This window comes from Mytilus trossulus, chromosome 3 (genome assembly GCF_036588685.1).
Source record: "Mytilus trossulus isolate FHL-02 chromosome 3, PNRI_Mtr1.1.1.hap1, whole genome shotgun sequence".
In the NCBI taxonomy this organism is placed as follows: Eukaryota; Metazoa; Mollusca; class Bivalvia; order Mytilida; family Mytilidae; genus Mytilus; species Mytilus trossulus.
Window position 1 is genome coordinate 42467131 of NC_086375.1, and position 72089 is coordinate 42539219.

A 72089-nucleotide genomic window follows, 5' to 3' on the forward strand; every position below is an offset into this window, starting at 1 on the left:
AGGTGAGCGACACAGGCTCTTTAGAGCCTCTAGTTTTTTTATTGGAGTTATGCCCCTTTGCACTTAATGGCCTAAAGAAACTACTGAAACAGAGTGTCACCGCAACTCCTTTGAAACTTCAAAAGAGAATTTCATGAACATTGAAAATAAATGTGATATGGACATACAACGAACATGTTGATGTGCATGGCAACAGGATATTATGATTCAATTTTTGTCGAGCCTGTGCCTTTTATCACAGAAAGCTCAACAATGGGATAGTGATCTGGCATCTGTGGCTGCTATGGCAGAGGTGTTAGCTTACTTCTTAAAAGGATTATATTTTAGAAGGTGGAAGACCTGGATGCTTCATACTTTGTATATATGCCTTGTGTTACGAAATTTCTGTCCATCACATGTCCATTGTCCTTGATCTCATTTAAAAAAAATCATGGTTCAGCGACTACGATTTTTTGTATTGTTAATTTCTCTCTTTTATGAGTAATAGGATAACTATATTTGGTATGTAAGTACCTTGTAAGGTCCTCATGCCCATCAGGCAGTTTTCACTTTACCTCAACCTTGATTCATGGCATTGAACAAGTTTAAGTTTTGTTGGTCAAGTCAACATCTCAGATACTAGAAGCAATAGGTAAACTACATTTGTTGTATGATGGGATTGCAAGCTGTACATGTCTGCCTAGCATGGTTTATCTGACCTTGACCTCATTTTTATTGTTTATTGGTCAATGTTTAGTTTTGTGAAGAGAAGTATGCAAGCGTGCTACCAGAGGTTCCTTAATTATGTTTAGAATGATCTAAACTAAATGTATTCATATGGCAGGGTTAATCTGATCTGGACCTTATTTTTTTGGTTCATTGTTTTATGTCAAGTTTTTCTGGTTAAGTCTGTTTCTTAAATAGAAAGAGCAAAACATTAACTATTGGTATATATCATTTGAAGGTGTACCTGTCCCTCTGGCAGAGTTTGACCTCATTTACAAGGATCATTATAATGTAAAAGAAGGACAAAAGACACCAAAGGGACAGTCAAACTCGTAAATCTAAAACAAACTGACAACGCCATGGCTAAAAATGAAAAAGACAAACAGAAAAACAATAGTACACATGACACAACATAGAAAACTAAAGAATAAACAACACGAACCCCACCAAAAACTAGGGTGATCTCAGGTGCTCCGGAAGGGTAAGCAGATCCTGCTCCACATGCGGCACCTGTCGTGTTGCTTATGTGATTACAAATCCGGTAAATAGTCTTAATTTGGTAGGTCAAATTCATGAAAAGGAAGGGGATTGTAGTTACGACGTAAGGAACATATCCGATATCATTTGTGAAACGGTTATTCCATAACGGTCAACCAACTCGTGATGGCGTCCGTAAAATTTACGAAGGGATGATTTCAACTTCACCATTTGGAACTCTTGGTTTAATAGCTTCCTTGTGAGCAGTAACCCTCTATCAAGAAAATCATGATAGGAAATGCAAGCACGGGAATATCGTATCAATTGGGAGATATATACCCCGTATGCAGGTGCTGCTGGAATGTTGCTACTTAGAAATGGAAAGTTCACAATTGGAAAGCTGAAATCATCTCTTTTGTCGTAAAATTTAGTCTTCAACCGACCCTCATTGTCAATTTCTAGATGTAAGTCAAGATATGAAGCCGACTTAACTGTATCTGTAGTATCCTTTATCTCCAATTTGATGGGATAGATGCGATCCACATAGTCACCAAATTTTGAATTGTTTAGTGAAAGAACGTCATCTATATAGCGGAAAGTAGAGTTAAAGGATATTGCTAACTTCTTATCTTTCTTCCTAAGAAGTTCCTGCATGAAGTCAGCCTCATAATAATAAAGAAACAAGTCAGCAAGTAGAGGGGCACAGTTTGTTCCCATTAGGATGCCGACAGTCTGTTGAAAAACACGCCCTCCGACGTAACAAATATGTTGTCAATCAAGAAATCAAGCATCTTGATAATATCGGTTTCAGAGAATTTTTTGTTTGAATCAGAATGGTTCTTTACAAAGTATGATTTATCCCTCCTTAAGACAAGATACTTGTATCTACGTTGGCCATTCTTTTTAATGAAGCAAAGTAATACCAACTCTTTTAATTTGTCTTTTAGTTTGGAATGTGGAATACTTGTGTAAAGAGTAGAAAAGTCAAATGTTTTAATACTGTTACAAGATGAAAGAGAGTTAGATTGTATGTACTCTAAAAGATCTTTGGAATTTTTAAGTATCCACATCTGATTCACGCCACCTCTAGAATAGGCAGTTTCACAATAACTTTGAAGCCCGTCTTTGATTGCTGATAAAATGGATGTTAATAATTTAGAAAGGGGTTTCGTGGAGCACTTGGAAGACCCAGCAATATACCGTTGTGTGTAAGGACACTTATGTAGTTTAGGTATCCAATACAGTGATGGAAGATCCAGTTCTTCATCTTTGGTTGAATATATGTGATACTTAAATTAAGATATAACATGTTGTAGCATGTTTCACAATACCTTCTGCTATTTTAAGTATACAATGTGTATTTTATGTTGTATTTTTTTTACTTGTTACCACTTTGGTAAATGAAGATTATCACTTACTTGATGTGAAACCTTTATCTTGAATACTTTTATCATACAATCAATCATGGTTGGGTGTTATGGCAGATCTTTGATGGTGTGTTTAATTTATTCACAGCTTTCTTGTACTCACATTTTGACCTTTGATGTTGTGAGGTTGCTGTACATGACCGACCTCATTAACATGGATCATTTATAATGTAAAGTTAATGTGATACTTATATTAAAATGTTTCACAATACCTTCTGCTATTTTAAGTGTATTTTATGTTGTATTTTTTAACTTGTTACCACTTTGGTAAATAAAGATTATCACTTACTTGAAGTGAAACCTTTATCTTGAATACTTTCACCATAAAATCAATCATGGTTGGGTGTAATAGCAGATCTGTTTAATTCATTCAGTTATCTTGTACTCGCATTTTGACCTTTGATGTTGTGAGGTTGCTGTCCAGGACATTATTTGCAGCAACCAACATATAACAGGATCGTCCAATGATAAGACCATATATGGTCATCAAGCAATACAAAAATAATTCACAGGAAACAACCAGTGTTGATTTTAATATACAAATGCATTTGTTAGAGAATGGCTTTAGGTACAGTCAGACAAATGATGAGCAAACATTTCTATTTTTTAATAAGAGATAGCAACACCTGTTCCATATTAACAAATGCACACCTTTTGATTGATTGAAGGACAAACAAGGGTTACATTTGATATTTCTATTTGCATAAAAATATTAAAAATAAATGGGGAATGTGTCTATAAGATTATCAAGAGACATAACTCAACAACAGTAAAAGTGACACTTTCCAAATTTGTATTTAATCTGGGTTTTGTGGTAAGAAGCATTGTGTATAAGTTTCATAACATTTGCTTGAGGCAAACTAAAGAAAGAGAGAAAAAAAATGAAACGTGTAGCAATTTTTCCATTTGTAAAGGGGCAAAACTCTAGAATGGTAAACGTGAAGCTATCAAAATCAAACTTGATCGCTGTTTTGTGGTAATAAGCATTCCATATATCGGGTAAGTTTCATAACATTTGTTTGTGGCAAACTAAATTTGAAAACAGAAAGAAAATTCAGCATTTTTTCAATTTGTAAAGGGGCATAACTCTTGAATGGTAAAAGTGATGCTACTTAAAATCAAACTGAATGTATGTTAAGTGGTGTTAAGCATTGTGTTTCTGTTTCAATACATTTGGTTGAGGCAAACCTAAGTTAGGAAACAGAAATCAATTTGGGACGTACCAACATATGGCCGGACGTAGGTACAGACAGACAAGGGTTAAACTTAATGCCCCCTTCGCTGCAGTGGGGGCATAAGAACTTATGTTATATCTCCTTATAAACATTTATAGTGTGATTGTCAAGAGATATAATAATTAATGCCAGATTAAAGGAACAACATGTAAACAATTTCTTTTTATTAAAATCGGTCAAACAGTTATTCTATTCATCAATTCAAATGAGCCAGTACCACATGTAACAAGTTTTCCTGTCACTAGCTGAGCAGACGGTGATTTCAAAGAATCATTACTTCCATGGATACTAGCATTCACTAGAAAATGCATTGTTGTTTCAAAACTCATTTGTTGTAAAGGCGAAGAACATGTTTCCATAGCAACTCTATTGAATGGTTTATAAGATCCTTCAAATGTCATATAGTCTGCTAACAAAGAAAGATGGCGGTAGTCTACATCAATACCATAAGCACCAAATACATTCTGTACTTCCTGAAAAAAATGAAATAACATAAAATATCAATTAATGTGAAACATTTACAAAATTGTCAGTTCCCCATGTCAGGTCTTCAGAATAAATAGATGTGCAGATGGAAAAAAAAACAGGATTACACTGTATCTAGAGAATGGAAACAGTACTGTAAATTCAGAAATTATTGCATGCATTTATTTTGCCATTTTAGACTGAAATGCTATTTTAATTTTTTCGATTTTGAGAAAAATCCTATTTAATTCATATAAAATATTTCAAAATGCGGGTTTTAATTTTTGCATTTACAACTCTGTCGCCATTTTCGCAATAATAAAAACCTAGTGTTAATTTCTGATTTTACAGTACTCTATGCAGTATTCTGACTCAAATGACAAGTCAGTTTTGCCATTTATAGTTTTTTTTTAAATTCAATATTTATCTTTTAATAAAATTGAAATATAACTTCAATATGCATCCCACAATCAACTCCTGAACCAACATTTGGTAAATGATTATTCCATAATTGGCAAAGAAGCAAAATGGGGGAAATTTGTGCATACAAGAGTGAGAGGAAACAAATCACTTGTTTACAAGGTTAGGAAATACTAGTTTGGATAAAGGAACAGGCACATAAATCACAACATATCCTGCTTCAATACATTTAAGGAGGAAATTGTTCAAAAAACAAATGAAATTACCTTTATAATAACTCTGCCAGCAGCTTCTATACCATACCTCTCTGCCATAGCATGGATATCATTACTATATAAACGGGATATATCCAGGAAGTCAGAATATTTGTACACCTCCTACAACAAATATATTCAATTATGAGGTGATACAGTGCAAACTAAAATAATCCGCATATTTTATCATTGGAATTTAATGTTAGATTTGAGATACATTTGAGAATCATGAATACTTAATAACATAGCATCCATGCCTAATGCCACAGAATAACAAATAGAAATGGTATATTTTTTAAAGTAGTACTAGTTACAAACTTATTCAGAGAAGTTAAAATTTTAACTCAGTTACTGAGGTTGAAAATTCTGCCAAGATATACATTTTCACATATGTATATGAATTTAATAGCATTCTGAATATCAATGATCAACTATTTAAACTATCAACTAATTAGCAAAAAAACAAAAATTAAAAACATTTTTCACAAGCAATATAAAATATTTCAAAGGGTTTAATTGATCTCAATTGCTGCTGTTAGTGTAAAAGAATAAGACTAAAAAATGAGTCAATTTATCAGTAAAATACAGAATTTAAAAACAAAATCAAACATTACCCACTCACTACCCTAAAATCATTAAATTGTTATAAACTGCTATAGATCTTTGCACATTTCCCAAATAAAGAAGAAAAGTTACCAAAATGTTTATTCCTTCCGTTTTGAGATGGACTTCTCCATTTTTCTGTGTAGACAGGAAACACCTTGTGACGCCTGGTACTTCATGGACTACTGCTTTTCTAATGTCAAGGTCAATCAATGATGGTAAATCTATCTTACTGTCCAATATATTAAACTGAAAAAATATACAATTAGGTGAAACTAACAGTCTGAATTATTTTGAACTGTTTAATGTTTGAAGTTTGCAAACTAAAGGCAACCATCCTAAAAATAATTCCCCCTGGTTATAACACTACTATTGATCAAATATGAAAACTTATTGTCAATTTTTCCAGTAACAGTTCTTAAAACACAATACTATCATATATGCATTGTCAGGATTGTTTCTGAAATTATTATTGATGTAGAAACAAAAACAGATTATAATTCTTTGTTTTTTATATTCATTCACAGCTTGTTGATACTGAAAGAGTTAGGAGCATGCATCTATTGCTTTGGCCTACAAGTTCTGCAGTTCTACCCAGGGACTTTTTAAAAGCTTCATGGTAATATGATGCTATATTGCTAGAAAGTAATGTTATCTGAAATGTTTTTCTTATACATTGTGTAGTGGATGTGATGCTAAAATTTATACAATAAAAGATGGTATTCTTATAGTTCCCAATTTACTAGGATTATATAAGAAATTTCTTTGGAGATTAATGCAACCCTAAATGCCCTTTAAGTGACTTTGTGTTGTAGGTTTTTTGTCTCATTTCTCTTCGATCAATATCCTAAAATATATACCTGTAAGGTTACTTCACACCATTCTTCTTTTTTAGTATCAAATTTGTAATCCTTTACTACTGCACTTGACTGTAACACACTCTGAAAAAGAAGATGATATTTTGCTGTAAAAGTGTCAGACTTGTTAGGTCATCTACAAATAGAGTATGCATTTAATTTGTGTATAAATCCAAGATGATTACAACAATAGTCAAATATCTTGTAAGCCCAATGTTGGATTCATATTCAGCAAATATTGAATAAATTAACTGATAAATATGCAAGGGTAGCATTCAAAAAAGTTTTTATCCCATGAGCTATGTGTTAAAGAGTAGAATATTACCTTTGCATTAACCAATATTACTTACCATGTTTACAGTGCTTAATTTTGACTATTGTAACACTCACATTAATTCTAACTTCAGTTTTCTTTTTCTCCACCTTTATTGTACTTGTGATTCCTTCTTCCATTTCCTCTTCTTCAAGGTCATCCTGTGTTCCTTCCATTTCTACTACTTCTGCTTCTCCCTCTGGGTCTGAAATAATACAAAAGTAAAGTAATAAGTATAAGAATTTAGATAAGATCTTGTCTGTTTTTCCATGGATGGTAAACTTTAATTTAGTATCAAAGCTAATAGACTCAAGGTTATGTCACACTATCCTAATGCTTTTCATAAAGATGCTGTGATGAATGTGATACTATAACTTCTCAGAGAAAATGCTAATTCAAAATCCTGGTTTACCAGGATTTTATATGAAACATTGTTCAGATCCAGAACTTTAGCTAGTTCATCTCATTGGCAATTATAGTTCATCTCTTTATTTTTATATTTATTGTTAAGTAAGCAGATAAAAGTCACAAATCACTTACTTTTTTATGGTCAGGTCATATATTTGTGTACATCATATGAATTTATATTATGCATGCTTTTTAAATGAAAGTTGAGACATCACAATGCATTCTTAATATAGTTAACTCTTGTTGTCTCGAACTTGGTTGACTTGAAATTTCGGATGAGTCGAAGTTTTCACGTGGTCCCAAACTTTGTTCCATATAAATGTAAGTAATTCGACTCCTGATGAGTCGAAATAAGATGAGTCGAAATTTCGATTGAGTGGAACTAAATTTACGATCCCAAGGTTAACAAAAGCACTCAAAATTCATTATTTATCTCGAACTAATACACATATGTCAAAACATAACTTTAAATGGATTGAAGAGTTAATCTGACAATACACGTGTAATTAAATTTCCAATCACTGACCACTGTATTTATGACATGTTATTTCCACGAGTGTAAAACAATTAATTGTGATTTACACTAATGAGCTTGGGTGTATATATAATAAAGTATTATTTTTTTTTAGGATTATGACTTCCGTTGATGATCACCTAAAAACTACTCAATTGGCTTCTTTAATCTTATTGTATTTTCTTTTGAAAAGAAGGAGCGAGATAAAACAAAATGAAGAGGAATATACATTTTCTAAAGTCTCTTGTATCCGGGAAAAAACAATTTTGTCAACTATAAACGACCTGAATAACCAAACTATCGATTGAAAATTACTCTCTCGGATAAAAGCCATAGGTAAAAATTGTAACGGAAACAACTGAATAAGTAAAACTAATGTTATTATAATAATGAAAGACCATGATATACAAATACATCCATCTGATACCAGAATATCGATCCCCTTCCCATATTCATCAGGATTTATTTTAGCTTTACCAAGCTAAGCAAGAGTTGTGTCCCTTGTTCTGTCAAACTTCGGTTTTCGTTTAAGTCGAACTACGTGTATCTCGAAATATTTCTGTGGTCCAGCTGACTTCGAGACAACGAGAGTCGACTGTAGTATGAAAACACATGAGACGAGGATACATCTCATCTACAAAATCAATTTACTCAGTAAATGCATATTTAAACAGCAATGAAAAAAATATCTTAAAAATTTCCATAACATCTCTTTTTACCATCAATATCCTCTACTTGTGTTTTATTTTCTTCATCTTCTCCTTCCTCCCCATCCTCATATTCCTTTTCCTCTTCCATCCTTCCTCTCTCCTTCACAGCCACAGCATCCCCATCATCCTCTTCCACATCAGATAAATCTTCCTGTAGAGCTGTAGCAGCATCATGATTCACCCTTGGTGGTGGCCTCTGTGCTATTGTCCCTGTACTCGTCAGCCTAAATAAAATTTCACTTACTTTTCATAAAGTGTATCATAAACTGTATGTGTTGTTTAAATTGTTACATATCCTCACCTGTCACATAAAAAGCATATAAACAGCACCTCTTACTGAGAGGCACCCTGTGAACTATGTTGATTATGTAAATATGCAGTAATCATCATCATATCAAATAGATTTGGAACATTGATCAGAAATAAATATATATAGAACTATTCCATTTTATTTTCTCTGGACTCTCTGAGGAATATATTCATCAGGGGCGAACTCAGCCATTTTTAAAAGAGGGGTACAAACATATGTTCCCATTCAAATGCATTGATTGTCCAAAAAAAGAGAGGGGTCCAAACCACCTGAATCTCCTGGATCTGCCACTGTTCATTAACTGGTTGAAATTCGAGCAATCTGTTTTAAATTAGGGATAATTTTGTTTTTATTTCTGGTCAACTTTTGTATTATAAAACACCAACATATTTATTAAATTTCACACAGAACTTCAATAAAGGATATAAAATACACAGTTTTTTGCTAAAAAATTATAAAGGATAAAAAACACACAATTTAAAACACAATTTTCTAAGTAACAATACCTTGCATCTTTTAATTCTTTAATCTTTTTCCTGATCAGTGAAATGAGATGTTTGATGTACACAGTTTCCATATAATGTAGAATATTCTTTGGTCTGACACACAACTTATTCTTATAGTTAGCTGCTGGTAAGAAGTTAAACTTTACTCTGAATACTCTAGATCTATGGCTGGAATAAAGATGGAAACGACACATGCAGTTTTAAACCAAATTAAGTAAAGTGAATTCACAATTGGTACAAGGCCAAAACAAATACTATGTGTGTTTCCTATTACATCTTTGAAAATAATAGGGTGGATAGGTTTTTATTTTACTATTTGTTTTTTACATTGAGTCTATCCAAGGGACATTATGACTTTAACAGTGCTTATCTAAAAATTTCTATAAACATTAGGGTAGGCTATTATTGAGCTTTAAAAACAGGGAGGGTAGGGAAATAGGAAACACACATATTTTTTATTTGGCCTAAGTAATCATCAACAAATTGTTCTTGAATACTGTGAATTCAAAAGTTATTGCAAGGTTTTATTTTTGAAAATAATGAGACTGGGTGAGTATTGCAATAAATTGATTGATTGATTGACTGCTGGTTGATTAACATTTCAACTTTAGTCTGATTTCAATTGATATTCAGACAATCTGCCTAGCTGAACATATTATATAATTATTTGTATGACTACAGTACTTCTTTAAGGATCTTCTTAGTACTTCTTTCATGTGAATGTTGGCTAAATGTTTTCTGTGAATTTGCTTCTACTGTAAAGATAGTTAAATGTAAATATATATAGATACCTTTTATTAACTCCTTTAACTTTCAAATATTCACACACATTTACATCTCGAAGTACCTGTCAAGTAAATAAGTTCAGAAGAGAGTTACTATAAAACATTAATGATAACAGTCCCTTTCTTAAGAAAATACAAAAACACTTTGTTCCCTTTCATTACACATATTGTTGAAATTGGTTAAATTTGTGATTTTGGCTTATTTCAAAATTTTTGAATCTTTCATAATTATCTTATACTTCTTGCTGAGGGGAAGCTTTTATTTTCATAAAAGTAAAGTAATCCCACATGACTAGAAATTACAGGTTTTTCCCTAGACCCTTTCAACAAGTATTTAAACTTTTGTTGAATTCCCTTGGTTAAAAGAGTGCCAATTATGTATAAACAGATTGTATACTTTTTTTCGTATTTGCTACCTCCAATTATTGCAATGGCATGTCTAAACAATTTTAAGCACTTAAAAGACGATGAGAATTCTTAATTGTTTTCTTGTGTATAATATCCTTAAATTTTAACAATTCCTATTCCATATAAATAAAATAAACCAGTATAAAACTCTTCAAAAAGAGGTCTCAAATACATTTTCAATTTCTCAATATGGTTTATGTGCCTACCTCATTTAACAATACTCGATTGAACTTCATCTGTAAATGTTTAGCAACTTGTCTGGCCTCATCAGTGTTATTGACAGGTATATCCATAGAGGGAGTCTTAATAGCTGCACTGGCTACCATCAGAATTTCTCTTAATCTAGGAATACCTAAGGTCACGTTCATTTCACCACGACCAGCAAAATGAAAAGTGTTCAATGTCATCTGAGTTGAAGGTTCACCTATCGACTGAAATATATAACAAATGCATAATAACAAATAGAAATTAAAGAAATTTAGCTGAACCATAACTTCGTAATAAACTACCTTAACCGAAAAAAAATAAACTAATACAGAATGGATAAAATGATGAACAGACTTTCAAAAGGACATACCCAATAACAGAAAAAAAATTAATGCCCACCAACTTTAGAACTATTTCTCCATGTATTTATAATTGGAACTGATGTTCATGACAGTAAAGTGAAATTATCTAAAGTGATTTTAGACTTTTTGGCACACAAATGATGGGAGTTGTATTCAATGCAATTCATATTCTTTGGAATTTAGTGAAATAATTAAACCATCACAAAATTGTAAGAATTTACAGTTAATAATTACCTGTGATCACAACAATCCTACAGATTCACCTGATTGCGCTAGAGCTTGCAGTTCCTTGCTCTATAACAAACTAACAGTAAATAATTACCTGTGAACATAACAATCCTACAAATTCACCTGGTTGCGCTAGAGCTTGCTGTACCTTGCTGTATAACAAACTAACAGTAAATAATTACCTGTGAACATAACAATCCTACAGATTCACCTGGTTGTGCTAGAGCTTGCTGTACCTTGCTGTATAACAAACTAACAGTAAATAATTACCTGTGAACATAACAATCCTACAGATTCACCTGGTTGTGCTAGAGCTTGCTGTACCTTGCTGTATAACAAACTAACAGTAAATAATTACCTGTGAACATAACAATCCTACAGATTCACCTGGTTGTGCTAGAGCTTGCTGTACCTTGCTGTATAACAAACTAACAGTAAATAATGATCTGTGAACATAACAATCCTACAGATTCACCTGGTTGTGCTAGAGCTTGTTGTACCTTGCTGTATAACAAACTAACAGTAAATAATTACCTGTGAACATAACAATCCTACAGATTCACCTGGTTGTGTAGAGCTTGCTGTATAACAAACTAACAGTAAATAATTACCTGTGAACATAACAATCCTACAGATTCACCTGGTTGTGCTAGAGCTTGTTGTACCTTGCTGTATAACAAACTAACAGTAAATAATTACCTGTGAACATAACAATCCTACAGATTCACCTGGTTGTGTAGAGCTTGCTGTATAACAAACTAACAGTAAATAATTACCTGTGAACATAACAATCCTACAGATTCACCTGGTTGTGTAGAGCTTGCTGTATAACAAACTAACAGTAAAAAATTACCTGTGAACATAACAATCCTACAGATTCACCTGGTTGTGCTAGTGCTTGCTGTACCTTGCTGTATAACAAACTTGTGAACTCTTCTGGTTTAACATCTTTTCCTGCTGGCAGCTGTAATAAATAATACATAATACCTGGTTAAATATGTGAATCTAATTGTATAATTTATTTCAATATTATATAAGATATTAACAAGAATGTGTCCATATTACACAGATGCCCCATCAGCACCATTATTTTCTATGTTCAGTGGACCGTGAAAATGGGGTACAAACTCTAATTTGGCATTAAAATTAGAAAGATCATATCAAAGGGAACATGTGTTCTAAGTTTCAAGCTGATTGGAATTCAACTTCATCAAAAACTACCTTGACCAAAAACTTTAACCTGAAGTGGGACAGACCATAAAACATAATGCCCATAAATGGGGCGCATAATAAAATCAATTCAATTTCTTCAATAAGAGGGGTGGTCCTTATCTGGTCCTTTTCTGATTGGCACAAGCATTACCTGTAATTTCCTTAAAAAAAAATTAAAAGTTTTATATAATTTTGTGAAATAAGTAGATAGAGAAGAATGTTTTTGACAAACGATTTCTACACAATTTTTTTCAGACAGACAGATAGACAGACGGTAATGACAAAACTGACAACGCAGGTAAAAATTTAAAAAGAGAAAATGATTTGAGTTACCTTTCCAAGTTCTTGGTGAGCAAATTGTTCAATTATACTGCCCATCTTCTCTGTAAATACTCCATTCTTCTCAAAAGGTAGATACTTAGAGGTAATGGGATCAGGACAAGGTCCCTTATTATTACAATATCTGTAAAATAAGATAAAAAAATATTGAGTTCTGGATAATTCTTAAAGTCTAAATATATGCATTTAATAATTCAAGTGCATAAATTTATTTCACACTGAATTTAAGATCCACTGTGTAGAAATATGGGACTCATATCTATTGTAACCAGATGCTCCGCAGGGCGTAGCTTTATACGACCGCAGAGGTTGAACCCTGAACGATTGGGGCAAGTATGGACACAACATTCAAGCTGGATTCAGCTCTAAATTTGGATTGTGATTAAATAGTTGACACAGCATAGGTTTCTGACACAGAATGAATGTGTTCTAATGAAATTAAAATTTTTGTTTTCTCTTAGAGCAATTCACTATGCTGTTGAATATTATTCCTCTCAAAAAAAATGTTTGAAGAAATTTTATTTTTATTTATGAAATTTCAAATGAGAAAATTGAACCCAATTTTTTTAATCACATCCCCCTTTCCCTTATTCCAAAACTAATCTCAATTAAAATTTCTAATGGAGTTTGCAACAATAACTACTCATTTAAATACATCATAAAATATTAAGATGTAAAAAAACTGCTTGTTATCACTGAATGGTAAAGATTATTTTAATTTATCAGTTGGTAGTAAAAAGTGAATATACATTGTATATTGTATATATAACAAAGATTTAAGTTGATTCTGGACAAAGAAAGATAACTCCAAATAAAAAAAATTCTTACAATTAGATATTTCTTGCTTACTATTCTGGACAAAGAAAGATAACTCTAATTAAAAACAAAATTGCTATTTCACAATATTTTGCAATAAGATATTTCTTGCCATTGCGCAATACTGTGCAATTGAAAAGACTTGCTATTGCACAAAACATAAGTACATGTTTGGATTCAGCATATCAAAGAACCCTAAGATTTCAATTTTTGTTAAAATCAAACTAAGTTTAATTTTGGACCCTTTCGACTTTAATGTAGACCAATTTAAAAACAAGACCAAAAATGAGGAATCTACATACACAGTTAGATTTGGCATATCAAAGAACCCCATTTATTCAATTTTTGATGAAATCAAACAAAGTTTAATTTTGGACCCCGATTTGGACCAACTTGAAAACTGGGCCGATAATCAAGAATCTAAGTACATTTTTAGATTCAGCATATCAAAGAACCCAACCGATTAATTTTTTGTCAAAATCAAACGAAGTTTAATTTTGGACCCTTTGGACCTTAATGTAGACCAATTTGAAAACGGGACCAAAAGTTAAAAATCTACATACACAGTTAGATTTGGCATATCAAAGAACCCCAATTATTCAATTTTGATGAAATCAAACAAAGTTTAATTTTGGACCCTTTGGGCCCCTTATTCCTAAACTGTTGGGACCAAAACTCCCAAAATCATTACCAACCTTCCTTTTATGGTCATAAACCTTGTGTTTAAATTTCATAGATTTCTATTTACTTATACTAAAGTTATGGTGCGAAAACCAAGAAAAATGCTTATTTGGGTCCCTTTTTGGCCCCTGAGTCCTAAACTGTTGGGACCTAAACTCCCAAAATCAATACCAACCTTCCTTTTGTGGTCATAAACATTGTGTTTAAATTTCATTATTTTCTATTTACTTAAACTAAAGTTATGGTGCGAAAACCAAGAATAATGCTTATTTGGGCCCTTTTTTGGCCCCTAATTCCTACACTATTGAAACCAAAACTCCCAAAATCAATCCCAACCTTTCTTTTGTGGTCATAAACCTTGTGTCAAAATTTCATAGATTTCTATTAACTTAAGCTAAAGTTATAGTGCGAAAACCAAGAAAATGCTTATTTGGGCCCTTTTTGGCCCCTAATTCCTAAAATGTTGGGACCAAAACTCCCAAAATCAATACCAACCTTCCTTTTGGTTCATAAACCTTGTGATAAAATTTTATAGATTTATATTCACTTTTACTAAAGTTAGAGTGCGAAAACTAAAAGTATTCGGACGACGACGACGACGACGACAACGACGACGACAACGACGACGCAGACGATGACGCCAACGTGATAGCAATATACGACGAAATTTTTTCAAAATTTGCGGTCGTATAAAAAGGCAATCAGAAGTTAAAGAAATTTCTGAACACATATACATAACTTCTCTGTACTGTAAGGAAAAAAGCTTTTAATAAGATGTGAATGATTTTTCACATGTACAGTATGCATGGTATGGATTTTTTTTACTAAACACTGAACATTTACCTCTTACAATTTTTGAAAAACTTGTGTATTTGGATTAACCTATTTACACCATAACTCCTTTAGTTCAAAACAATAATCTGATGCAGAGGAGCTCAATTAAAATGGACAGTTTACAATTATTTTTTCTGTCTTAAAATCTTTCTTGTGAATACATTTTTTCACTAGCATTGCAGTGAGTTAAAACAGATTCTCCTATCAAGCCTTTTCAGAATTTTTTTTACAAACAGCAAGTCTATTTCAAAGTAACAAGCTTTTTCAAAGACTGTTTTAAATCAATAGTAAACAAATAAAGGAACTAATAAAGGGCTGCGCTTTAGCGCATGATACGCCCTTGCTCTTTTAACTTGTCTTTTAATGAATTTATATGATCAACTAGAAATAGTGTGAGCCCTGTCAAATACCCCCCCCCCCCCCCCCCCCAAATAATAAATAAAAATGCACAAAAAAATTGGCAATATTAAGTCTACCTCAAATTTAACTAAGTTTGTTGTCTTAATTTTTCATCCATACATGCTATCTTGTTCACAACACACTTTCTGAGTACCAAGTACCTTTTATATTTATAAAATGGAAAGGGAGCTTATGTGAGTTATTGTCTGAAGTGTGGACCACGGACAGACAGACGGACAGACAACGGTATACTATAATACGTCCCGTCTGAAAGACGACGGGCTTATAAAAATGGCAAAAAAGACTACAATGACAATGAGGAGTAGCAAGAAGATAACAGGGAAAGAGAAGATGGTGAAAGTGACTCTACTGAAAGGTATGATCTAAATGAGAAAGTAGGTGATGAAAGTAAGGATTTCATTGATGATGAAGATAAAGATTACATTGATGATGGAGATGAGGATTTCATTGATGATGAGGATGAGGATTTCATTGATGATGAGGAGGCCTCTTCTGAGAATGAAAATGAGGATTTTTCTGATGATGAGGACAGTGATTACAGTGGAGAAGACAGATGATTAAACCTAGTTCAGCTTTTCAATATTTAGCATAAAAAACAAATATCATTAACATTGGCATATAACATAGAAGTCTTCAATGCAATATAAGGAAAGTGATATATGATTATGGGTTTTAGTAATTCTATGGCTGATTTCCAAATTTTATAGTAGTTTGAAAGAAGGTAATTTTCTTGGGGTATATTGATTGAACCTTCTTATTGTTAAGAATATTCACAAGATGATCATATTGATAAATGTTTAGGAGACTTGATTTCCTTATTGTTTCATAAAATGACACTCTTTAACATTTAAGGAATATTTAGTCACATGTTAGGATTTTTATGTTGTCACTTGTTCACTTATTATGAGCGATTGTAGACTAGTTATGTTTTATAACATTTTTTATTGCCCTCAACCCTTGCACCAAAACTTAACTCTATAAAAAAGCTGCAATGCTAAGGTATCATTTGTGATTTCAATTGCAACCAATTTTAACAAGAGTAAAACATCCTATATGCAAAAACAGAATTTGATTTTTATCCATAGCTTAGATAGTAAAAATGTTATCATAAAATGATATATGCCTCAGGGAACAGTTAGTATCTCAGGGACTGCTAATGTGCTTTCATCCTTGCAACCATTTAAATAATAGTACAAACGTATGACATTCATGGAACCTATTTTTTACAAGAAATTTAATGTTTTAAATTGAACTAAAGATTTTACAAATTTTATGTTTTCATCAGATTTTATTAAGTATTATTTGTAACATCAATAGATATAAACAATTCACCAAAGTTTCATGGACATTGGTGAAAGCCTTTTTGAGTTATTGTCCAAAGTGTTAAAAATCCCTCTTTTTTTTATGAATAAAGCCCCATAAATCCAAAACTTAAAATCTGAAATTTATAAAATTGAAAGGGAGCTTACATCAATAGATATAAACAATTCACTAAAGTTTCATGGACATTGGTGAAAGACTTTTTGAGTTATTGTCCGAAGTGTTAAAAATCCCCCTTTTTTTATGAATAAAGACCCATAAATCCAAAACTTAAAATCTGAAATTAAAAAACAACGAAAGAAAGCTTACATCAATAGATATAAGCAATTCACCAAAGTTTCATGGACATTGGTGAAAGTGTTTTTGAGTTATTGTCCGAGGTGTTGAAAATCCCCCCTTTTTTATGAATAAAGCCCCATAAATCCCAAACTTAAAATCTGAAATTTAAAAAAAAGGAAAGGGAGCTTACATCAATAGATATAAACAATTCACCAAAGTTTCATGGACATTGGTGAAAGCCTTTTTGAGTTATTGTCCGAAGTGTTGAAAATCCCCCTTTTTTTTATGAATAAAGCCCCATAAATCCAAAACTTAAAATCTGAAATTAAAAAAAAACGAAAGGGAGCTTACGTCAATAGATATAAACAATTCACTTAAGTTTCATGGAAATTGGTGAAAGTGTTTATGAGTTATTGTCCGAAGTGTGGACGACGGACGGACGGACGGACGGACAAGGGTATACCATAATACGTCCCGTCCCGGGCGTATAAAAAAGTATAAAAAATGAAGGGTCTGTTTGTTTATTTAGAGACATAAGTCATTGAAAATTTAGCAGGAAATATTTGTCTCTAAGACTTTTCTTAGCATCTAACATTGGCACCATTTTTCTTTCAAGAATTATGAAAAAATAACAAGGATTTTTTAGTATTTTACAAAAATGACATTTAAGCTATATGTAATAAATATATGAAAAGAAAAGTAGGGTTCAGTGGTGAATTTGTTTTAATGCCATAACATGAATAAAACCAGAGGATTCAGAAAATCTAGCAAATATTAAAAACACAAGTGGAGTGAACATCCTTAAGGAACAGGACAACAAATGACCTGATGGAGAATGTGATACAATATGAACAGATTTTTCAAAGATAAATAATGACCATTTTTGTTTTACTTTTTTATTCTACATACTTTTCCTTTTCATCAGCATCTAGATTTCTCCACATCTGGGCCAACTGAAGAGCACCCTTTGTACGTCCATGACTTTTTATTTCATCGTCATCACCTTCCATATCGCTGTTTTCTCTACAGAATTCTAGGAAGCCAGAATCCCGAGAATTCCCATGATTTCTGTGCCATTTCCTTATCTAATGGGTTAAATTATCAAAATATTCAATACTTCAGTAAAACATATTAAAATAGCTTACTAAGAAATATACCCTACTACAACTATCTCATTAAATGGTCAAAATCAAAGTCTTGTGTTTGAAAATTACTCTTTATTTTGGCAATATGCTAATTTTTCTAAAATTATCATAATGTTGAAATGTTTTGTGTATTTTCTGGGTTATTTCATGTAATGGGGAATAATGTTCTGAGCAGAATATTTCATTACAAAAAATAGCAAATGCAATTAAAATATCTAAACAGGAATAATATTCACTGATTTTGATTCAATAACCCTTTTATTGAAAGGATTTCTAAAAATGAAAATGAGCATCATTATTAAAACTAAAGGCACTACATGTAAAGTAAGCAGTGGGACAGAACAACACCCCAGCTTAAAAGTGGATAATTAAGATAACATGGACTTAATGTGTATAATTATGGAAGGTTTCTATACTACTTTAACAGATTTTTAAAACTTTAGATGAGGGGAACACATAAATGTAAATAATCAGGAAAATACAATTTTCTCAGTTAAGCAAATGCTCCTATATACAATGTTTTCATTCAACAAAATTTTCCTATCAAATTCCAATATCTGAAATATATCTTTCCCAGTCCTACTACATACCCTCTTCTGCCATTTTTTTACTTTCTTGTCAAATTCTATTTCCTTGTTTCCACCTTGTTTACTCTCTAAAATATGTTTATTTTCTAGCAGTAAAGGGAACTGCTTCTGTTTTAGGAAACCAGTTTTGCAAATGTCAAGGCCATCTTCACCATAATTGAACTGGAAAAAAAACATATACAAGAAAATTTTCAAAAAAACTGAGAGATAGATCATTTATATACATAGGATAAGTAAAATCAAATGTAATAAATAACATAGAGATTAATACATGGCCTTTTCCATATCAGCCTGGGTATCAGCCTGAGACCCCCATATCAGCCCAAGACGGCGTCGAGGTGATGATACCCAGGCTGATATGGAAAAGGCCATGTATTAATCGCTTTATCATATACTTTCGACAATAGTTTTATGTAAGGCAAATAAAAAAATGCAATAACTAAAACAGTCAAAAACTTTATAAAGAAGTTAAATTATGAATCAAATATACCATAATTATACAACAACAGCATCTCTACCTCCATATATATGGTAACATTACTATTTATAGAGGCATTTTGAAACATTAAAAATTTGGAAGAGTTTTATGATCATAATTACTCCATGTTTGTTGTACTATAAAATGATTCCTAATTGTCAATGGCATTTGTTAGCAAGTACTAAACTATCCCAACCAAAGTTCCCGTAAATTTTGATGTCGTCATAAAAAATATCTGATGTCACAACGGAAAAGTAAACAATCGATACCAGAAACACCGAAAGTAACTTGCACGAGAAGCACTGCTATGAGTTTTTGCACGAGACGCCCCTGATGTGGGTTATCAGCACGGGTGGGAAATTATGGCTTGTGTGCTTCCGCTCATTACACATATGCAAAAGCTATCATATCAATGCTAAGTATATGATAAAAAATTATAATCAAGAAAAAATGAATTTATATTCATATAAAAGTCTAAAGGATTTTGCTTCAATACTGATAAAACATATCGGTAGATAAATAAAGAAATAAAATCAAATAATTATGATTGAAAAACAAACAGCAATTGGCTTTTGTCAGTGTTGGTCCACATAAAATGATAAAACATGAAAATCCTTTGTATGTAATAGAACTAATATCTTTATCTTATTCAGAAATAATGTACTTGGATGTGCACAAAACACAAAAATAGTTGAAAATAATAAAAATATAAATGTGTTATCTTAATGAAATTCACATAAAATGGCCTTTTCCTCAACTTCAAATCTATGTATAGACATGCATAAATATGCATAGACATGGATCAAAAGTATTTGTATAATTTTCAGTGATATAAATTTTAACACAAATAAAACTTATACAATAAGTTCAAATGTCAGTAAAACATTAGGGCAAATTAGTTTCCTATGCCACAGATTCATTTTCTTAATTTCTTTGAATTTAAAGAAGGCAATAACAAAACTTACTTGTACAATACTACCATCGCTGTCTCTGACTGTCATATCATAATTCACCATCACTCCCTCCAGATGTTTGATCAGACACCTCTGTAAATAACCACTACGACTTGTCTTTACAGCTGTATCTACCAAACCCTATAATAAATGTAATATTCTAAATACTGCCAATTTTTTAATGAAAATTTGTAAATTGATCAAAGGATCCTTGTGTATTGCCTGCCTACTAAGTTTCAGGAAGTTTTGATTTGAGGTAAAAATGTGAAGAACATTTCATTGGATGAACAGCTGTACATATGTACACATGTGTATACAGTCCTTTCTTTGGCTGTTATTGAAGAAACTTCTATCTACGTCCAATGCAAGTATAGTAACATTTCATGAGGTTTGGCAGAGTTATTGATGTCTTAAAACTTTTACCCCAGATAGTATCTGAATGTTATGCATGACTACAAAAATATGTATATTTTTTTGTAAAATATGGAAAAAAAGAAAACACTTTCAAAATTTTCTTCACAAAGTCATCCCTTGATCTTGAAAAAAGCGTATGTCAAAGTTTCACTAAGTTCTATTACCTTAAATATGACCCTCATTCAATGCCTCATACCAACAAGATAATTCTAGAATGAGACCAATATGGGAAATTAGGTGTAATAATCTATATATACAACTTTGACATACCTCTCTACCTGCCATACAATGAAAGTAATATTCTTGAGGTCTTATTCCAGTGAGAAACCGCCCACTAACAAAACCTCCAGCCATAGGAGATACATCATACTGGCAAAAAGATGGGAGAGTTTTACCACTTAACATTAGGGGTGGACGTCTTCCTTCTAATTCAATCTGTCCCAGCAAACATGATATCTGCATACAATTGACCTACAAATAGATAGTAACTATGACTTTCTAGATACACACAGTTTACATAGAGCAAAATAGTTTAGCCGGAAAAAAAATCAATATTAGTCATTTGCACTTATGTCATATAAAGATAGGCATTATTTGTGAAGTCTTGTTGACAAAACTTTTTTACCTAACTTTATAAAAGTTAATAAAATACTAATTTTCAAGGTTTTAATGGGTACTGATGAACCACTAATTTAAATGATCAACAAATTAATTTTCTATAAGGTTGCATAAGGTTGATAAAACCACAAAATCAAATATCAAAATCAAACATGAAAAGGCAAGTTTTCTGCAATCAACTAAAATTGGTTTTCTATAAAATAAATGAATATACAGTAACTGCACTTACAGTAGAACCTTTAACCCCTGACTCAAGTTATCTGTACTTACAGTAGAACCCTTAGCTCCAGACTGTACCATTAACTGTAAGTTGTTCCTGGGAAAGACTTGTTCTAATCCACCCATACAGGCCCTACAATATAATTCAAGTTATGAAAGTTTAAAAATTAAGCATGCATTATCATTGATGACTACATCTCACATAAAACTGTTAAGTATATTTGTTCCACCTAACAGAAGTTCCATTGGAAACTTTCTTATAAACAATGTCATAATATCTATTCCTGTTGGAACAAATATTCTATAGCATTTCTTCCGTTAGGAACATATACTGTAATATTTATTCCTGTGGAAATTATATTCCTGAATATTTTTTTCCTTTTGGAACTTATACTGTAATATTTATTCCTGTGGAAATTATATTCCTGAATATTTTTTTCCTTTTGGAACTTATATCATGAAGGAACTTCTATTCTGTGACAATACAACATGTCAATGTTGACGGTATATTGCTGTCCAAAACTTAAGGAAAGCATGGAATGAAAATAAAAAATTATAAAAAATGACAGGTATATCAATGTAAATTTAAAACAAGTACTTTATAACCATAATATCTTCATTATCAACTAAAGAGGCAAACAAAATGGAAAGAAAATGCTCCACTGTTTACATTGGTTAAGTGTGACCATAGAAATCTACATCAAATGTTATTCTGCAATTCACAGCATGAAGTTGTTACCTTGCTATGTCATTTTGTACTCTGTCTGTTTTATCTTTCATGCTAAGGTCTAGTTCTCTCAGCTGTCTATCATCTTTGTTAAAATGTGCAGATTTCAGGGCCTTTAACATGACTTCCTGTTCTGGTAAACAATCAAAACCAAGGGCCTCTGCTGCAGCAGACGGGCCAACATTATTTGAAATCTCTATAGCTTCTGTTCTTTTGTCATCAGCCTATGATAAAAACAATAAATTTGTGTTAACAATTAGCAAACTGCTATTGTCTATGACCCAAAATATCAGTTGTATTATTTGAAGAAAACAAATCCTATAAAAAAATGACAGATAGTTGGTAGGCTCTGTTGAATGTGAGGGTATTATATCTATTAATAAACAATGTCCTTCATTAAACATGAGTTTGTCGGATATCAAAGTTTTTAGTTTTGAAGTGGGTCTTAGGTATTTTCTTAAAGGATTCAAACTTCTTGCATTTGATGCAAAACTTACTAGATTTGCCAAAAAAGCTTCTTTTTGAAATCTTGTCATTAATATTTTGATATTGAGCAAAGGTTTTACAAAAAATAACATTACTAAGCAAGAGATGTCTTATATATATATAAGATGTTGATGTTGACAAAATATCTTTGTAGCTCTTAACGTATTTTACTAAATACTATATGTAAATTGGCCTTTTTCAGGTGAACTGCATCAAATTCAACTTGTTTATAGTGTTAAAATTGATACCTTATCAGACCTTATTTATAAAACCTGAACACTGTACGTGATTTACAACTTTAAAACCTCTGGTTTGGACATTTAATATTTACTGAAGACTGTATGTTGATTTCTTGATGTCATCTCTTATTTTATTTTCTGTAAGTTGCTGCATCAATAGTGTTTTACGCCAAGTCTCATTATATTCTCATTCAAATGAGTAGTTGATATAAATTCCTACTAATACACATTTTTTCTTGATTTTATTTTCAATTTTCTATTTAACAAAAAAGAAGTTTAATTCATGCTTCTTTTTCCTTCTACTCTTCATTCCATTTCTTATAAGAATACTAACCATTTTAGTGACTAGAATATCTTGAACACCCAGTGAAAATCCTCTCGTTGTTGCTAGGAAGTTGATAAATAATCTACCAAAACATGTTAATATTTCGCCTGCTACCACACCTCCATATAACTAAAAAAAATATGTCCACAAATAAAGAAGGAAGCATTTGATATTCTTTATATACAGATGTATTTGTATTTTATTTTCTACAGTACATTGAAATTTTCTTTTTTTACAAAGTTTGAATTGACTGTTTTCTAGAAAGGTGTGCTGATTTTTTTCTTTCTTCTTCCTTTACAGTATATATTTTTAACCTGTTTAGAAAGTGTCAGTGGATTTAAAACATTTAATTTCATCAAGTTTTTCAATGACATTTGTATATTTTATTTAGCGTAAACTTTGACTGTTACCTCATTACAACAATGTACCAGTCCATAAGGTGTAGGACCATAATGACCTTTGTCAAGGACACCACATAACAACTCCCCATCCCTGAAGATCACATGACTTTCTCCCATGTCCTCTGATACATCCTCATGAATTCCATACTTTGGTTTCCTACCTTCTGCCCAACTCTACAAAATGTGAACATATAAATAAAAAGATAAGAAATATAAACTGAATTTGTGGCAACACATTGTCATCGTAATAAAAAGTTTATAAAATTAGATGACTTGTTTTTATGGGTCTATGATTTCCCCTAACATCACAACATAATGCAATAATTGTTTGTTCAGTTTTCAACATACACAATTTTTTACTTATTACAGGAGCAAACAAGTTTTTTTTACATGTAGGTGGTAAGTAGTGTAGGTCTGCACGCTCCTGATTTCTGCAAAATTTCTTTAAAAATCTTGAGATCACCCATTAATAACATTTTACCTTAAATTCTTGAAATATTTACTTTCGATAATCATGAAGTCTTTCATTAAATAAAATATTTCTAAGGCACTAATGTAATCATTTACATGGACTTTTTCATAGAAATGTTAAAGGTAAAATATTAAATCAAGAGAAATCTAAAGAAAGAAATAATAAATTTGCATATCAGAATACATTTTAATAAGAGGAGTTGTAATATAACATACCCTTTCATTAATCTTGGCTTTACCATCCAAATGTAATGCAGGTTTACCATGAGGAATGACATTTATCAGAACTGTTGACAAAACCTACAAAAAACATGAAACAGTACTCTTTAAAATAGCCCCTATAAGTATCACACTATCAGTATGCAAACTAAGTTATTCTCAAACATGTACTAATCATTTGTGATGTTTATCATTATATCAAATTTAACAACTTATAGAGGAAAATTAATATCCAACAAAAAAAAATCTTTCATATTTGTTTTTCATGTGCTTTCAAAATGTATTTATCAACCCAGACTTACCTGTTTACCAGACCACAGTATGTTTGGTCTTATCAAAGCTGGTTTTAACATGACTTACCTGTTTACCAGACCACAGTATGTTTGGTCTTATCAAAGCTGGTTTTAACATCCTGATATTTATAAACAGTGACTTACCTGTTTACCAGACCACAGTGTGTATGGTCCTATCAAAGCTGGTTTTAACATCCTGATATTTATAAACCGTGACTTACCTGTTTACCAGACCATCGGGTGAACGGTCTTATCAAAGCTGGTTTTAACATCCTGATATTTCCAGGTTTATCACCTAGTGCTGTATACACCAGCTGACAGTAGTCCTGCCTAAATATAAATAGAGAATATCATAGGATTTTTTCAATATCACACACTGTATCAACTTGAGACACAAATTATCTAAAGAGCTCTGCTTGAGAGATAATATTGGTTCAGGGTTGATAACAAATACAAAAGAGTAATGACAAGATAAATACACTGCTCAAGAGACAATAAACTGTAATTAAAATTTCATACATGAATATCAGAAAAATTCAAAGTGTTCAAACAGGAAGCTGACAAATCTGATATGATATACAAATCTACATTATAAAGTTTCAAAAAATTTTTTTTTTTCTTAATACAGAAGATGAGTGATATAAATGTAACAAGATGCTCTGCAGGGCGCAGCTTTATACGACCACAGAGGTCGAACAGATTGGGCAAGTATGGACATCACATTCAAGCATGATACAGCTCTGAATTTGGATTGTGATTAAATAGTTGACACAGCAGATTTTTTTCATCTTCGCTAGCCAAGGGTTACGATCCACTCCCGCTCTCTTCACCCTTTCGATTGAGATAAAATTTCGGAGACACAAGGTAAGGTTTTTTATTGGTTGCAGTCAAAACTCGCTGCATCCAATCAAAATGCGCCTATAACATGATCATGTGTAAATGTAGAAAGTGTTTGTAAACAATTGCCACATGTTTTTTTGTGCAACAAGCCTTAACATCCCTAAACATACGACTATATTTAGTGAAAACTTGAATGTTTTTAATCAACAAATAGAAGTTCCTGTGTATGTTTCATGCACAAATGCATGAATGTTGACATATGCTTTCATTTCCGGCTTTACCAATTGTGTAGAATCTAGACGCTACCGTGTTTTTACCTCCAAATTGAAGAGTTCAAGTGCTACCATTGGTCAAGACTAATGTATTCGGAATCGGCGTGATTTTTATCTTCCGATAGATGGCGCAACATTGTCATCACAAATGTTGGCTCAATCCGCCAAGGGTAAAGAGAGCGGGTGTGGATCATAACCCTTGGCTAGCAAAGATGATTTTTTTTACACAGAATGAATAAATTCCTAAACCTTTGGGTCCATAACCCCAAAAATAAATCCCAACCTTCCTTTTGTGGTTATATAAAAACATTGTGTTAAAATTTTGTTGATTTCGATTTACTTATACTAAAGTTATTATCCAGAAACTATGCTTCTTCGGAAGATGATGCAGACGACAATATCTTGATAGCAATAAATGATGCAAAAGATTTTTTGCAGTCATATAAAAATGATGTAAATATATGATATTTATATACATAGTGTATAAAGAGTTACTTTTGTTTATTTCCAAATGGAAAACATCATAAGACAAGAATGTGTCCTAAGTACATGGATGCCCCATCAACATTATCATTTTCTATGTTCTGTTGACCGTGAAATAAAATCTCTAATTTGGCATTAAAATAAAAAAGATCACATCATAAGGAACATGTGTACAAAGTTTCAAGTTGATTGGACTTCAACTTCATCAAAAATTACCTCGACCAAAAACTTTAACCTGAGGCGGGACGAACAGACGGAAAGACAGACATACAGATGGACGGACAGACGAACAAACAGACGGAAGCACAGACCAGAAAACATAATGCCCATAAATGGGGCATAAAAAAAGCTCATCAGAATTTAGAACAAACATTAACTTATATAGTAATTATGCATCTGCCTTTAACAAAGAATAATGAGTTATAATACCTGTTGAAAAATCTTCCCCTCATTGTTAGTGAGGCTCCAGCAATCATGTGATCTTGGATAAGGCCTGCCAATGGTGTGCCATCTTTTGGCACTAAATACTGATGGTCTGTAGCCACTAAAATAAAGCATATAAACAATTCAATATTTCTGGTTAGCTATATTATTTAATTCCAAGATTTTTATATTGTTTTAAAAATTGCTTTACATAAAAAAGAAGACGTGGTATGATTGCCAATGAGACAACTCTTCACAAGAGAACAAATGACACAGAAATTAACAACTATAGGTCACCGTATGACTTTCAACAATATTTGTATTTCTTCTAGTGACAATATTAGGAAATAAATAACAAATGTTTACATAAAATTGAAAATGGAAATTGGGAATATGTCAAAGAGACAACAAGCCGACCAAAGAGAAGTTAACAGCTGTTGGCCACAATGGGTCTAAAATGCAGAATATGTGGGTCTCAGCTTCTACAGTTTCAATTTGTCCTTTTTTTCTCAAAATGATCCAAGTATAGAAATTTATTTGGTAATAATTGAGCATTTTATGACTATTAAAATTACTCAGGAATTAAAAAAAAACAAAAAAAATATACACTACTAAGAATTGAAAGAGAAATTAAAATTTATCCTCTTACCTATATGATAGGCTTCAGCTCTACACAGTTCATTCTGTGGAAAATGAGCATTCATTTCATCTCCATCAAAATCAGCATTATATGCTTTACAGTTAGCATAATGCATTCTTAATGTTTTCTCTCCTGGTAACACTCTAGCCTACAAATTTATAAGTAAAAGGGTCAAATATTCAGCCATGTAAGATTCCTACAGGGATAAATATTATCTCATTCATTTTCAGGTTTAACTGGATATAACTGATGAAAAAGGTTTGTTTTTTCCATAATACTGCAATTTTTCTCTTATGTCTTTTTAAGTGATATATAAAAAGTTCTTTAAAAGAGATGTAGGATGGATAAAGATGTGATAAATATACCGTACTGCAAATTCAGAAATTATGGCCACAATTGTTACATATATATAATTACTGACTGGTATGTGTTTCTCTAAAATGAAATCTCACATTTTAAATTCCAACAGTATCATTTGAATGTTTCTTAAAATCCACATGGATTTCTTGTATCCTATTTTTGTACCTGAATACTAGGTGTATCCTTCTTTTACATCTGGATACTAGATTTATGATGTCTTGTCCAACCTTACCTTGTGTGCCTGTATACTAGATTTGTGAAGTGTTGGTTGTCTGTTAAGTAATAGAACATCACCATTCTTCAAATGTCTAAGCACCTTTAATAAAATTAAACAAGTGAAGTGTTTAAAATTCAAAGAAACTCACACAACACATTTGTCTACCATTTTGGTAGTACTGTATTGATTTACCATAAAGTTGCATTGCAGATAAAATACTGTTTCAAATTTTAAAAACCGGCTGAATATTCTTTTTCTTGAGAAAAACGAAAGTTCAAGTGCAGAAGTGGAAAATTTAGCAATTTATCAATGCATAAAGGGACATAACTTGAGAACAGTGAAAGTGATGCCACCCTTCTTTGAACTTGGTATGTGTTAGGTAAAAATGAACTGTGTATAAGTTTATTTACATTGGTTAAGGAAAACTTTGGTTAAGGAAAATTACAGTTTGAGCGCTGAATTTCGAATTAAGGAATTTTTCCATTTATAAAGTGATATTGCTTGAGAATGGTGAAAGTGATGCCATCACATTTAATGTGTGTTTGGTGGTAATAAGCTTAATGTATAAGTTTCATAACATTTGGTTGAGGCAAACTAAAGTTAGATAACAAAAACTAACTTTGGGACGCAAAGAAAAATGAATAAATGTTCTTCCTCCATGTCTGAGGCTTAATAAAATAGTTTCATTATAAAAATATGCTAATTATGGAAGCAATACCTTTTTACATCCCATCATAGATCCATTATTACTTGGTGTTAGTAGCTGTTTAGCTATAGCCTCTCTTTGGGTTTTATCTGTAGCACTTAACATGACCTTTCCGCCATTTTCATTTACCACAAAGGATGCCCTAAAATGGAAATATCATAAACATGTTCTTATTAACAACATAACCATTGAAATTTGATAGAGTCATGAATACATCAATTATAATTCTAAATCTTACTCACTTTGATTAATCACTGCTGGAAATTTCAAATCTTTTTAACAATTAAACACAAAATATAGTGTAATTTGTATAGCAAATTTAATTGACATTTTTGAATGCTATGTTTTAAACAAAACATATGACATGTTTTCTATGACTCCAACATAACATAACAAAATAACAAACACTGTTACCATGGTGTCCTAAAAAATTGCTCACTGAGCAACTGTAGGTTGTTTTTTTAACTACATTTCTTTTCCTATAGCATTAAGGTTTACTGATTGATTAGTTGTTTTTGTTAATCACCACTTTAAGGACTATTGGATGGCAGTTAGCTTTTACAGGTAGAGAAAACCAGCTTGCCTAAGAGAAAAATCAACCTTCAGCATAAAAAAATAAGATTGGAGTCAACAATTCCAGGTGTATGCCATGCATCAAGTATTTTATGATATCTAAGGAACTAGATTTGTATTTGCTCAACAAAGTTTCATGATATATTCAGCTTGAATATGCTAATTGTAGTCATCAATTTTCGAGAAATATTATCCTTAATGAATATTGATAATATTTAGTCAGATAATCAAAGTAAACATTTACAACAGTCTTTAAATAAAGCATACTGTTGGCTTATTATTGAGGATTTATTATTATTTGTAGTATATCAATTTTCATGAAATTTTTTGTAATGGTGGACCATAAAATATTCCATGAATTAATAAAAAAAACTATACCCTTGAAGGCATAATTAAGCAGTATCAATGAAATCAAATTTCCACAAAATTGTAACCAATGGAAAAAAATGAATTGACAGTATAGTATTACCCTGGATGTTTTAATGGTCCATTTATAACAGCTTGTCTTAGTTCATGTACATTCCATGGGGTCACTGGCTGTGGAAAGGTTAACTTCTTAGCAAACACTTCCGGGATGCCAATCTCATTAGTATTCAAAGAAGGATCAGGGGAGATAACTGATCTACAAGCAAAGTCAACACGCTTTCCCATCATGTTCTTACGGAACAATCCTTCCTTCTTCTCCAGGAGCTGTAATATAAATGCATCTTATCTTTCAATGTTTCTCTTTGGGCAAAACTCAGTTCATAGTTATAGCAAAATATGCAGTCAAGTTTTGAGGTAATTCAGGTGTATATTTCATAAGTGGTAAATGTGTAAAAGATTAGGTTCACTCAGCCTGCCCCTACATGATAAAAACACAGACTCATTATTAGAACTTTTCATTTTCATTTTTAAAAATAACATCCAGACATGAATATTTTCCAGTCAGATTCTTATCTTTTTTTAAAATACAAAATAGAGACAATTGCTTAAACAAAGACAATTTCTTTTATGCAATAATAAGTATATGCTTAATTAGAGTAAAACCGATAAATTTTAATAACAATTTCAGTAGAAGACCAAGCAGCTTCCTACCCGTCCTCCAGTAGCTGTGCTAATGGAATACTCTTTAAACTCAAATGGTTGAGCTGTGGAGCACTTTTACAGGGAACCATCCCCGGGTTCAATTTCTGGCAAATACAGTGGTAATATAAGAAGGAACGTCATGCAATATTGTTTAACATCCAATGAATTTAAACTATGAATTTAAATATTTTACCTGTTTAATTCCATTTCTTTTTTCTGTAGATAATCTATCAAGTTCACCATCATAACAGCTGTTAACATGTGTTTGTAAAAGTATCCAACCATTCTGTAGCTTATCTACTAGTGTCTTTCCTGGTACCATTGATAAACTTGTCTGAAACAGAAGATTCAATTTAAGATAACTAGTCAGAGTAAAAGGATAATTTTAAAAATTACATCAAAACTGGTGAGGTTTCTTAAAAAATGTTTGTCACGCTATTCTTTTTAAATAATTTAGACAAGCTTTCTTTAAGGTCTAATGAGTTCAATGAAAGTTGGAAATCTTCATTTTTACCTTCTAAATAGAGAGCTCTATTTTCATTGTTTGATTTAACTTATTACCAACCTAAATTCTAAATTATTGTTCTACTTTATATATAGACTTACAGGTATTTCAACAGTCTCTGATTTATCCTTGTTTTGTTTATCCATCAAGTCTATAATCTGTCTTATTACTACTGAATCACTCAGAAGTCTGGAGAGGTTAGCAGTCTGAGGGTTCTCAAACTGTTTGTCACCCATTCTTGCTACCTAAAAATGAACAAATATATATTGGGTGTTTGCTACATATTACCATACATGATAAAAAAATCGAAAGTGAATGCTTAAATTCTTGGTTCACTTAGAACATTAAAAAGAAGATCAAAACAAAAAGGATCTATGGTTTATGCCATGGTTTATGGTAGATACCATCGAGATGGGAGCCATCTCTGTGGGCCCCGCTGTCAATAACGTGGGGTAAATAAGTTGTATGGATAATCTGGTATGAAGCATTATTTGAAGTTATTACATAGTCTCATGTGTGATTTTATTCTAAGATTTCAAGTAAAAACTGATAAATATTCTCAACTTACTTTCATAGTATAATAGTGATATGACTGCATGATGTGAACTCATTGTTGACTACTCTAAGGTGACTTCTGGATATATGGATTGATGTTTGAACAATATGTTTAAAGGTGCTGCCCAATTGATATTTGTCACATATCTTTGGAATTATGCCTTCAATATATTATGACCCACCAAAAAAGAATGCCAATTAAATGTTAAACAAGAGGCTGTCACAATGACAGCAAACCGGATTTATTAACATTTATTTGTGTCCTGGCAATATCACAAGAACCATTACTGATGATTAGTGAAAGTGAAAATCGTCAATATCAAATTTGACCTCCATTTTGTCATCAGTATCAACATATTAAAATTTGAAAAGCTTAGATTGAATGGTTCGTGAGTAAATGCAACAACGTGAATGGAAACACCATTTTATGATCTTTCAAGAACCATAACTCCTGAACGGTAAAAATCGTCATTATTAAACTTGACCTCTATTTTGTCAACAGTAACAACATATTAAAATTTGAATAGCTTTGGTTGAATGGTTCATGAGAAAATGCACGGACACGACTGGAAACACCATTTTTCAATCTTTCAAGAACCATAACTCCTGAACGGTTAAAGTCAAAATTGTCATTATTAAACTTGACCTTTATTTAGTCATCAGTAACAACATATCAAAATTTGGGAAGCTTTGGTAGAACAGTTCATGCGTAAATGCACAGACACGACTGGAAACACCATTTTACGATCTTTCCAGAACCATAACTACTGAACGGTAAAAGTCAAAATCATCATTATCCAACTTGACCTCTATTTTGTCATCAGTAACAACATATTAGAATTTGAAAAGCTTTGGTTGAATGGTTCATGAGAAAATGCACAGACACGACTGGAAACACCATTTTTCAATCTTTCAAGAACCATAACTCCTGAACGGTAAAAGTCAAAATCGTCATTATTGAACTTGACCTCTATTTTGTCACCAGTAACAACATATTAGAATTTGAAAAGCTTAGGTTGAATGGTTCATGAGAAAATGCACAGACACGACTGGAAACACCATTTTTCAATCTTTCAAGAACCATAACTCCTGAACGGTAAAAGTCAAAATCGCCATTATTGACCTTGACCTTTATTTAGTTGTAAGTAACAACATATTAAAATTTTAAAAGCTTTGGTTGAACAGTTCATGAGTTACTGCACAGACAACATTTAATTGCCACCCGGCTGCCCGGCTGCCCGACCGCCCGACGAGCATCCCCAAATCAATAACCGACATTTTTGCCACAAAAAATCGGATAAAAATGAAAAATTGCTGAAGGGCTTCAACTTTTTGAAAAATATGGATTTTACTTAAAAGAAAAATATAACACAAAGAAGCAAATTATTTCTATCAGGAAAATTGTGGAATAAAATTTGTAAAAACACAATATTGCTTAATTAGTTTACAATTGAAGATCAGCAAAAACTTGGAAATGATCACTGTAAGGAGATCTTGCAAACAGTAATAATAATCTGGTGGTAGTTAAAATGGATGTCAAGTATAAACTTTGAAATCATAACGGTTATCTAGATATGGAGCGGACACGATCTTCACCACAGGACACGGGGTTGTCAACTGAAACCAAAGTTTTTGACCTTGACCTTTGACCTAGGAAGTTGTACATACATCATGACACACCCTCTGGTGTTGGTTAATAAACATGTTAAGTATTAAGTATAAAATCATAACGGTTATCTAGATATGGAGCGGACACGATCTTCACCACAGGACACGGGGTTGTCAACTGAAACCAAAGTTTTTGACCTTGACCTTTGACCTAGGAAGTTGTACATACATCATGACACACCCTCTGGTGTTGGTTAAAATGGATGTCAAGTATAAACTTTGAAATCATAACGGTTCTCAAGATATAGAGCGGACACAATCTTCACTACAGGACACAGGGTTGTCAACTGAAACCAGTTTTTTTACCTTGACCTTTGACCTAGGAAGTTGTACATACATCATGACACGCCCTCTGGTGGTGGTTAATAAACATGTAAAGTATAAAGTATGAAATCATAATGGTTCTCTATATATGGAGCGGACACAAAGTTAAAGTGTTACGGACGGACGGACAGACTGATCACTATAGGGCGACCCACCTGAATGCGGGCCCTAATTATGATCTAGTTGACCCTTATAATACATGATATTTGATTTTGTGCTCTACCTAAAAATTTTGATGTCACCAAGCAAATATCTTCATGTCACAATGTCCAATGAAATTTTTTTCCTCGAAATGACCCCAATTCATCTGGCAGGTGATTTTTTTTATTATTTGTAAATCATACATTTTTGGCTTTTCTTCTTCTTTATTATACATTTCAATTTTCTGCTCTTTTTTTTATGAAATAAAGACATTTTAATAAGAAATAGAATAAGGTGACATAGAGGAACTAAACACAATTGCTCTGATGGAGTGTTCCTCAGTTAAAGCCCTGTTATTATAAGTTATATGGTTCGCTACTGACCCCCTACGGATCCATAGAGGGTTAGTAAAATCCATAGGGGGTGAGGCCGGAGGCCGAGTCCCCTATGAATTTTATTCACCCTCTATGGATCCGTAGGGGGTCAGTAGTTAACCATATAACAAATTTATCGGACGCTGGACTTTTTCTGCGGTGTTTTGTTGAAAAATAAACAATGAAAAACAACAACATTTATAGATGACGTCGCCATTAATGCTTCATGAACCCCATATGAAACTTACTAACCCCATACGGTCTCATAGGGGGTCACCACGTGACGGTGTTTAACCAATCACAACGTGATAATTCATCTGTGGTCCGATAAAAATGTATATGTGTTTCAGGTGGGGTATATGCAAAATATGACAAATAAAAAGTGTCCAAGGACAAGATATAATATGAGAGAATGTTATAAGAAACACTTACTGGCCTGAATCTTGATGGGGGTACAGGAATAACATCCAGAAAAAATATATCTGTTGACTGATCTGCCACATTTAATGACAGAGCTTTAAACAAATGTTTCAGTAATGTCTTATCATTTGTCCACAATCCACGCATGTGTTCCCTTAGCTCTGTAGGTGTTAAGTATCTCTGGGTACCAGTAGATTTTGATGGATTTTGATCCTCTTCCTCATCACCTGGATCCTCTTCTTCTTCGTTTTCTTTATTATTTTTGTCATTTTTCTTTTTCACTTTTGACTTATCTCTGTGAATTATAAAAAAATATATAATAAACCTTCAAGAATCAATCATGGTCAAAACTAATAAATACCTGCCATAAAATCAAATAATTATAGATTTTTATTTTTTGTCCAAGGTCGTGGTAGTAGTTACAGATAAATAGGAAGAAAGTAAATCTTGAGGATATTTGTGCAGTATTCATGTAATCAATCTCTAGGATTTACCACAGTAAACACACCAACTGACTTGTTTAAAGATTAAATCTATTGTCAGTGTGTTGTTGAATCAATTAAGAAAGCACTTTTAAGGATTTGTGTTTATACTAAATTTCAAAGGATATTATGATAAAAAGACAAGAAGCTAAAATATAAGTCTGTAAAAGTGCTTTCCTAATTGATTCAACAACACTAGTGCATAAGAGAAAACATGACTGGAGTGTGTCCCCTCTTATGCAGTTAGTGCCCCCCCTTCCTTATACAAATTTCTGGATCTGCCACTGAAGCATGCCCATCAACTCGTATATTTTGAATTTTCTGAAAGCTTTATACAAATACCTAACCCCCTACTGCCATCAGATAGTAATCCCTATAACTTGAATGTTGTAGCAATGATAAACTAATCTTTAAAAGATGATCTGTGTTGTAGAGTAACAGAGTTCAGTATAAAGTATTTATATGCCTATATATTTAATAAATACTTACTTAGAAGATAATTTGTGTTGCAGAGTAGCAGAGTTCTTACAATACTTACTTAGATGATAATTTGTGTTGCAGAAGTATCTTATTGAAATGCTCATGATGTAATTTCTTCTTTTTCTCTTGGCAATGTGGACATTTTACTTGCTTAGCCAAATACTCTCTCAAAAAGTTAGTCACAAATGATGTCCTGGCTGCCGTTATATGTTTTGAGCAATCTTTTTCAATTGAGCTGTCTACAAATTAAAGAAAAATTATTTTAGTAGTACAGAAAGACTGGTCACAGATCTAGATTTCTTAATTTCTATACTGGAAATTTTTAAGAAAAATTATTAAACACAGAAAACCTGGTCATAGATTCTCCTTATATACCTATATGGAGTTATTTTCTTTCAGAACGACAAGTCATTCTTTTTCAGAATCAACCCGGACGATACCATGTTTCAATGATATATGCTTCAAGGCATAAAATAATGACCTGTGTGAGGTCATTATTTTTTTTGATAAACATGCAATCTATGATTTACTTCAAAACTTTATTCGTCTAATAGTTTTTTGTTGACGATTTGAATATTATTTTATTAAGTTTTAAAAGGTGTAAAAGAAACCGTCATTTTAGTCCAGCATTTTAATTTTAGAAACAAATAGTACGCGAAGTTTTGTTAATGTATCGCTACAATAAAAAAAAACATTGTCATATATGTCAGATGAATTTTAATGTAGACTTTCATAAAATAAATCCAGATTTAACATATTCGTGTGCAAGATTTTGAAAATCTTATTGAGTCAAACTGATAGGTTGATTGATTTTCGGTTGCTTGTTTAACGTCCAGTGGCAAACATTTCATGCATGTTCAGAACGATACACACTGAATAGGAAATCATACTGTGACCTACATGTATTTATATTCGTCTTCGTGTCAGTTCTTAACTTTTTTGAATTTATGTATACCTTTTACTCTATCAAATGATCAACTAATAAGATAATCTTATATTCTATTGAATCACGAAAGGGTCAGTACGTGCGGATGGTTTATAATTATATCCTGATTGTCTTGCTAGTCAAAAGACAGTCTTTCTGAATTTTTCATTCGATTCAAGTAAAATTGTTAAAAAAAAAACCACACTTTTCCGCGATAGAAACAACATCAAAAATAGAAAAAAAACATACCCTCTCCCCCTTTTCCCTAAGCTAAGTGGTACAATAAATTACTTACAATGTGTCTTGTATTTGTCATACACAGTTATCGGATGGTAACAATAAATTTGTGTCTTACTTCATGCAGTTACAGTAATATTTTTTATTGTGTATGGATAATAATTTAGTGAGTTTTATTTCACATTCTAAATGAGCCGCAGGGCATATTAAAACCTGAACGCATTAGAAAGGAATATCCCACTTAAGTGTTGTCGGTAAAATAGGATACTTAATTTTACAAATCTTTATAAAATTAATATTTTTTTGACGGTATATAAGTCAGATAATGCATATTTTAAGGTTTTTCTTGTCGTAGAACACACCTCGGGATGTCAGGATTGTTCAAAGAAAGACCTCCCTCCGGTCGGTCTTTCATTTGATCAATCCTGACACCCCTCGGTGTGTTCTACGACAAGAAAAACCTTAAAATATGCATTATCTATAACTTATTTTCTATACTGCTATACTGGAAATTATTATTTCTCTATACAAGAAAACTGTTCAATGTACATGAAAATTAGCCAAAAAAATCATCATTTAGGAGGCAATAACTCCCAAGAGATTTATCTGATGATTTTGGTCACAAAAATTTGAAGCTGTTATAAATGTTATTATGAGCTATGTAGCCCCTATCAGAATTTTTTCTTTGTTATGGTTTTAAGATAAAACCTAATTGATGCATTTTACCCTTATTGTTCTATTTTCAGCCATGTTGGCATGTTTATTGACTGACCAAAACAAACAAAATTAATACAAGATATCCAAAGGAACATTCACCATAAGTTTGGATAAAAGTTGTTCCATAATTTTAGAGGAGAATATTGTATTCTATATGTGCCTGTCCCTAGTCAGAAACCTGTAATTCATTGATTGTTGTTTGTTGGTGTATATCATTTTTTTTTCTTTCATTATTTGGTACATAATTAGGCCATTAGTTTTTTCAGTTGGACTGTTAAACAATTGTCAGTTCATGGCATTTTATAGCCGACTATAAGGTATGGGTTTTGCTAATTGTTGAAGGCTGTACAGTGACCTATAAATGCTAATGTCTGTGTCATTTGATCTTGTGTGAAGGGTTGTCTTATTGGCAATCATACCACATCTTCTCTTTTTTTTATATTATTATATGGCTATGTTAGTTATAAATGTTGGTAATAGCTAAATGTTGGCTTCATGAGATACAGATTTTTTTATTGATTTTTTCCTCTTTTTTTCTAATCTCAACTTGAATGGCTTCAAATGTGTTATTCTGTGTCAACAACAGTGTTAAGAAATAGAAAAAATAAAATATATATTTGAATGACATTCCCATGACTGTTTTAAATCTAACAATTCAATATATAGGACCAGGAAGGAATATGCTTACCTTTTATCTGTTGTTGTACCCATTGGTTGACCTTGTCAGGTATCTCATCTGAGTCTTGCATTTCTATTTGAAGGTGATTTCCATATTGTTCTACTTCCATGGCTGATGTCAAAAGTCCATGATCAAGTAATTCCATTTGACTTATGAATACTGCACTATTTATTGTCTTAACTGCCATCCGTGTACACTCAAAGCAGGATCCACATAAAGTCTACAAGAAAACTTTTTTAATTAATCATTTACAAAATAATGGTCAAGCATGCCTTCAAAAGGATTTTCCTTCACAAAAACAAAAGGCTTTCAACAATGACACGATATTTGACATAAAAATACGTTCCTTGGCTTGTCAAAATATTCCTCACTGAAAAATATTTGTAAGCATTGTCTTTAAACATAGGACATCAAAATTCCTTGAGGATTCAGCAAGCATGCTTACATTTACATACATCAATATTTTGTTTTGATATAATTCCTGTGGATTCATTTTTATTTTTCATGGATTTTGTGGATAAAGGTGAACCACTAATTCAATAATTTAACAAAGTATAAATTTTCTACAGGCTCGATTGCAGACTTTGGCAAACCCTTTAATCAAATGAAAAATAGGCAATAATGCAGAAATTTGGTAAAATCGTCATTGAAGGACAATAACTTCAATTAGGAGTCATTTGTCGATATCAACAATGTTAACCTATTGGTAGATCCTTCCTACATGTACATGTAGTTCTTAATTTTTTTTTCTATACATCTATTTGGTAACAGAAAAAAAACACAAACAAATATCATTCAAAGGCTCATAACTCAAATAAGGAGACATTTAACCTCGGACTTTTTAGTAGATCTTGTCTTGTCGGTAATTTTTGTATTTTAAATCCAGGAGAGCTAATTAAAAACACACTTTTATCTTTTCATTTTTGAATGTAATAACATTATAAACAACTGACAAACCTTAAACATTATCTTGAAAAATACAGGATTGAAAACAGGAACAGGAAGTTCAATGTGTCCCATATGTCCTGGGCAATGGACAAAGTTAAGACCACATGTTCCACATACATCAGTTTTGTCAGTTGGACCTGAAAATATATGAAAATTTACAAAACTCACTGTTTCAGTTAAATAATAGAACATTATAGCTAGTATGGTGTGGACAGGGAAATAAATACTAAACATACAACTTTACAGAGCCACCTTAATCAAATTTCTACTTTTCCAAATTTAATGCTTCTTAAAAATTAAGAGGAATGAAAGCAATACCATTCTTTAAGTGTCTAAGAAAATTCTGACTGTTAATTAAATTCTTAAAAATATTCACACTTGGTTTCTTTTTAATCTAATATAAATATATACTCATGGTCTACTGTATTTTCATGCATAATTGTATGTGCCGCATCCAAGTTTTTAACCTACAAATCCCATGTTATACATAGCACACTCTTAAAGAATTAAGCAAAGGTTATTTGATGAATACATGTTCCATTGACTTTTCAGGCTTCAGCCAGGCAAAAATTTATTACAACAATTACAACAATTACTGAGAAACATGATGTTCAGAGTAAAGTTATTTGAGGATCTAAGATACAAACTCTCTGTACCTGAATTTTCCTGAAAAGCAAAAGCTGTTAATCTTTAAAAGGGTAAATCTAAACACCAAATCTGTCTCTATTACATTTCATTAAGTTGTAAATTTTTCTTGGAAAAAATTCATTCAACAGTACATATACATAATAATTATTATACATGTATTGTCATCCAAAAACAAAAATAAGTGACCCATAAATGAACTAAAGAAAAGACATATAAATGTACATATGGCATTAATCATATCCCAACCCTTCATATATAATACAGGTAAAATAAAAGGGAAAAAAACATGCATCACTGTACCTAATGCTGAATCGTATAATCCTCCAGGATTAGCATTAAGAAGTGTATCAAATGTCTGGGCATTATTGATTTCCTTCACGCTCAACTTCTTTATTTCAGTGTTGTTATAAAACTCAAAGCTGACTGAACAGAGAGTCTGCGTCACAATTTCTGTTTCCTCCATTATTTTAGCAAATCACATCTGAAAAAAAGTAAGATAACACAATAATTTCAATTTGGAGCAAACATTAGAGTAAATTGAGAAATTATAGCAAGTTTTATCACACAAATACTAAACTCCGGGGAAAATTCAATTGGAATCACATGGCAAAATCAAATGACAGAACACATCAAAAACAAATAGACAACAACTGTCATATTCCTGACTTATTACAGGCATTTTCAAATGTAAAAAATGGAGGATTGAATCTGGCTTTATAGCGCTAAACCTCTCACTTGTATGTTTATATTATTGTGAATAATGTCATAATAGAATAATGTGACGAAATACAACTTAAACCATTCGTGTTGGGTTGGTAGATTTTATTAAATCAATAAAAAATATGACCTCTTAATAGTTATTGTTCAAAATATGTACATGTTACAGACTTCTTTCTGGGTCTATATCATATCCTTGATGTGGGGCCACATCGAAAAAAATGTTGGTTTGCCAAAGCCAGAGTTCCATAAAAAAGATCAGGGCGATAGGTAGGTTTTTTGTTTTTTTTTAATATGAATGGACTATTTAATAATAAACTCAGTTAAAGAATTTGTCTTGTCATTTTTAGTTACCAAAATTTATTAAAATTATTACAAAAAAAAATAACTTTACAAATTAACCCCTTCCCCTCTATCCCCTTTTCCCGATTTAATTAGTGTAGATTGAATTATATACACCAAGTTTAACTTCTTTCATGGCACTATCATATCAGCTGTTTATTTTAAATGTCTATAAATATCCAGACAGAGTTGTCTGTTACTTGGGTGTTTCCCCAAGTATTTTTCCCGCCTAAAATGATCATGTGACATTTGTAAACAAAACAAACCATGTGGTCAAGTAATTCATTTATTTTCTGGATTATTCTGCTTTTAATTATTTAGTTTAGATTTATATTCACTTCATTTAAGGTACAGTCAAGCATTTGTATTTAAAAAATAGTTTGCAAAGAATTTTTACTTTTCAATTTGAGAAATGTCTCATGATCGCCGTTCATTGGCTTGTTCAACCATGCAGACAATGTAAATTATAAATCTATCAGTTGTCAAAAATATTGATCTACGCATCACATCGATGTTTTGACATCGACTTCCGGTTTAGTTTCTTGTCAAAACAATGTCATATCATTAATGTTCTAGGCAAAACGATGTTTCTGGGACTGAGGGGATACAATCAGGACGCGTCCCAGGGACTCACGGGTTTAAAAAATGACGCGTCCAGCTCGATTTCCATGCGTCCAGGACGCATACGCGTCTTAACGAGAACCCTGTAATGCAACTGGATGGGTAAGCATGGCAATAATCAAAACTCACATTCTGATATATATATAATACTTAAATATCTGTATGTAAATATATCACACTTTTGTCAATTCTTCAAAAATTGCAATAAGCGCACACAATAATTTCTGAATTTGGTAATGCTAAAATAAAAAAATCTTAACTTCAAGTTGACTAACTGAGAAGTTACAAGCCTACATGTATATAAACTTCTAATAATTGATAATTTTCAGCAAGGTTAATACGATCAGACGAACGGATGCACAGACCAGAAAACATAATGCCCCTCTACTATCGTAGGTGGAGCATAAAAATATAGTTCTTTGGAAGAGGTTATTGTTTTTTTCTATGGTTGGATTTTTGTCTCTATGACACATTCCCCATTTCCATACTCAAGTTTATTTATGTTTCATTTCAAGAATGTAATTTTTAGCACTATCAAACGATTACTACGGAGGGATTGTTATTCATAAATTTAGGAATAGTACCCCAGTTGGCTTGTTGTCCCAAACGGGTTCAATAAAATCAGGGATGTTGTTTCCAATTAATGTACATAATGTACAATATTGTACATGTATGTTAAAAAGCCTTATTTAAATACTACAACTCTTTAAAAGAAGTCAGTCTGACAGTGATACACAGCCCTCAATATAGCCTTCTGAAATGGTCACCTCGGCAACTTGATTGGCGACTAAATCTCATAACTGGTCGCCATTTTGGCTTTTTGAAAATTGAAGACCTGGCGACTGTAAATTTGCGGAAATGTTTACCCTGATCCTGAAAAAATCGTATTGAGTGCTTGACAGTAACACAAATTTATATTGTTTTTCAAGCGCCTTTAAGATCTAAGTTTCATCTTGTCAACGCTTTATTACAACCATGACAGCAGGTAATTGTAGGTCATTTGTAAGCAAATGGCCTAGATCTATCTGTCTTTGTCTCAGTCACAACTTTGACTATTAAGACTATAAAGTGCCTTTAGAAAGAAAACCATTGTCATTTCTAGCTTATGTTTATTGAGAGCACATGGTCGAGCCTCACCCTTAATTTCCTTAATTAACAGATGAAACAAGGTAGGCAACAATTTTGTAACTTGTTCTCATTGATTTAATAAAATATGGGCTACAATTTAGCAAACGATTTCAGGAGTTAAAGTTGACTGATGGGGCAATCACCAGTTCTTCATGATCAGCACAAGTCCAATGACATTTTAACTAGACTGGGGCTTCATACTACAGCTAAACATCACAGATTGTCATAAAACATATACAATGTTATAAAATTAAATAAATCATGTGGTTATGTTACAGTTAATTTATACAAACTATTTTTTACTTGCGACAGCATTAAAACACAGAACAAGAACTTACTAATTGTATTTTGCAACTTAACCTGTGCACCTTGAAAAGTTAAGGAGCATGATTGGACCTCAGTCATTAATCTATAAACTGGTAAATATAATTCAAATGCATTTGAAGTTTCAGAATATTAAAAACTTCACTGGATACTATTTCTTTTTATTTATTTTTTTATTTCTGGAGAAGGTGCCAAAATAAACAAAGTTGAGCATGTTGAGATGTTTGAGAAGATCCCCCTCAAATAATAACTGTTGTGAGCTGTTTTGATATAAATGGACAATAGTTGGACAAAAGACACCTGCAAACAATAGATGATTTAATCTGTGTAACTGATTGGACTGTTTTAATCATTAGTGGGTCCAGTGAGAAGGGGCTGTGGGCCTTGCACCCCCCCCCCCCCCCCCCCCCCTCTTTAAGTTGGAAACATTTTGTTGCTTAAAATGGGAATCCCTAGAGCATGACCGGAGCAGGTCAGTCAGTGACTCCCCTAATTAACAGTTCTGGATCCACCACTGCATATGAAAATCATGTGTAAGTTTATTTTTCGGTTATCTGACAACTTGGCAAAATGCACAGCAAAATCCAGGTACATGTATGTTATTGAATTATATGATTATGAAACATAAACTACATTCAACTTGTGTATATCATTTCCTATATACGTCGGTTTGTCAGTACTGGAGAAGATTTTGTGGTGTAAACACGACCATGGCATAGCCATAGAGTAGTACATACAATGTAATTTTGCATAGTTTTCATTATTCCTGCTGATGAACCTTAGTCATATATATACTAAAACAAATAGATCGTGAATTGTGCATACCTGCATGAAATGTGAATACAATTTCAGCAATAGAAAGACCAATTATTATACAGTATCACATTCAAAATATATAATAAAAACAATATTACCACATGGAGCATGGAACAGGGGACTTACAACGCAGGGGACAGAATCTACTGTTACGAGTACGCTAAGTACATATTAAATTAAAATCAATTCCGGATTCTCAAATACTGAGATCCGTATATCATAGAAATTTTATTTTTAATCAATATGGAACAAAATATTACAAAATATATTTTCATCGAATGTACAAAAAATATATATGATATACACAAAATAGAGGAAATGAGAATTACTAAATTGATGTACAATTAATTTGATGTGAATAGTTGAGTTTAATATTGATGCTTTGAAATTGATCATCATCGATTTTAAAGAGTCTACTGATGTGCAATGTATGATGTTATAATATCGGGTAGTTTGTAAAGACGGTTACTGTTCTCGGGGAAAACAACCTTACTGTCTTTTGAAGGATAGAACTTGGAAGATGCTCTAATTTGAATCGGTCATGTTTGTCTTTGTCTATTTTGACTTTTGTGTAATTTTTTTTAAGGAATTGCCAATCTTTTTGTGTCTTATTTTGTAAAGCATTGTCAATCGTCAATTTCGTGCACGGTTCTTCTCTCAGACAGGCTGTGTCATCTTCAAGATCATGTTATAATATGTTACCAACGCTTGAGGTGTTTCTATATTGGATCGTATTTGTTGGTTAAAAATGAACCACCCTTTGAACTTTGTCAATGGTATATGTGTCGGGTTGTATGATGGATCCAAAAACATAGCATGTATACTGTTAAAAAAAAGTCTTACTAGGGACTTGTATGCTTTAACATGGATGTTGAACTAATATGCAAGCTCTTCTTTGGCGGAAGCCTATGATGCTGTTATTAACTGAGTGCACTTTCTTGCATAAAAATTACGTTGGTTGTGTACATCCCATTTAAGGTTTGAGCTGTTGTGACATGTTCTACAGAGGGATTGTGTAATATGAAGTTAAATGTGATTCTTTTCTTATTTCTTGTGACTGAAATAGCATTATAACTGGGTGGTTTGCCATTTTCCAAAATATCAGTTTGTCAAAAAAAATTTGTAATGTAGATGCATCAGCATTTTATTTTGTTAATAATACATTTTTATTAAGTTCACGAAATATAGCACACAAGTTCCGGGAAGTTGAATTTACACATATTTATTTTTAGTGGATTGGGAAGCAAGTTATTGGAATTTATATTAATTCATTTCCACTTTGCGAATGTGAGTGCTATCCTGTAATGGCATAAGCGAAAAGGTTGCCCGTGTCTATTACGTACTGTGTCATTTAAAAGACATGTAAACATATGAAAATGAAAATCATTTGGTTAAAATAATTCTCAGAAGTGCCGCAAATTCATCAACGGATTTGTCATATTCTGTAGCATTGTTAAAGATGTGGAACAATGAGTTATATCTTAATTTTTAAATATCTAATAATATTATAATTTAATCATGTTAATATTATAACATTCAGGGTATATAGCCTGTGTAAACAGACTAGTTTGTTTCATCTATACTAGTATATACATGTATTTATTTGGACTTGTCCTTTCAGAACCTTTTATAGCTGAAGTTACACGGCGACATATAAAAAATCGAGGAGCAAGTGATGAGAACTTATTTTAATAAGATTGAGTTACAACGCGTCGTACATACAAAGAGCTGGCTGAAAACGATGTTGCATCACACTACTTGATTTATCATGCAATTTTTATTTGTATTTGACCAAGTTTGCAACTACCACTGTGTTTATGCCCTACCTACGTTGGTAGAGGGGCATTATGTTTTCTTGTTGTGTGTCCGTTCGTTAGTCCGTCGGACACCTTCTTCCCCGCTTTAGGTTAACGTTTTTGGTCAAGGTTGTTTTTGATGAAGTTAAAGTCCAATCTCAGAGTCCAATCAACTTGAAAGTTTGTATTCATGTTTCCTATGATATGATCTTTCCAATTTTAATGCCAAATTCGAGTTTTACCCCCAATTTCACGGTCCACTGAAAACAGAAATTTATAGTGCGAGTGGGGCATCCGTGTATACTAGGGAACATTCTTGTTAAATATATGATTTGGTAATATAAAATAATAGCAATTTGCTTAGCAATTTAGCAAATGCTACTCCATTTTTAACTTTGTTCTTTTGTTGTGCTGTACCACTAATATCACAGGTTAGGATGGAGAGTGTTTAGTTCTCACATCATGTTAAACCCCGCCACATTCTTTTCATTGGCGGATCCAGGGGGGTCCCAGGGTTTGCAACCACCTCCCTTTTTACGATCAATACTTTTAAATGAGGATATATGGTTGGAACCCCCCTTTAAAAGAAGCTGAATACGCCACTGCTTTATTTGCCTGTCCCAAGTTTAGAGCCTGTGGTAAAGTGGTTGTCGTCGATTCATGTCTAATATTTATGTTTTCGTGAACTATGTTGTTATAAAAAATTTGTAAGGGTTCCGCGGAACCCAGTGTCTCGCCTACTATTGCTGTAAATCACAGGCTCAACAAAAATGAGGAAAAAAATCAATAAAAATATTCCTCTTGATACTATCTTTTGATTGTAAGAAGCTTCGAATTCTGTCCAAGTTTGGTAAAAATCTAGGATAGTTAATGAATCTAATAAATGTTTTGAAAACTTTAACTGCAGACTGTATGCAATGTTAACTGGAAGAAAATCTAAGTCCAAATTTATTTCTGGATACTATCTTATGATCATAAATAAGCTACTGTCCAAGTTTGGTACAAACCCAGTATAGTTTAAGAAAGTAAACTTTAACCACAGAGTGAATGTAATGTTTCCCCGCAGAAAAACTAAGTCCATTTAAAAGTAAATACGGAAAAAACGGATTTATTTTTTCACAAAATTTACTTCTGGATACTATCTTATGATCATAAGCAAGCTTCTGTCCAAGTTTTGTACAAACCCAGGATAGGTTAAGAAAGTTATTAAAATTCTAAAAACTTTAACCACAGAGTGAATGTAATGTTTCCCCGCAGAAAAAACTAAGTCCATTTATAAGTAAAATACGAAAAAAATGGAATTTTATTTTTACAAAAATTTACTACTGGATACTATCTTATGATCAGAAACAAGCTTCTGTCCAAGTTTGGTACAAACCAAGGATAGTTTAAGAAAGTTATTAAAATTCTAAAAACTTTAACCACAGAGTGAATGTAATGTTTCCCTGCAGAAAAAAACTAAGTCCATTTATAAGTAAAATACGGAAAAAATGGAATTTTATTTTTACAAAAATTTACTACTGGATACTATCTTATGATCATAAACAAGCTTCTGTCCAAGTTTTGTACAAACCCAGGATAGTTTAAGAACGTTATTAAAATTCTAAAAACTTTAACCACAGAGTGAATGTAATGTTTCCCTGCAGAAAAAACTAAGTCCATTTATAAGTAAAATACGGAAAAATGGAATGTTATTTTTTCAAAATTTACTTCTGGATACTATCTTATGATCATAAACAAGCTTCTGTCCAAGTTTGGTAGAAATCCAGTATAGTTTAAGAAAGTTATTAAAATTTCAAAAACTTTAACCACAGAGTGAATATTTGTGGACGCCGCCGACGACGCCGCCGACGACGACGGAAAGTAGGATCGCTTAGTCTCGCTTTTTCGACTAAAGTCGAAGGCTCGACAATAAAACCGTTAGGTTTCTCAATTGAATTGTTTAAAATTTTCATGTCGAGACCTTTCAAGCCCACTATACAGTATGGGTTTTTCCCCGTTTTTTTTCTCTCATTGTAAAAAGCCGCACTGTAACCTGTTGAACTTTGGTGGGTATTTAGTGTATTTACATGTGTAAAAACGAATATAAAGTATTTATTGTGCCGAACTGACTAACTTTTAAAGAAAGATCACAGTTGACTTTTATTTAGATGTTATATATATCATGTATGCTTATAATCTTGGTGTAAAGGTTGATTAGTAAAATAAACACATATTGCTTTTATTGAAATGTACCAGTATTGCAAACATGCGCATTTTTTAAACCTAGATAACAGTACGTAAAAAATTGTTAGCAATTGTACAGCCATCAACAACGAAAAACCATACCGTACAAGGATGTACAAGTACCCGGCCACGTCCACTTGTATTTTTTGTCTATCTGATGAGTTAAGACTTTTTCAACTGATTTTTATAGTTCGTTCTTATGTTGTACTGTTATACCACTGTCCCAGGTTAGGAGGAGGGTTGGGATCCCGCCACATCATTTATGTATGTGCCTGTCCCAAGTCAGGAGCCTGTAATTCAGTGGTTGTCGTTTGTTTATGTGCTACATATTTGTTTTTCGTTCATTTATTTACATAAATAAGGCAGTTATTCTTCTCGTTTGAATTGTTTTACATTGTCCTATCGGGGCCTTTTATAGCTGACTATGCGGTATGGGCTTTGCTCATTGTTGAAGGTCGTACGGTGACCTATATGTGTTAATGTTTGTGTCATTTTGGTCTTTTGTGGATAGTTGTCTCATTGCCAATCATACCACATCTTCTTTTTTATAAACCGTATGGTCGGCGAAAAAAAGGCCGCAACATTAAACATATGAAACAATTCAATTAAGAAAACTAACGGCCTTTTTTCATAACAATAATTCACAAAAAACAAATATGAAAGACATGAATTGTGACAACCACTGAATTACAGGCTCCCGACTTGGCACAGCCAAATACAGAATATGCATAATTGTAAGCGCTCAACCCTCCCTTAACCTGCGACAGTGGTGTAACAGTACAACATAAGGAAAAAAACACTAAAACACTGTTCAAAAAGACTTAACTCGTCAGATGGATACACACAGAAATGCATTTAACGAAATGAAGAGTGGCCGTGGACGGGCACTTATACATCCCCACAACAAAAAGACATTACTTAAATATATCAGAGTACTCGAAGTTACTGGCAGCTAATTCAAAGCCAATAACAAATAATGTGCACTTTTCCTTGAAATGACTGATTTCCTATTCAATTTGCTAGTTAAAATTTGCTCTACATTACTGCGGAAGGCGCATTATTTTACGAAATATGTGTATATACATTTTCCTTTTAACATAATTTTGTAAAATAACAACATTTTATCACGGTGTTTTTTGCCGGTAAATAACATACTGCTGAAAGACTTTTCCTTCCAAAATTTAAAAGTAGCAAACTAAAACAATGGTTTTTTTTTGCTTCGATTACTTAACAGATAATTTGTATTTTCATGGATGATTTCCTATATAACACAAGCTAATGGTTTATGATACGTTCATTTGTTAAATCATTGACTGATGATTTTATTTCATCTTCCCCTTTATGTTGACATTAATTGTTGAAAATGCCAATTAAAAAGACAGAAATAATCGATCTTTATTGGTCTTTTGTGATCGAGTGAGACATGACCATCATTAAGAGGTCAAATTCATTTCATTCAATCTTTATTTCTCTTAAAGACGTTTGATACTTCAAATAAAAAAAACTTTCCTTTTATCTTATATAACTCCTCAGAAATGAAATGCTGTTTATTTTTTCCGTAAATAGATTTTTTATATGCAGTGACCTTAAACACGAGACCTCTAGTTAGTACTAAAAGTACTTCGAAATTAGTAGAGCGCAAGTGCGAGGGAGAAATCGTAATGGAATAATGGGTAAACACTCATGGAAGTAAGATGATGATTCTTAAGGGAACATTTTTATTGTTTACAAATTCAAAATTTTTGAAATACTATTGCTTTTCTACCTAAGGCATAGATAACCGTAGTTGAATTTGACAAAAATTTTAGGAATTTTGGTTCTCAATGATCTTCAACTTCGTACTTCGTCACTGATGAGTCTTTTGTAGACAAAACGCGCGTCTGGCGTATATACTAAATTTAGTCCTGGTGTCTATGATGAGTTTATTTAACATAAAGGATTAAGAATATTTCGAAGCTCCATACAATAATTTAAACAAGAGCACGTTTAAAAGTGGTATAAAACTCTAAACTATGTATCTACAATAAACGTTTAAAGCCCATAGAAAACAGATTTAGAAAGTAAAATCACAAAAAAATACTGAACTCTGGGGAAATTTCAAACGGATGGATCTATATCAAATGGCAAAGTCAAAAGATCAAACATATATCAAACGAATAGATCTTATGAAGGAAATGGTGGATTCAACCTGGTTTCATAGTAATCTTAAACCTTTCACTTGTATGGCAGTCGCATCAAATTCCATTATCATGACAATGATGTGAGAACAAAACAAACAGAAATAATAGGACAAAATGTTAAAAAGGGGTAAAGCAGTGAACTTTGTGTTCTAATATTAATCACTATAATACAAACAACTATGTATCAAAGAATCACAAAAAAGAAAGCAATAGAGAAAGCACATTAGAAAAAATGAAAGACAAATATACAAAAACTATCATAGAACAATACCACAATGAGGGGATGTAAAAGAAGAGTCAGTACGTCAAATGGATATCACTAAAAACACAAAAACAGACTAAACAGTACAAGTTATATTCATAAAGACAAATAAAATAATATTAAGATGATAAACAACGTTAGTACCCAGAATCTATACTTCAAGACCATCGTGTACTATGTGTGGAGTTGATACGGACTATTTATCAACAAGGTCTTGGTACCTTCCGATGAACTTTTTTTAGAAAGAGGACGAGACATTCTTTGAGATACCCCTGGTTCATCAACTTTCTGCTCAGACACTTAACAATTCAAATAAATCAACCTGGTCTTATTTTACCTTCTCTATAATAACCAGCAGATGACCACATGATTTTTTTTGATTTTTCAGGATACAGATATGGATATTAAACTACACATGCTAGAAAATAATGAAACATTGATGACTACGTTAAAAACGTTAAAAATGTAATACAAATAGACAGAAAATACGAAAAAAGATTCGAAAAAAAATTACGTAAAAAACAATCTGCTAACCGAGTCATTTTGTTGAAATCCGATAAATTTATCCATACGTTTTATTGCGATTCTTATATGCCAGTTGTATTTTAATAGAAATGTATGTAGTAAATATTAAGTAACCTTTAATATTCGTTTATGCCTTTAGTCAAACTAAAACTATTGTCTGCATGCTCAGTTGTCATGGGATATTTGTAAAAAAAAAAAAAGAAACAAAAAAAATATTATTAGTACTAACATTTTTTTCACTGGCAGGCTGATACCCCTGAATAACACACAAGAAGTTTTGATTATTTTTTGTTGTGCACAAAAAATATCCACCATTAAAGTATGTTGTCAAGTATTCAAAATTAAAAGAAAAATATCTGAGATGGGCTATATTACCTACCATTCGAAAGCTTGTTGTCTGTTCTTTCTATTTTACCCGGTCGTCAAAAATTCGTACGGTGTAAAACATGGTAAAAGGTCAAGACTGAACATTCTCCAATTTTGCAAGATTAACACAAAAGCCTATTTCTGGTTCTTGTATGATATTTATTATTTTAAATCATATTACCAAGTTATAAACATAATAGGATAACATACCATATTTACAAATCAAATGCATATTGAATTTAATAGCGCAATATTTACAGAAATTGGAAATTATTAAAAAATCCGTCAAAAAAAATGAACTGCTCAAAAAGCAAAATATTTCTTAATATATCAATAGGTATATGGCATAAATGAATTATATCTATTGTTTATGTGCTATACTGTATTGTTTATGTGCTATATTGTATTGTATTGTATTGTTTATGTGCTATACTGTATTGTTTATGTGCGTAATTCTCTGTCCTGAATGTTCTTGTATTTATTTGTACTGTAGTCATGTTAGTGTTATATTCAACATTGCCCTTAAGTGAGGGCTAGCCACAAAACCAGGTTTAACCCATCATTTTGTTTTCTTAAAATGTCCTGTACTAAGTCAGGAAAATGGCCATTGTTATGTAATAGTTCGTATCTATGTGTGCTACATTTTAGTGATGTGTTTCTGTTATGTCGTAGTTCTCCTCTTATATTTGATGTGTTTCCCTCAGTTTTAAGTTTTAGTTGTAACCCGGATTTGTTTTGTTTTTTCTCAATCGATTTATGAATTTCGAACATCGGTTTATAAAAGAGGGACGAAAGATACCAAAGGGACAGTCAAACTCGTAAATCTAAAACAAACTGACAACGCCATGGCTAAAAATGAAAAAGACAAACAGAAAAACAATAGTACACATGACACAACATAGAAAACTAAAGAATAAACAACACGAACCCCACCAAAAACTAGGGTTGATCTCAGGTGCTCCGGAAGGGTAAGCAGATCCTGCTCCACATGCGGCACCCGTCGTGTTGCTTATGTGATTACAAATCCTTTATAACTGTTGCCTTTATCTATAGGTGGGGTATTTTCATTTTAAACCGTAACTGATATAATAATGGTCCGGAATCAGTCTTTTCATAGAGCTTTTGTAGTTGGACCATCTTGCTTATCATTGTTTACATAATACACCCATGGTTGTCATTACCATAAGAAAATGATTAAGCATATTTCAAAACTGTTTTATCAAATTGATTAAAGAATATAAAAGTTGAAATATATTAAAAAAAAATTGTTATGTCAAGAGTTGAAGACATGTTTAGAAGTTTATTTTCGTTCAATATTTGAATGAATACTCTTTGCACCTTGCGCTGAACAATCACAAATCCAGCATTTTGTTTATGTTAGCACATCATTACATACTATATAATTATTTTTTTTATCAAATATGCATAAATACAAAATTCATATTCTGGAAGATTATATACCCTTTCAATCACCACCGGTTCAAGGTAGTGTTCGTACATTTCGATATAGTGTTTTGATACTGTTTTTTTTGCCTGTCCTACTTTTATCGCGTTGATCATGTTGTAATACGTATGTGTATTGGAAATGTTGGAATTACCTTGCCCATACCCCCATTTGCTTACTTTCTAATCTTTCCATTCACATGTTAGTCTGAAACCCTTTCGTAGGAGCAAAACTCCTACGCATATATCACTTGGTAATTTTGTGAAGTTCGAAGTTTACAAGTGCAATTATTGGAGATTGTACATGAAGGAAATTTATTTATAATAAACACAATCAAATAGACTAGCACTCCAAAATTACGATTCCAGTTTTGCTTTTTTAAAGGTGGTACCAAACACCTTGACTGAAAATTTTCATAAAATGTTGATAAAATATTTGCTTTGACCCTTTAATAAAAATATAAAAATTTCAAAAAAACTTGAACCACACACTTTATCATTGGATTTCATTGGATACTAGTAAACAGCAGATTGACTAACACAAATTTTGATCATTGGGAAGCTTGATAATTCGTTAACAATATAATGTAACAAAGGATGTACTCCTCTGACGTTTCAGTCTCGTTACATCTCGTTCTGGAATTTCTTCCAAAACATGTGATACCAGTGGAAAGTATAAATGAATTTTAAAAAATATTATTATCAAACATAACTCTGTGAAAAAAATGTGTATTTAAAATAAATAGAATTTGAGTACTCCAAATTTCAAATTTTTACGACCAATCAAGTCTTTTAACCAAAATTTTGCGAAAAACGGGTGAGGAGTAAATTGATTTTAAAAGAATCATGTACATCCCATATCAAATTTCTTAGATATGTATTTTTTAGTCATTAATAACGAAAAAGGTTGAAATGATATGCATTTTTATCTTAAATACCGAGAAAAATCACTAATTTACAAAATTGACAGCATGGTACATTTAAAACAAAAAAGCATCAAAATATGATAAAACTATCTTATATTAACACCTACCCATAGTTCTTTTAAACTAAATTTATTTATATTTATCCAATCCATCTTTATTGAAAGTATGAAAAAAATTTAATTGTGGAACTGTGATATTTTTCACGATAATAGCCCCAAAAAAGGTCACGAAAAATTGATGAAAAATGGAGAAATCATCAAAATTCGGTATTTTCAATAAACTCATCATAGATACCAGGACTAAATTTAGTAAATACGCCAGACGCGCGTTTCGTCTACATAAGACTCATCAGTGACGCTCGAATCCAAAAAAGTTAAAAAGCAAAAAAAAGTACGACGTTGAAGAGCATTGAGGACCAAAATTCCTAAAAGTTTTGCCAAATACAGCAAAGGGCTGTAGCAAAAAAAGAAGTGCACCACCATATGATTTTTTCGTCACCAATTATTTTTTTACAGTGTTATAAACCCAAAAATCGGGATCAGAAAAAAGTTTAATTCTAGAAATTTTTGACTCCTCAGAGGTGTACATTCTTAAAACGTTTAGCTGATTTTACAGAGTTATCACCTGAAGTGTAATGTACCACCTTAGTTATCTCATTTTAACTCTTGTTTTTTTTTCACGTTTAAATAGACGTACCATATTGCCTGTTTTTTTTAATGTCAACGAATACTAGACACGTATTGAAGTTATGAGAAGTTGGCTTCAAATGAACATATCAAAGCATGCAAAGCATTGGAGTATAAAAAAATATGTTACTTATTCATGTTATTCTTTGGATAAAGTTTAGGAGATTCTTTATAGTTTAGTTTTGGAAAAACATAACTTCAAATCAACAAATTTGGCAACTACTTTTTAAGCTACGTTTTCATATCAAAACGTATAGACTGTAAATTGATGTTAATAAACTCTATGTCGATATTAGGCTTAACATGTTGTACGACAAACAAGCGTTTCCTCTACAAAAGACTCAGCATAAACGCTCGAAGGAAAACAAGTTTAAAGGGCTTAATAAAGTGCGGTGTTGAAGACCATTCAGTACCCAAAATTCAGAAAGGTTTTGCCAAATACAGCTACGGTTATTTATTCCTTAAGGACAAAATCCATAGTATTTCAGAAAACAGTTTGAAACAATGATTAAATGTATTATAACGACTATACCAAAGATAATTCATGTCAAAAGAGAAGTGCTGACTACTGGGATGGTGATACCATTGATGCGGAATCCTCATCCAGCAGTGGCATCGACCCAGTGTTTGTAAATGAACTTATTATTGAAACCAGGCTTAAAAATTCCATGCGAGTTTTGTCTACGAAAGACACAATAGTGAGAAATAAAAAAAGTTAAAAAGGCCAAATAAAGTACGAAGTTGATCAGCATTGAAGACCCAACATACCGTAATATTTTTACCAAATTTTGTTATTTGGAGGACCGAATATTCAAAAATGTTAATCAAGAAATTGTCCGTCCTCCAACATTTTATCGTGATTTGACATGAATTGCTCCGTACGAAAAAAAGATAGTCCAGATGGAATGCTTTCGATTGATATATGGTTTAGCCATATGGGTGCATTAAATTAAATTGTATGGTTAATGTCATTATAAATATATATAGTTAGTTTTGCTTCTTGATAATTATCTTCCCATTACACTAGCTAATTTCCAAATCGTAACGATCTGCCAATTTAAAACCGATCAACAGTGCACCAATTACGATCTTTATATGCCATGTGTATTTTAAATAACACATATGTCTACTAGCTTTTGAGTATAGTTTAATGTACTTTTATGCATGTTCTGAAATGTTTTCAAGCACATCTATTCTGTTGTTTCACTTGACCCATATATTTCAATTTTTAGTGCAGCGAATTTTCAATGTTATTCAATAAATCTGTAGGCAAAAAATATATATATATATATATATATATATAAATAATAGAACTGAAATGAGATGATGCACCAAATATATATGAATGAATGAATGTTGTCGAGGTTAAACATGTTAGAGATGCAAATTAATGCAGAAAAAGATCAATATCATAGATTTTTGTGGATTTTATTTAGATTGTTTTTGGGTTTATACACAAAAAGATCAACTTGTATTTGAACCTACCACAATCGACTGTATTATGAAATTTTGTTTTTTCTAATAATGAGTTCCATTTCTTTGGTTTAATTTCTGCCTGTTTGAAGCCAACATAATCGTCTAACGTTGGCATCAATGGTTTTTATTTTTTAGCAATGTACAGTATTCTATTAATATCCGTTTATAAAAAGACTAGGATTTTCCAGTATATCAATATGGATAGTAAACTGCACATTAGTTGCTAGAAAACAAAGACATGTGTACTCTTGTTACATAAGATAGGAAATACATACACAAAACAAATAACTTAAAACATGATAATTTTTGTTCAATCTGCTGACCGATGGTGAAAACTTATTATAAACATTTTTTTTTTAATTTTAGACACACTTTTTTTAATTCTAAAATAACAAAGGCATTATTTGTTCAAAATATATTTATATAATACATGTGTTGTATGTGCATACTAAATCATAATTAAGGTATATCAATCAAGATTGCACAGAAGCAAGTGATCGATGTCTTTACTATTACATGGTACTGCACCTCCTGACGTCGGTGTCTTTATTTGCCAAATTTAGAAACAAATAAGTAATTCGTGCAATATCAATTTCATGTCGCGTCACTTTTCTGCACTATTTGTGGTTCATTTAGGGACGGGAAAAAGTTGGGTTTTTTGTTAACATTTTCATAAATGGAACCGTTTTGATTTTAAGCTGCAGTATAAAAACAATATTTTCTCAATGTCAGAAACATATCAACGTTTTTGTATTCGATTTGGAACTGTTGAAGTGCTTGGTTAACCTCGCATTCCCTAATTTCTGTGCCCCATACAAAAAGCTGATAGATTTTCTGACATTGACCTTTTATTGTATATATATAACAGATTAAAATAAAATAACACTAGTGGTTTAGCTGAAAACAGGACAGGATGCGTATAGTTTTATTTTCCTGTGTTGTGTATTTGCTATTAGCAACAACAGCTGGACAGCTGTTGTCCGGCTTGCTCGGAGGGGCAGGTGCTGCAGGTGCCGCAGGTGCCGCAGCTGGTGCCACAGGTTTAGGGAACTTAGCACGTACAGCATTAGGAGTTGGCTTACTCGGCAGTTTGTTTAGTGGAGGAGGAGGAGGAGGAGGAGGAGGCGGCAATTTTGGTGGCAATTTTGGTGGAGGAGGAGGAGATTCTTTCGAACGAGTGAACCTTATAATACCAGATGATGGCGATGACTTTGGTGGAGGCTTTGATGACTTTGGCGGAGGCTTTGATGACTTTGGTGGTGGAGGCTTTGATGACTTCGGTGGTGGAGGCTTTAATGACTTCGGTGGAGGCTTTGATGACTTTGGTGGGGGAGGCTTTGATGACTTTGGTGGACGAGATGATTTTTTTTAACGGATCAAGGCTTCTAAGCACTATCAGTATGTAGAATTTTTGTTGTTTATATTTTTCACAACACTGTGTCAATTTCACTGCTGGTAAACTATCAGTCCCCGAGGGCATCGTCAGTTCTATAGGTGGTACACCGGTACTAACATGATTTGATAACAAACTTTTCAAAAATCGTTTTTGAAAAAAGAAATTCGGGAAAATTAACTTAAATAGAACTATAGCTATTATTTTGAGGTCTCTTTTGGGCATATAGACCTTATTCTTATTCATCATTGGCTTTTACATACTAGTATTCGGTTTGAGAATTTCGCATGAAGGTTAAATCCAGAAAAGAGCATCGGACGCATTTTATCTTTAAAGTGGTGTGTCATTTATTTTACTGTCCTTTTTTTTTAAAACACAGACACCTTTCGGTTTATCAACATCTGATCCGCTGAAATAGTTTTGGATAATTATAAATTTTGACAAAATTTATTGTCTGGGTTTTTTTTCTTCAAATTAAAACAAACACATTCATTTAATATTTAAAACCAATCATGCTTCAAACCCAAAACAATGTATGTAAAATTCAAATCAAACAGTTAGTCCTTACAACATCCATGTTCTTTTTCCCAACATCAGAAATAACAAGGAAGTCTTGTAACTCTCAGAAGATGATTCTACAGATATTACTGCAGCATTAAACCTCAGTATAATTTTATTTGATCTTATCCTCATTTCGTATATGTTGCATAGTAGTTTTGTTAAATAATTTTGCAATTCAAAATCATTATGTTTTTTCCGAGAAAAAAAAAATCGAATTTTCACGTGAAACACGATATCGAAGACATTTACGATTGTTCTTTGTTATGTAACCTTCTATAGCGTATCTTCATATCAAAGGAAGCCATTTTTCTGTCTTAAATACTCGAAACTAAATCACTAAACTTCATGGAAAATGATTAGTTACTACTCATATCTTGGATAGTTTTTGAACACGAATGAGATGAATTCTGAAAAATGTCATTTTCAGACGTGATGTGTTGATCTTCAAAATTTCCTTATTTCTTTTTTTGTCAAAATCTTGAGTCTGTCAATGTTATAGATTTTTCTTATGTAATTATTGATAGATTATCCTTATGTAATTATTAATAGATTGTTTTTATGTAATTATTAAGAGATTATCTAATGACGATTAAATTGGTATACGTATCAACTTTTTTGTTTTTCAAAAACTAGAACTAATATAACAATTGAAATACTTATCCCAATTCATTTCAACATTTCATGTATGTTGTCATTAGAATTTCCTTAAATTACGTTGCGTATATTTATTTACAATGCAGCGTTATTATGTAAACGTTAAAAAGAAATTATATAATTATGGAAATGTATCCATATTGAGTAAACTTTAAAAACAGAAGATTGGAATAGTCAAATAACTTACCAAACCGATACAACATGTTATGTATGTGTAAGTATGCGAACTTGTGCATCATGTTTAAGGACTTGTTGAGGTATTTTTTTGCTCAAGACCAAAACTGAAAACGGTTTTGGTAAATTTGTGAGCCTCTGAATAACTAAAAAAAACAATATTCACTGATGGTAAGCGGATGCCCGTTACGTGAAGTTACGGTTGGCCGAAAATGGAGACAACTCTAGAGATAAGTTTTTCTTTTCCCATTTTCGTATAGAACAAAGTTCATTTGAGCCAAACCTGTTGTCGCATACATACTAATCGTGAGTGCGTTGATAAAAAATAAAATTTGATACATAACACATTCGATTTCTTAAAATGGTCATTAAACATTCGAGCATGATGGTCGTTACTTAAATGTGTGATGGTCATAACGTCAACTATTGTAATTTGAATGATGGTTGTTACCGATGCAAGATGGTAGTAACTTTTAAAAGATGATCGTAACTCGAGTATCTATACGAACTTTTGTCAATGTATTTTATGTACTATGCACATAACCAAGTAACGTATTCGGTGTTGACATGAATATCAATTATGTGGTCATTTTTATAAATTTCCTGAATAAAACTTTGAATTTTCGAAAAACTAAGGATTTTCTTAACCCAGGAATAGATTACCTAAGCCGTATTTGGCACAACTTTTTGGAATTTTAGATCCTCAATGCTCTTCAAATTCGTACTTGTTTGGCTTTAAAATATTTTGATATGAGCGTCACTGGTGTGTCTTATGTAGACGAAACGCTCGTCTGGCGTACTAAATTATAATCCTGGTACCTTTGATAACTACTATTGCTACTCTTATAATGATATGAAGAAATTAAGTTAAAGAATGATAAAACAAACACAGTTCTGATTATTCCAAACACCCATCATTTAGGAGTAACAATGAAAACTGATCAACTCGCAGTAAGCCAAATAGTAAGTTAGGGTTGAGTATGTAAATACTTTCTACGATACGTTAAGGCATACACTGGTTCAATGCACGTGTACTTTTTTTTTTAAATTCATTCAAGACTTAATTTGTCTTATCTTCAATCATGTTGGTAGATGAAATTGTTGAACGTACAATTTTTAACAATCATCCTTAACTTTTAATCAACTATTTTAGTTATCATAAATCATCGTCCTTTAAATATTCGGCTTTTGCATGTTCCTGATGGAGTTAAACTCAGATGTGCGCTTTGGAGTCATGCAGTTTTTAACATGCTATTTTTTTTTTATCGATTGCTAACGATCATATATTTCGTTACATCATTGATATTAGTTTTAAGTATTGGCACGGAATCAATACAGAATCCAATGTGTCGCAATGAACGTTGTGTTAGCCTCGAATGTAAGATGTTATTGATATAAATTTTAAACTGCTACCCGCTATACACGCTGCATTTCAGAGTAAGATCAAATATTAGTAGCTTGTAGTCAGGATAATTTTACAAGGTAGATCTATATGTACCGCGGTAACTATCAAACACATATGCAGGTTTAAAATAATGTTAATGTTATATGTTTATATTTTATGAATTATTCAGCTTTTATGATACAATCACACTGAGTTGAAGCATAAATTTCTACCTTTTAATATCATCCTGGCTCCAAGCTACTCATACGTGTATTAGATTTAGTTCTTAAATTCAATGTGTATAGCGGATAGCAATGTAGAAAGAAATCAACAACTTTCTACATTAGAGGCTAACACAACGTTAAAAAGTGTTGTTTTTAATCGAATTTTGATATTTCAAAACTTTGATAAAAATTCCAAAAAAAAATAAAATTTGATTTTTTTAAATTTTTAATTGATAGTTAGTGTAACACGGACCGATATTGAATTATTATATGTTGTATGTAAAAGAAAAAAAAACTTCACAAATGTATCATATAATATATTAATATAATAAAAGATTCGTTTTAAAAACTTGACTTCCCTTACTTGGACCTATTTTATAAAGAGCTACGACCATCATGGATATTATATATTGCACAATCATGTTTTAGAAGCAGTAAAAGACAGTCAATATTTAGGCGCAACTTTCAGTCATGATCTTGATTGGGGAACACATATAAACAATATTACCTGTAAGGCAAATAAAACCTTAATCACTTGTCCGTCCAGGTACAGCGTAAGGCAGCCAGGTTTGTCTTCAATGATTATAAAGACAGATCACCTGGAGCAGTTTCAAAACTAATTAAATCATTGGAATGGGAAAATTTAGAAATAAGAAGGAAAAAAAGCTAGATTGACCATGCTATATAAAATAAATTGGGGGTTAGTTGAAGTATCTAAGGACAATTTAACAATATTTGATAGACGTACTAGGGGGAAACATAAATTTAGGCAAATATCAACAAATAAAGATTTCTATAAATTTTCATTTTATCCTCGCACTATTTCGGACTGGAACTCACTACCTGAAGCAATAGGTATATCTGACACCCTGAAATCCTTCAAAAGTGGTATATCCACTCTAACATTTGAAGGATCCACAACAACTTATTAAACTGCAAAGCCACTGTACATAATGTATATATGTTATTGTTAATGATTTTTCTTTGTCATATTATTTTTAAATTAAGTCATATGTACATAGCACATAAGTTCCGGGAAGTTTTACACTCCTACCTAGGAGTCTACTCCCGTATTCGGAAGAAAAGGAAGAAGATATTTACGTTACGACCGTTATCAACATTTTTGTTGTTTAAGTTTTCCAAAAATGAAATTGATTTTATGTATCAAACTTTATTTCAATATCAACGCACTGACAATTATAAGATATGAGACAAGTGATTTGGCTCAAATAAACCTGTACCAAAATAGGAAAAGAAAAACTTACCTCCAGAGTTGTCCCCCATTTTCGGCTATCAGTAACTTTACGTTACGGCCGTCCGCTTACCACCAGTGAATATTATGGGAAATTTGAGTTCACCCTGTTAATTAAACATCATCTTCTCTACATGATGTGTCTATTAATGATCATCTATCACTTATTAAAACACCGTTCGGTATTCGTCACGTTCGTACGAAGCTTTATTCACTACTTCTAAGTCTTTCTGAACGTTATTCTTTGTACAAATTATGATTGGAAACCATTGTCATAATTCCCTGTTTAAGCCAATACAAACTAACAGCTATCATATCGGATATTTGTAGTCACAGACTTTCTAAACCGATCAGCATTAGATAAGAAGAAAAGAACAAAGGATCCTTTCCAAAACTTTCCTTCACCAACAAAGGTCTCGGTGCCATCAACTTTGGCATTATCCCTCATCATAAATCAGTTCACTGGTATATACATCTCTATTTGAACGATCAGTCTCATTTCGTTTACCTTCACTAAACCAATCCAAACTAAAATATTCAATTACAAACACGTAATGCAGGATCTGAATATTGACGAGGGCACGTGTGTTAGTGCTGGTTTCTTATTCATATATTACCCTACTGGCAACATAATTATTGGCGAAACGACAATCGTCAATACCCCTTCTCGGCTAAATCTCGTATCCAATTTTCATTTTGCAATGGTATTAAAACATTTGACTGTTCTGCCCTTTACACAAGCATTCTCTCTTCCAAAATATAAAAAAAAGGAAAAAAGTTGGTCTTGTTTTGTCTATTTAAAAAGAATGTCCAACGTAGATACAAGTGTCTTGTCGTTGGGAGGGAAGAATTGTACATCGTTAAAAAATCGCTCTGATGCAAACATGTTTTTTTCTGAAACTGACAATATCCAGATGCGTGATTCTTTATTGAAAAGATACTTTTAATGTTTGGGGGACGTGTTTTCCACAAACAATCGGTATTCCAAGGGGAACTGGGAAACAACATGTTTTTTTTACTGTGCTTCTCCTTTATTCACATGATGATGATTGCATATAGAAGTTTCTTATGAAGAATCAAAAGAAGCTTGAATTATTATTAAACTTCTTTTTCGGCTATGTAGATGATGTCTCACTAAATAATTCAATTTTTGGTGACCGATGAACGCATCTATCCCAAATAACTTTCTATAAAGGAATCAACAGGTTCAGTTTTCTCTGCATTATATCTTCACTTTCATCTCGAAATTACATTGAGGGTCGGTTGAGTACCGTCCCTGACGACAAAACAAATGATTTCATATTCAAAATTGAAAAAAAAACATCTATTCTGTGTAGCAACATTCCAGTAGCACCAGCATATACAGTATACTGTAAACCAACTTATTTTTGCGGATACTTTATTTCACGTTTGAGCCTCTCTGAACCACTTCGCGGCTATTTAATTTTGCGATTTTTTGACTAACTTGATGAAGATTAATAAGGAATGATCCAAGTTTTACATATTCGCAACCATTTATATTCGGGTAATTTTTCTTCTCGCGAACGTCGCGAAAATAAATTGCTCGCGAAAATAATTGGTTTTCAGTACTGCAGTATATATCTCAGTTAATACGACATCCCAGGGCTAGAATTTCTTATTGTGATTTCCTTGAAAGAGGGTTGTTGTTCACAAGGAAGCTTTAAAACCAATAGTTCCAAGTAGTTAAATTGAAATCATCTATTCGAATATTTACAGACTCCATCATTAGTTGATTGACCATTATGGAATGGTTCTTTCTCAGATGGTGACGGGTATGTTTCAATTGTCGTAAACACCATCCCGACCTGTTTTTCCCGAATGTAACCTACCAAATTAGACTTATAACCGCATTACGTCGTAACTACAGTCCCCTTTCCTTTCATCAATAAAATCAACGGTAACATTCAATGTGACCTACCGAATTAGACTATTTACCGGATTTGTAATAAAGCAACACAACGAGTGTCCCAGGTGAAGCAGGATCTACTTACCCTTCCGGAGCACCTGCGATCACCCCTAGTTTTTGGTGGGGTTCTTGTTGTTTAAAAAAAAGTGTAGCTCTGTCATGTCAGCAGATGCTTAAACAAAAGCTTTTCCTGAGTTCCACAGTAATTTTAAGACTTAATATTGTATAAGAAGATTTACTTTGTCTGTCATATTTGTTTTTTGTATATTGTATTGTATGAATAAGGCCATTAGTTTTCTTGTTTAAATTGTTTCATATTTATCACAATTGACTATATGGTATGATTTTTTTTCTCATTGTTAAAGGACTTACTATAATTGCTTTTATCTTCATCAATTGAACTCTGGTTAATAGTTGTCGCAATGGTAATCGTGCAACATCGCCTTATTTCTATAAAGATAGGTCATTAACACATAATCTTCCAAATAACGAACACCATTAAGATACTACATACGACACCACGTGACATTGTTTCCCAAATTGGGATAGGCAGGTGGAAATTATGCTAGCTGTATCATTTACCCATGTAAAACGTACAAAAAAAACCAAACTATAAAAAAGTGCACACGCGTAAAAATCTCGTCTGCTTCACTAATATCATGGTTGAATACATGCCATAAAACAAATACAGTTAGGCTATTGCTTATGACTTTGGTAATAAGGATATATAAAGATATGTATAGTATCTGAGACGAAAATTGAACAGATAAAACCTTTCTTTCTGAAAACTGTGGTCTAGGTTAGATGTTCACCGAACAATCATACAGTTGACCTATTATTTAGAGTATCAACTGACACTTTCATGACAACTGAACATTGACCAATGAAGCATTGAAATTATGTCAATGTCAGATGAAATCTGAAAAATAGACTTGTGAACATTACAATCATTCCACCCACTAAATATACTGTCCGTATGGCTTTTAGTATCTGATAAATTGACCAAACCGATAAATTGAATTTTGCTCAATGAACCACGAAAAAATTCAAGCTCAGATAAAACCTGCTATCATACATTTATTCAAATACAGCTGATATATTCCTGATAGTATCTGAGAAACAAACAAAACAACAAAAAGTTAGCATTTACCATCTGATCATGAAAATGGACCGATGTCAGATGAAACGTAACTAAGCATAAGTCAGTCAAGTTGTAAGCAAGTTGTCACTAGTGTTCTCTTTGAACAAACCCCCTTATTCTAAAAAGATAAAATTGAGAATGGAAATGGGGAATGTGTCAAAGAGACAACAACCCGACCAAATAAAAAAAAACAGCAGAAGGTCACCAACAGGTCTTCAATGTAGCGAGAAATTTCCGCACCCGGAGGCGTCCTTCAGCTGACCCTAGAATCTGTTAAGCTGATAACAGGATTCATACAATGCAACTATAAGTAAAATATTCCGCATGGACCATATTTCTACTGTCTTGTATATATTTGTAAGACGATAATTTATTTATAATTGAAAACATAGTATACGTCAAGAAACACAGTTATGGGGTAACTGACTGGGCGCGTTCGTATATCAGTTGTATATGATAAAATGAATATTGCATATCCTTTTTCATACCGTATCTTCCTTGACTAACGATATGTAAAAGTCACGGTATGAACCCAATACCAAATCTTATAAATAACCTAACTTTTGTTGAAGTCTTATATATTATGTTAATAAAAACCTTCTTTTTCAGGTAGACCTTGTTGGCAACCAAACAGGCCATGAGAAAACACTGAATAACTACCATGAATAAAGTTATTTTTAAAAGTAGTGTTTAAAAAACATTACCATTCAGACCAATTTACACACTCACAAGCGCAACGATATTTCCACAAGTCCAATCATTCTATATATATAACACTCACACAGATAACGGCTGTTTTGTTTTGAGTTATTTATTATCACCCTGTAACAATATGTATATGCGATTCAGACTTTTTAAACGCAATAAAATGATTTATTTGTAGAATTCATAAAACATTACAAAAAAATAAAAGTTGAAATAAATTTCACGAAACCGTTGTCTCTAGTTTTAAACTACCCATCCACACAACGTTAGTATCACTGAAATAAGTTTCAGTTCCTATAGCTCAGGCAGACAGCAGATAATTGTAAAATACGTTAGGATTTGTCCAGTAATGAATTAGATCCATCTAGAATAAGTAATGCGTCGTCTGCATATTTAGACCGCATTCGCTCTGAATTGTCTATTGAAATACTCCTCATCTCATTACTTATGCTGACAAGACTTTTAAAGGGGTTTATATTCATTCTCCCCGATTTGACTCAAATTCTCTCATTTGATTTATAACATACTTAAACGTATATCAAAATTATAAAAAGTCTTAAATAAACAATTTACAATGCATGGACTCAACTATATGTTACATCATTTCGTGTGTAATTAAGTATAGACACCGTATAATTGTAAAACTATCGCGGTGACCTTCGAAGGCGAAAGCGGCCATATAACCCAATTTAAACATAAATATCGAGAGAAATAGATACATGTAGCAAACTCGTGCGATTTGATTTTTTTTGTCTGTTTAATTTCATGTTAATGCTTAAAAATATATGTTTATCATTGTTTTACCTCCATGTACAAGCATGATTTTTTGTGGATCGAATCAGCCAACAAAATGGTTTACCATTGTTTCACTTTCAATATTGGATTTCTTTTCCTTTTAATTACTGAACACGCCTAATTCATGCGTAATCCATCTCTTGTTCAAGGGTGAAATTGAAAGTCATATAAACACGGATTCAATGAGGTCGAATTATTCACTCGCAATTAGATAAAAGAAGGGCGAAACATACCAGAGGAACAGTCAAACTCATAAATCGAGAATAAACTTACAACGCCATGGTCAGAAATGGAAAGAATATACAGACAAATAATAGTTCACCGGAAGCAACATAGAAAACTAAAGACTGAGCAACACGAATCCAACTAAAACTAGGAATGATCTCAGGTTCTCCGGAAGGGTGAGCAGATCCTACCCCACATGTGGCACCGTCGTGTTGCTGATGTTATTACAAATCCGGTCTAATAGTCTAATTCGGAAGGTCACATTCATGAAAAGGGAAGGGGATTGCATTTACGACGTAAGAAACATATCCGATATCATCTGTGAAACGGTTATTCCATAACAATGAACCAACTCGTAATGGCGTCCGTGAAATTTACGAAAGGATGATTTCAACTTTACCATTTTGAACTCTCTGATTTAATAGCTTTCTTGTGAGCAGTAACCCTCTACCAAGGAAATCATGATAGGAAATACAAGCCTAGGAAAATCTTATTAATTGGGAGATACATACTTAGTACGCAGGCGCTGCTGCAATGTTGCTACATAGAAATGGAAAGTTCACAATTGGGAAGCTGAAATCATATCTTTTGTTGTTTTGTTTTCAACCTACCCTCATTTTTTTTATATCTCTTAGCTCATATCCCTTATAAAGAAATATTATTAATTGTAGAATGTTTTTAAAAAATGATGACTGAATCTCCTAAATTGAAATATTTCAAAGAGAGAAAAATTGAAAATGAAACAGAATCAAACACCTTTTGGTGATCTATCAAAAGTAGCATCATGGATGTCATTTTATTTTGCGAAGTGTAAAGTATCATATTTCATATAAAAAGGTAAAATGTATAAAACTGCTGTAAAAATGTATAGAAGTGTACAATCTCGTAATGGATTATCAGATTTCTAGTTGAAGTAAGATAAAAATGTATTCCATATACTTTTCGCTATATCTAAATAATTTAAAAGAATTTCTAGACGATGAGAAGTAGATGGATTGAAAACTCTTTTATATGAATTAAAAACTGAACTGAAAAAATATCTTAAACTTTATGTTATAGTGTACGCAGATGGTAATTTTATTGCTAGAGTCGCAAACGGACTTACAGAAACAAATTGACGCTTTGGCTGAATACTGTCAATTATTGAAATTAAAAGTGAATATTTATATTTATACATAATAGTGAACATAAACATTGCTATTTTCTCTGAAGGTACGTTATCTTATAACATTGGGTTTAAACATTGTAACATTGGGTTTCAACAAAATAGCCTTGCGTTTACATATTGTTACATATTTGTAGGTTTTATAGTGATTTACATAATAACCCAATAATAACTATTGTACCTCCTATGTGCATTTTTACCTATCATATCTGCTTGTTTTGTTCAACCATCGTTGTCGATATAATGAAATTTTGTGCACCTGTCATTCAAGTGAGATGTTTATCTAGTTATAAAACCAGGTTTAATCTACCCTTTTTACATAAGAAAATGTCTGTACCAAGTCAGGAATATGACAGTTGTTTTCGGTATCTTTGTGATTTAACTTTCTATTTTAATAGAAATTATTAATACCTTTACATACAAGGTGGTCTTTATCTTTAAAACAGTTAATTTAAATGTCTATAAAAAAATCACAACAAAATAAAGCAATACATGGTATGACGTTATTAAGAAAAAAGGAAGATTGCATGGTCTTTTTGTAGAATGGTATCTTAACGGTACTGCCTTCATACAGACACTTCTTTGGAAGAAGGATAAGATTTAAGCAATATCCTTTTACTTTACTATCTGCTATATATATGATATTCTCTCACTAAATAATTCAAATTTGGTGACTATGTTGAACTCATCTATCCCAACAAGTTAAAGATAAAGGATACAACAAACACGGCTAATATAAAATTTAAAAAAAAAGAAGATGCGGTATGATTGCCAATGAGACAACTGTCCACAAGAAACCAAAATGGTACAGAAATCAACAACTATAAGACAGCTAAGTCTGCCTCATATCTTGACATTGATCTAGAACTAAACGTTTCACAGATTATAGCGGATATGACTTACATCTAGAAACTTACAATGAGGGATGGTTGAAAACAAAACTTTACGATAAAAAAGATGATTTCAGCTTTCCATTTCTATGTTGCAAAATTCCATCAACTTCTAAATACAGATATATATCTCTCAATTGATACGATATTACCGGGCTGGTCTTTCCTATCATGTCTTATTTGATAGAGGTGGCTACTCACAAGAAAGCTATTAAACCAAGAGTTTCAAATTGTAGTGTTGAAATCATCCCTTCGTTGTCATTTTATATTCGATCTATGAGTGTGACTGTCCCTCTGGTGTCTTTCGCCCCTATTTTAAAATATTCCACATGATTGTAAGACCGTTTCATACCATCTCTTTTTTATTCATTGTTTATTTTGTTTCTGTTGTTTCGTTGTCGAAATGTAATATATGTTTAAACGCGTTATTCTTTGCCCTGACAGTTGTTGCATTTATTTATTATGTACTCCTGTCATGTAATGGTGCCATTTTAGTGTTATCTTTAACATTGCTATAAGAGTGCAAGGTTTGCCTAGCCACAAAACCATGTTCAACCCTCCATGTTTTCTTAAAATGTCCTGTACCAAGCAAGGAAATTGCCTTTATATAGTATAGTTTGTTTCTGTGTGTGCCGCATTTTATTGTTGTGCAAAAAGCCTGTATTTTTTTCACAAACATTATCAAAAGTTAAATATTAAGTTTAATATTTATTCCTTAAGTTTTTGATAAAACTGTTTTTCATTCAGTTCATGAAGAGTAAGAGTGCATAGCTGATGCATCCAACATTTCTCTCTTTGTTTTATACTTTAGGTGTCCCAATTGACTTCTATCATTTGAAAGGTGATATTTTTAAAAGGATGCCCTGTTCTTAAGAGCTGTCTTTCATTGGGCAGTTTCTTCCTTTCATATAGTCTGGTGTTGAATTTAGTTTCTGTTTCGCCAACATATTGCAGTTTGCTAGATCCACTAATAAGAATATAAATCCTATTTTCCGTTTACAGAGATATTGTATCGCTGCTTTGTTACTGTCCTGGTGAAAGGGTTTTACTTTTGTTGACTTTACAGCACTTAAAATTGCTTCTTCCGACTTGTTTGTAAAACCCGATTTCAGGGTTCTCTTGTTTGTTTGAATTTTGGGTCTGCAATAAGCAATAACAGGCGACGAAGGAAAACATTATTTTAAGGAAGAGTCATTTTGATATTTCGATCTTTACCTTAGGCTTTACCGAAAGCTTCTGTTATATTTTTGTTTTTGTATCCTCTTGATTTAAGCTTTTATATAAGTTGTCCCAAACGGAAGTCAAGTTTGGATTTCTAGGAGAAAATTCTCTTTATTCTGATGGCTTGACTGTAAGGAACGCTCCTTGAGCACATTTTCGGGTGAACATTTGTACATCTACAAGACTTTTTAGATCATTGTTACAAGTTCAATCACTCAAGAAAATTAACATTTGAATTTTCAAGTGAGAAAATTGTGTTTCTCGACACCACCGCATTTCTAAATAACGTTCATTCATTCATTATCTAACAAAGCAAAGAAATCTCACAAACACCAGTTTCTCTCCCCGAAAAGTTACATATGGAAAGTTTTTGCTTCTTATCTTGAAGAAGTCACATGTCCGATATAAACTTTTTGACCACAGCTCTTGACAATTCGGCTTGAGCAAAACATTAAGATGAAACAAGTATAGTTTCGTTCCAAAACTGTGGTTATACCATCAGTGATTACTTTTTTCATCTGCTTTATTATATGTCAGTAGATAAATATATCTGAATATATGATAATTCACAAAAAAGAGAAAAAATAATGAAAAGGAATACCTCAATATTTTTTCAAATAGATAAAACGGATGACTGTAACGGTTTAGCATATTTTAATCGCTCGATCATTGGAACATCATGTGTAGTTTCTAGAATATGGTTACCTTTTATACAATCGGAAATTCCTTCAAAAATATTACTTTCTTCGCTAGGCAATCCACCATTTTCTACATACAAAAATCCTGTACCAAGTCAGGAATATGACAGTTGTAATCCATTCGTTCGATGTGCTTGAGCTATTGATTTTGCCATTTAATTTGTGACTATCCGTTTTGATTTTTCCTCGGAGTATTTTTGTGATTTTACTTTTTTCTTCGCCACGAAAACTCAGGAGTAATGAAATATAAAAGTACGTTTAATCCATTGGCAATTAAACTTCACGACTTTAAGTTTATTTATGCCTGTATCAATCAAGGGTGCTCGATTATTGACACACTTGTCTTCACTATTACATTACCATATAAAAACGAAACATTTCTAATGATTTCCTCACCTTACCTCAGTACACGACAAAATGCGTATACTTCTATTTTCTTGTGTTCTTTGTTTGCTATTAACAATAGCTAATGGACAACTTCCATTAACGGGCCTAGTTCGAGCAGGATTAGGGATAACCGTCCTCAACAGACTATTTGGGGGAGGCGATATTTTCAATGGAGGTTCTGGACGAGAAGAGACCTTTGAACAAGTAGATCTAATAATTCCAAAAGATTCAGACAGATTTTCCGACTTTGATAAAGGATTTCCCAACTTTGATAGAGGATTTCCCGACTTTGATAGAGGATTTTCAAACTTTGATAGAGATTTTTCAAACTTTGACCATCAAGCTGTATTCAATGATAATTTCGGATTCTACGAAGAAGACTTTTCTTAGACTTCTTTGAAGCTCTATTAGTACTTATACATTATTTTGCCTATATCTTATGCTAACTTTACAAACTCATATTTTTCTTTATCACTGATTTGGTCTGCTATAATAGCTCTGAGTAGTTCTGAACACTTCGGTGTTGTCATGAATATCAATAGTGTGATCACTTTTATAAATTTCCTATTAACAAAACTTTAAATATTTCGAAAACTAAGGATGTTCTAATCCCAGGCATATATTCTCTTAGCCGTATTTGGCACAACTTTTTGGAATTTTGGATCCTCAATGCTCTTCAACTTTCTATTTTTTGGCTTTATAAATATTTTTATATGAGCGTCACTGATGAGTCTTATGTACACGAAACGCGCGTCTGGCGTACTAAATAATAATCCTGACACCTTTGATAACTATTTACACCACTGGGTCGATGGCACTGCTGGTGGACGTTTCGTTCCCGAGGGTATCACTAGCCAAGTAGCCAACACTTCGGTGATGACATGAATATCAATTTATGTGGACATTTTTATAAATTTTCTGTTTACCAAACTTTGAATTTTTTGAAAAAAATAAGGATTTTCTTATCTCAGACATAGATTCCATTAGCCTTATTTGGCACAATTTTTTGGAATTTTGATCCTCAATGGTCTTCAACTTTCTATTTGTTTGGCTTTATAAATATTTTGATATGAGCGTCACTGATGAATCTTATGTAGACGAAACCGCGTCTGACTTACTAAGTTATAATCCTTGTACCTTTGATAATTGTATCTGAATAGAGTTACAATTTTAAGTTCTGTTGATTAGGATTATAAAAAGATTGAATTTATTTATAAATTGAACATTCGTTTTCGTTTTCTAGTTTTCACAGATCATGTAGCATGTTAATCTATTGTAATAAAAATTCATAATTTATCATAAAAATTGTAGATTTAGCTAACAAAGTCATTATATTTGTATAAAGTAACATTTGTTTATAGTGGAAAATTGTTTTGACGTTATATAAGCTACAATTAAAAATTGCTTGCTAGTCCCTCTCTTGTGATAAATATTAGATAACTCTGGTTGATTTCCCAATCTTTTTTTTTACCTTTATTATTTCCCAATCAATTTCTCATGAAGGGGAGAAAAAAAATGGATTCCATTCATAGTTCTTTTCAAAAATTATGAACGGTTCTTTATATTGGTATGTAATCATTTTAAATGTTTCAAATTAATGAAAGTATATTCGTACATCAAAGTTTTTGATACACCAATAACAAAACCTGAAATATATTGAATAGATACATTTTGCGGTTATTCAAAAATTATCAGAAACCTAAACTTAATTATAAAATTAAGAACCTGTTAAAGGGAGAGAATACTCGCATAACTCTTTTCGAATCGGCACATTATTCAAAGGAATGTCACTCTTGCATACAAATGGCACATCAATATAATTAATTAACTGTGCATTCCGACTCCACCTTCAATGATGATTCTAAATTATAGACATAACCAAAAGTTGTTAATCTATAGGATAGTGAAACTATTGAAAACTAACCCACATGACTTTCATAGCTCATAATTAACGTTTTTACACAATATTTTAATAAAGTAGTAAAAGTTTATTCTTTTCTCAAAGTGTGAGACGCAATCAATAAAACCGTATGCTTGCATCATTTTACCCAAATACAGATTTAATTAAGTCCTGAACATTTCTACATTTCTTCGTTTATTCTTA

At 32.2% G+C, this 72089-nt stretch overlaps 2 protein-coding genes across 2 annotated transcripts; one reads left to right on the forward strand and one right to left on the reverse strand.

The window, feature by feature from the left end:
- Nucleotides 1–3993: 3993 nt before the first annotated feature.
- Nucleotides 3994–43472, reverse strand: LOC134710793 (DNA-directed RNA polymerase I subunit RPA1-like). Its single transcript, XM_063571192.1, has 34 exons — nucleotides 43402–43472; nucleotides 39656–39836; nucleotides 38717–38844; nucleotides 37769–37979; nucleotides 35260–35440; nucleotides 34252–34534; nucleotides 30859–31002; nucleotides 30446–30586; nucleotides 29654–29874; nucleotides 28624–28753; nucleotides 27921–28004; nucleotides 27338–27476; nucleotides 26695–26809; nucleotides 24892–25000; nucleotides 24375–24458; nucleotides 23697–23861; nucleotides 23296–23415; nucleotides 22249–22460; nucleotides 21561–21642; nucleotides 20943–21143; nucleotides 20271–20399; nucleotides 18831–18989; nucleotides 18005–18180; nucleotides 12740–12869; nucleotides 12048–12158; nucleotides 10604–10828; nucleotides 9996–10051; nucleotides 9205–9372; nucleotides 8398–8612; nucleotides 6834–6961; nucleotides 6447–6527; nucleotides 5680–5835; nucleotides 4996–5106; nucleotides 3994–4317 (listed from the first exon to the last, which is right to left on the reverse strand). Exons 2-34 carry the CDS (start codon nucleotides 39816–39818, stop codon nucleotides 4021–4023), a joined length of 5055 nt encoding a protein of 1684 aa, XP_063427262.1. The 5' UTR covers nucleotides 39819–39836; nucleotides 43402–43472; the 3' UTR covers nucleotides 3994–4020.
- Nucleotides 43473–56079: 12607 nt separating this feature from the next.
- Nucleotides 56080–64836, forward strand: LOC134709444 (uncharacterized). Its single transcript, XM_063569603.1, has 2 exons — nucleotides 56080–56587; nucleotides 64509–64836. The coding sequence occupies exon 1, from the start codon at nucleotides 56103–56105 to the stop codon at nucleotides 56559–56561; it is 459 nt and encodes a 152-aa protein (XP_063425673.1). The 5' UTR covers nucleotides 56080–56102; the 3' UTR covers nucleotides 56562–56587; nucleotides 64509–64836.
- Nucleotides 64837–72089: the final 7253 nt, after the last annotated feature.

Bases quoted from the DNA above. Each gene is read 5' to 3' on its own strand.
- LOC134710793 (XM_063571192.1), bottom strand. From the start codon at position 39,818: ATGGAGGAAACAGAAATTGTGACGCAGACTCTCTGTTCAGTCAGCTTT. The intron at 34,535-35,259 runs GTAAGTATTGTA...TATAATTCACAG, and splicing joins CAACACAAATTATCATCTAA to AGATAAGTCAAAAGTGAAAA. The intron at 5,836-6,446 runs GTATATATTTTA...ATATTTTTTCAG, and splicing joins GGTGTGAAGTAACCTTACAG to TTTAATATATTGGACAGTAA.
- LOC134709444 (XM_063569603.1), top strand. From the start codon at position 56,103: ATGCGTATAGTTTTATTTTCCTGTGTTGTGTATTTGCTATTAGCAACA.